Source organism: Sorex fumeus, unplaced genomic scaffold, assembly GCF_029834395.1.
Source record: "Sorex fumeus unplaced genomic scaffold, SorFum_2.1 ptg000128l, whole genome shotgun sequence".
NCBI classification, from domain to species: Eukaryota; Metazoa; Chordata; class Mammalia; order Eulipotyphla; family Soricidae; genus Sorex; species Sorex fumeus.
Window position 1 is genome coordinate 2,700,577 of NW_026606185.1, and position 70,242 is coordinate 2,770,818.

At 55.0% G+C, this 70,242-nt stretch overlaps 2 protein-coding genes across 2 annotated transcripts; both read right to left on the minus strand.

Moving 5' to 3' along the window:
* Positions 1–221: 221 nt before the first annotated feature.
* On the minus strand, positions 222–1,989 carry LOC130045207 (ATP synthase subunit beta, mitochondrial-like). The gene has a single exon (XM_056137928.1). It carries the CDS (start codon positions 1,971–1,973, stop codon positions 387–389), a length of 1,587 nt encoding a protein of 528 aa, XP_055993903.1. The 5' UTR covers positions 1,974–1,989; the 3' UTR covers positions 222–386.
* A 6,094-nt stretch (positions 1,990–8,083) lies between these two features.
* On the minus strand, positions 8,084–47,365 carry NINL (ninein like). The gene is made up of 20 exons (XM_056138260.1): positions 47,175–47,365; positions 41,934–42,030; positions 40,621–40,778; positions 40,115–40,181; positions 37,531–37,700; positions 37,073–37,180; positions 35,721–35,891; positions 35,243–35,379; positions 34,325–34,465; positions 29,455–29,629; positions 27,655–27,765; positions 27,084–27,164; positions 24,455–24,589; positions 22,750–22,863; positions 22,177–22,412; positions 18,355–18,459; positions 17,208–17,277; positions 12,412–12,570; positions 9,794–9,910; positions 8,084–8,573 (listed from the first exon to the last, which is right to left on the minus strand). Exons 1-20 carry the CDS (start codon positions 47,352–47,354, stop codon positions 8,382–8,384), a joined length of 2,724 nt encoding a protein of 907 aa, XP_055994235.1. The 5' UTR covers positions 47,355–47,365; the 3' UTR covers positions 8,084–8,381.
* Between the last annotated feature and the right edge of the window lie 22,877 nt (positions 47,366–70,242).

The window sequence follows — 70,242 nt, forward strand, 5'->3', positions numbered from 1 at the left end:
CTGGAAAGAAAGATGGCGGCTGCACGGGAGCCTTGTGGACAGCAGGTTTGAGCCGGGGCTGGCGGGAGCGGCAGGGACCTCATGGGAAGGGGGGCTTTGTGGGCCGTCCCCCACGCCCCACCGAGGTCGCCAGCTGCCCCCCACGAGCGGCTCTCCGGCACGGCCACGACTCCAGGGCACAGAAACCAATCTCTTTTTTTTTTTTTTTTCTCAGAACAAGACGATTCTGGAGGATGTGAATTTTATTGGAAACCTTAAATATTCTTCAGACAGAACACAATTCTTTTCAACCAAGGCTCTCACATGCCCTTAGGTAAACAGGCTTTTTGGATTAGGGGTGAGGACAGCACAGGGGATGAGTGTTTTTACTTTGCCACAAGGACCCCTCACGAGTGCTCTTCAGCCAGCTTATCAGCTTTTGCCACAGCTTCTTCAATGGGTCCCACCATATAGAATGCCTGCTCTGGGAGATGGTCATATTCACCTGCCAAAATCTGCTGGAATCCTTTGATGGTCTCTTTTAGGGGTACCAGCTTCCCCATATGACCAGTGAAGACCTCAGCAACCTGGAATGGCTGAGATAAGAAACGCTGAATTTTCCGTGCTCGAGACACAGTCAACTTGTCTTCCTCAGAAAGTTCATCCATACCCAGGATGGCAATGATGTCCTGAAGGGATTTGTAGTCCTGAAGGATCTTTTGCACCCCACGGGCAACATCGTAATGCTCATTGCCAACAATGTTGGGATCCATGATGCGAGAGGTGGAATCGAGAGGATCCACAGCTGGGTAGATGCCCAATTCAGCAATAGCACGGGACAGCACAGTGGTAGCATCCAAATGGGCAAAAGTGGTGGCAGGGGCAGGGGCAGTCAAGTCATCAGCAGGCACATAAATAGCCTGAACGGAGGTGATAGATCCCTTCTTGGTGGTGGTGATTCTTTCCTGCATGGTACCCATATCAGTGGTCAGTGTAGGCTGATAGCCCACAGCAGAAGGGATTCTGCCCAATAAAGCAGACACCTCCGAGCCAGCCTGGGTAAAGCGAAAGATGTTATCAATGAACAGCAACACATCTTGACCTTCCTGGTCTCTGAAGTACTCGGCCACAGTCAGTCCCGTCAGAGCTACCCGGGCACGAGCACCAGGTGGTTCATTCATCTGACCGTACACCAGCGCCACCTTGGAGGTAGCATCTTTCAAGTTGATAACACCAGATTCAATCATTTCATGGTACAAGTCATTGCCCTCGCGAGTCCTTTCACCAACACCAGCAAATACAGAGTAACCACCATGGGCTTTGGCAACATTGTTGATTAACTCCATAATCAGTACTGTCTTCCCAACTCCAGCACCACCAAACAGTCCAATTTTGCCACCCTTGGCATAGGGAGCCAGCAGATCCACAACCTTGATACCAGTAACCAAAATTTCTTGCTCAACACTCATCTCTATGAATTCAGGAGCCTCAGCATGAATAGGAGCGAACTGCTTGGTTTTGATAGGCCCTCTCTCATCAATAGGCTCTCCAATGACATTCATGATTCTGCCCAAGGTCTCGGGACCAACAGGGATTTTGATTGGTGCACCAGAATCCAGGACTTTCTGGCCTCTAACCAATCCTTCTGTACCATCCATGGCAATGGTCCTTACAGTGCTCTCACCCAAATGCTGGGCCACCTCCAAAGCCAGCCTGGTGTCCCTGCCTTGCACTTCCAGGGCATTGAGAATGGGTGGAAGCCCTTCATCGAACTGGACGTCAACCACGGCGCCGATGACCGCCACGATGCGCCCGGTGGAGGTGCCCGCCTTCGGGGAAGGAGATGTCTGGGCCGCATAGTCTCTGGCAGACTGGAGAGCTGCCGGGGCCACCCGCAACAGGAGCTGGGCTTGGGGTAGCGGCGCGGAAGGACTGAGTCCCCGCAAGGCCCCAGAGGCCGAGGCGGCGGCCACACGACCCACAAGACCCAACATGGCGGAGTCCGGGTGGAGACTAGAAACCAATCTCTTAACTAGCTAACTTTTAATAGAAATTCTTCCAGGGTCAATAAGTAAAATAGCAGAAATTCAAATTCTATTCTTAAACCAAGTTGTAGAAAGCAAATCATTTCACAACGCTGTTTCAGCATGTCTGATTGTGGGGGGTGGGTCGTAAACTCTAAACAATAATTGTGCATCTTCTATCGAAATAATCTATCTAGTCAAAGTAGATAGAGTATTAACTAGAACTCATCTGCCTCACAAGAATTGGGAGGGGTGGGAGGTGGGGGTCTATTGAGGTTCGGGGTTAAAAATAAGTATTGGTAAAGGGAAATGTGTTTGATATCTACATGACTGAGATCTAAACACGAAAGCTCTGTAACTTTTCCCACAGTGATTCAATAAATAAATAAATTATAAAAAAAAATGTCATCAGCAAAGCGGAGGTAGTGTAGTTGCCGACCATCTATCTTCACTCCCATTCCTTCCCATTCCAGTCGTCGCATGATGTTCTCAAGGGTGGCACTGAAGAGTTTCGGTGAAATGGTATCACCCTGCCGTACCCCTCTCTTGACATCAACGATCACTTCTTTGTAGAATGGTGAGATCCTGGTAGTGAATCCGCAATACAGCTCACAGAGGATCCTGATGTATTGGGCTTGAATGCCCTGATTGGCTAGGGCTTCAATGACCGCTTCCGTCTCAACAGAATCAAAGGCCTTCTTTAAATCAATGAACGTTAAACAGAGCGGCATCTTGAACTCCCGAGAAACCTCAGTGAGCTTGGTTATCGTGTGGATATGGTTGATGGTGCTGAATCCTTTGCGGAACCCGGCTTGCTCGCATGGTTGTCCTTCATCTAGTGTTCTGCCAATCCTATTTAGGATGACTCGAGTGAACAACTTGTAGATGACAGACAATAGGCAGATCGGACGATAGTTGCCAATGTCATGGATGTCTCCCTTCTTGAACAGTAGTACGGTCCTGCTGGTTTTCCATTGGGACGGAACCTTGCATTCAGACAGGTAGCGAGTGAAGAGCCGAGCCAGTGTATTGATGAGTACTGACGGCAGGTTCTTCAGGTGTTCAGGTCCGACCTTGTCTGGGCTGGGTGCTGTTTGTTTCTTTACCGACAAAATGGCGTGTCGGATTTCGGAAGGGAGAACGTTGGGAACGACATATCCATCCTGTGGAATTTGGTATGTCAGCAAGTGGACATGGCTATCGAAGAGATTTGAGTAGAAGTCATGGATAATCTTCTCCATTGCCCTTCTGGAGGATGTGATGGATCCATCAGGACGTTGGAGGGCAGTCATCTTGGTCTTGTAGTTGGCAAAGGACAGGCGGGCGTTACAAATACTTTTCCCGGCTCCTGCCGCATCTACCAGTACTTCTGCTCTTCTCTCTTTGAGGTCTTCCTTGATCGCATCTCTGCACTGCTTTGTGAGCGCAGATGTTAGCGTGCGGTTGCCTAAGGCATGCGCCAAACCACGCTGGCGAATTAGCTCAAGAGTTTTCGAAAATAGGCGATTTTTTGTGGCTATCTCTCTCTTGGCGTTCCTCGCACATTCGTGGAGGTGCTGAACCAGTCGATTGTATTCCTCATCAATGTTGTCAACAATGGCATCTTCCCATGTTGCCACAATAGTACCAAAGAGTTCCCAGTTGGTGGTCATTCTGGGAGTTCTCTTTTTGAACTTTGCAGCCCTTTCTTCCCGCTCTGTGAAGTAGAATTTTGCACGAACGAGACGGTGGTCCGATCCCGTTCCAAATTTTGGGACAACAGCGACATCGGTCAGGCAAAACCGTCGATTGAATATGATGTGGTCTATTTCGTTGTGGAATCGTCCACCGGGAGACTCCCATGTCCATCGTTTAGATTCTGCCTTCTGGAACTGTGAGTTACCATGAATGGTCTTGGTCGACATGATGAACTCAGACAGTCTCTCACCCTGTTCGTTCCATTCTAGGCCATGGTCCCGATGTGAAGTTCTTCAGCTGATCTTCTTGGTCCTATCTTGGCATTAAAATCACCCACAATGATCTTGTAGAAGGTGTGGTCTTTATAGAACTTCGCTAGCCATCAGGGAGATGCAAATCAAAACAACAATGAGATATCATCTCACACCACACAAAGACTGGCTCACATCACATAAAACAAGAATATCCAGTGCTGGGGCAGATGTGGGGAGAAAGTTATTGGTGGGAATGCCAACTGGTCTATCCTTTTTGGAAAATAATATGGGCATTCCTCAAAAAACTAGAAATTGAGTTTTCACATGACCCAGCAATACCACTTCTGGGAACATATCCCGAGGGTGCAAAAAAGCTTGGTAGAAAAGACATCTACCTGTATGTTCATTTGCAGCACTGTTCACAATAGCCAGAATCTGGAAACAACCCGAGTGCCCGAGAACAGATGACTGGTTAAGGAATCTTTGGTACATCTACACAAAATGGAATACTATGCAGCTGTTAGGAAAGATAGTCATGAAATTTGCTTATAAGTGGATGGACATGGAGAGTATCATGCTAAGTGAAATGAGTCAGAAAGAGAATGTCTGCACTCACTTGTGCAATATAAAATAACATGAGATTGACATCCAAGGACAGTAGAGACAAGGGCCAGGAGGATTGCTCCATAGTTGGAAGCCTGCCTCATGAGCTGAGGGAATAGGCAACTGTAATAGAGAAGGGATCACTAAGTCAGTGATGATTGGAAGGATCGCTTGGGATGGGAGATTGTGCTAAAAGTAGATTGAGCACCAAACATGATGGCCTCTCATTATATGTAATGCAAACAATAACACTCCAAAGTAGAGGAAGAGTAAGAAGGAAATTGTCTACTAGGGAGGCAGGGGATGGAATGAGGTGGGGGTGGTGGGAGTGAAATTAAGGACAGTGGTGGTAGAAAATGTGCACTGGTGGAGTGATGGGTGTTCGATCATTGTATGAGTGGAACTCAATCATGAAACTTTGAAACTATCTCATGGTGATTCAATTAAAAAAAATATGTGTGTAATATGCTATACAGCAAAACCTGTTGCTTCTACCTCTGCCCTCTCCGTCCTGTTCCCCATACTCAGACTCAGTGATTCCAAGGGTATATTTGGAGTGGTTTTTTGCAAATAAAAGAAAAAATGTTGTTTTCCCTCCCATAAGGGCTCCTTATTCTCTAGAGTTAGAGCACCCTCATTCTAAGTAGACGCGGTATTCTTTGAGAGTCTGTTACGGTCTGAGTTGGGCCCTGCCTAACCAGGTTGCAGTCCTACGCAGCCCTCAGACTGTGACTTTATTTGCAAAGTGCCTAAATAGTCACAGAGATAAGATGAGGCCCTGACCAGTGTGATGGAGAGAGCAGTTTGAACGGAAAGACATCTGGGCAGTAGGAGGTGACCCCGTCATAAGAAGTCGTTTGATGAGGCCCCAGGGACAGGACTGGCACCTTCATCTTGGGGCTCCCGCCTTCAGATTCTCATGTGAACAGTCTCCTGTTTGAGCCACTCACTGTGGGGTGTTTTGCTCTGGTAGCCCCGTTAATTAAAACGGGGTGTTCAGTAGATCTCAGCAGTCTGTTTCCTTTTGTCACGTCTCTAAGAATAGCTCCACTGCCATCAGGAGATGTGACCGAGAGGAACAGTGCAGTGCCCTTTGCACTTCTGGGTGTGCAGTGACAGGGTCAAATACCCAGTGCTCTCACAGGTGCCAGACGGGATCCTGGCCTCTGCTGCCTATGACTCCAACACGCAGACCAGGTCTGGCTGCTCTACGGAAGGAGCAGGCCCTGAGAGCCCCCATCTAAAGATCAGGCCTTGAGTGAGCACCACAGTGACCACCACTGAGTACCACCAGTGCCTCCGTGCTTCGACAGTGTGCTCGCCCCGACAAACATGTGTGCAAGCAGCATTACTACGGGGGTGCTCCAGAGAGCATGGCTGAGAGGTATGTGTGACCCTGTTGGCCCAACAGCAGCAAGAGAGCGTAAAGCTGCAACCCCAGATCTTTGAGAGCTGGGACAGAACAGTTACCCTTTCCCCACTTTGGAATTGTTCAGACTTGTTTTAATTACCCAGAAGATGGTCTTACTAAATGCACCCGGTACACTTCCTTTTGCCCTTGTGGGTCCAGTACCAGGCCCTGAGTGTGGTTCATTTCGCTGTGCTGATCCCTAAAGCTCCAACCACCGCCTGAAGCCTGGTGAGTGAGGTGCCAGGGACTCGCAAGCTCAGGGCCGAGGGTTCTTTCCTGGACCTGGAAGCTTTGATGAGTGTGGATATCTAGGCTGGATCGAGACTGTTTCTGTAACCTGTACAACTAGGTCCTCATTCATTTACTCATCTTTATCAGTTCTCTAGATTATTTATCTTGTTGTGCACCTACACTTTAGAATTGTCCAATATGGGGAGAAGGGTGGAACAGAGCAGGAAATACCTGTTGTATTTACATTGAGAAAATATGAGTAGGACAACCCAAGAACTGATTTAGCTATCCAGCCACTTGTGCCTTTCTGTAACACTTAGAATTTTTTCTCATATATGCTTGTCTGATAAACATATAGACTGAGAGGAGGTACACCAACTTCAGGGTAGCATTTGCCTCTGGGAAGAGGAAGGAGACTGAGTCAATAAAGCAAGTTTGGCACCTCATCCTAAGATGCTGTAAGGGGAAGGGTGTGGTTCTGGAATAATTTCGGCAAGAAATCCTACCACTAACAGTGCTGTAAACCATGGTACTAAAATTTTAAAAATAAAATGCTGCGAGGGGCCAGAGAGATGGCTGGAACAAGGATGCAGCTGGGGCCACCTGGTCTCTGCACACTGCTGAGTGTGACCCCCCCTCCAAAATTAAATATCGTAGCAGTAGTTTATGGGCATATATATTTATTATAGAACCTTTTTCTGTATTCTTAAATATTTCATAGTAAAGAAATTGATTACACGACGCGAGGGGGCCAGTTAGTGGGTGTGATCCCCGCCTACTGGAATTTGGAGGATCTAGGTGGAGGATGCTCGGCCCAAATCCGAGTAGGCTTGGAGATCTCGGCCCCGGAACCCGCGTGACTTTGTCCCTCTGCCAGTACCTTCATGTGTGCGGAGAGTGGTCTTAGCATTGGGCCGAGCATCCTCCACCCAGATCCTCCAAATTCCAGTAGGCGGGGGTCACACCCACCAACTGGCCCCCTGGCGCCATGTAATCCCATCAAGGGCCAAGACTCAGAGACTATAAAACCCAGCTCCCAGAAGAAGAACAAGTGCAGTCTCCTGCCCCCGTGCCTGACTGTCCTCGCCGCTGGGGCCCCTTGGAGGGGAGCGGGTTGAGCTTTCCTCCCCGCCCCGACCAGGGCTCCAGCAGCCAAAGACCTCCAGGACCAGCCACCACCATGCTGAGACCACTCTCCGCACACATGAAGGTACTGGCAGAGGGACCAAGTCACACGGGTTCCGGGGCCGAGATCTCCAAGCCAACTTGGATTTGGGCCGAGCATCCTCCACCCAGATCCTCCAAATTCCAGTAGGCGGGGGTCACACCCACCAACTGGCCCCCTGGCGCCGTGTAATCCCATCAACGGCCAAGACTCAAAGACTATAAAAATCAGCTCCCGGAACCGAACCGCGTGGCCGCATTCGTGGCCGTGCGACATCCTATTATGACATCTTATTATCTCATTCCTACTTTGGACAAACTGGCAGGCTACCGAATGTAGCCTGCCCACACGGCAGAGTCTGGCAAACTCCCTGTGGCGTACCCAATATGCCAAATACCAGTAACAATGATGGGTCTCATTCTCCTAAAGAGCCTTGAATATAATCTCAGGGCTAGGATGAAGGAGACGTTATTGGGCCTGCTCGAGGCAATCGACGATTAATAGGATGATTTGTGATTTGTGAAAGAAATTGAAAATCGGCCTTTTTTTAAAAAAAAAGTTTTATTAAAAAGCAGTTTTAATTTTAAAAAAAGAATTTACTGCAAATACAGTGTGTAGCCATACACATTGCTTTGGACACACTAACCATAATTTATGCATGTCTACATATAAAATATAGCCACGTATGGCAGTTTCCAGTGTGACGACAGTACAGTGGAATAGGACTGCCTTTGCTTCATACTATCCCTGAGCCAGTGTGGCCCAGCCACCCTCCTGCAGGGCTCCCTGGCCACAGGCACGACACTGTTCTGAAGGCCGGCACTTGGCACTGCTGGGCATCTCCATCCGGGTGGCCGAGTGACAGGCTTGCGGTGCATCTCTCTTGGCATCGCCAGGACGCCCTGGGAGGGAGGTTTCCTTCATTTCCCCAGCTGGTCTCTTTGCCAGAGTGCCGTGGCCCGGGTGCCTTCTCTCTGGTTGCTCGCTGAGGGCAGTTCCGTGCGCTGGGGAGAAGGTGGCCTGCTGCTCACCCCGCATCACACGGCGAGTGCGGCGGCCGCGACTTGGCCGAGCAGCCCTTGCAGGGCCTGGACCTTCTCCTCCAGGGCCCGTGCCCTGCTCTGGGCTCCACGGCGCTGCTCCTCTGCGGCCCGAAGCTGCGTCGCCAAGTGGGCGTTCTCCACGTACAGCTCCTGCAGCAGCAGCTCCGCCCTGCTGCGCGAGGCCAGCTGTGGGGATGGGCAGGGGCTGTTCCAGGTTCCCACAACACAACCGGGATGCGCGAGGGGGAACTGGGGGGTCTGGGTGACTGACTGGGGGTCGCTCCTGATGAGTGTTTCTATCTTACCACCCGGGAAATGGAAAGCGTCAGCTCAGACCATCTTTCCTGCGGGCAGTGAGACCAAGACCCACACCTCAGGGACTGAGTGTGGGCACAAAGCGGGCACTGTCAGGCAGGCAGGGCGTGCTGCCCACAGGGGTCCCACACCCTGCCATCAACACTGGCCACTTGCCAGCCCTGGGCCCCTGCTGCTGACCATGTCCACCATCGTAGGTGCTGCTGGCAGGGCGACAAGGCCACTGCAGACCAGGTGATGAATCAGAGCAGTGGAAGTGACACCCCCCACAGCTTGCAAGGGCCTGGGAAATGGGCACAATGGCCATCATCTGCAGGGCTCTGGTGAGCACAGCGGGGCCTGGAAGGGTATCTGTCCGGGTGGGACCTGGGCACAGGCAAGAGCTGGGCCTCTGGGGAAACGGGTCGGGTCACTGAGCCACATGGAAGACCACAGGGACAGAGCAGGAGAGATGCCCGATGCCCTGCAGCCAGGCCCACAAAGGCTCACTGCTGCCCAGACTGACAGAATGAAAGACAAATGCAGTGAACTGTGACTGGGGGTGGGGGGGCATGGGGGTCCTGACATGATGGAGTCCATGGCGAGGATGCCAGCACACCCATGTACAGTGCCAGGAGCCGGGCGAGGACACCAGCACACCCGTGCAGTGCTGGGGCCAGGCTGGGCACTGCCAGGAGCCCCCAAAGGTATCGAGATTAAAATGCATGGCAAGCTTAATCAAAATCCGCCAATGGCTTCTACTGTTGATTAAAATTAAAATGGTGAGTGGCCCGCCCCCTCGCCCCCTCCCCCAGCCAGCACACCTTCTGCAGGAAGCACAGGGGTTGCTCATCTCCCGGGAGGGACAAAACCTGCACCTCACAGCAGGGGCCGCTTCTCTCCAGAGTGTGGCCACCCCGTGCTGGGGGCAGGGCCAGGAGAGCGGGACAGCGGGAGGGCACTGCCCCCCCCCCCACAGAGCCAGGAGTCCTGAGCCCCCAGCCCCCAGCCCCCAGTACAGGGCGGTAACGGCAAAGCGCGTGACTGCCGCCCTCTGGGGACACTCCCTGAGCTGTGGCGGGGCAGTTCCTGGGACAGTAGGCGGGGCCTACCTGCTGGCGCAGCTCGCACACCTTGTCCTGCAGGAGCCCCTCCGCGCTCTTCAGGGCCAGCCCTGCCTCCTCCGCACACGCCTCTGCGGTTCGCAGCTGCTGCGGCTCCTCTTCCTCCTGTCACACACACGTGTGCATATGAAACTTTTATTTTCCATCTCTCAGATTTGTTTGTGCGCGTTGGAAACTCTCAAAACGTTCCGTCAGGAATTAAAGCAGGCACTTTAGTTCCAGGGGAATTGGTGCTCCCATCAGAGCCGCCCCCAGAGTGGCACGAGAGTCTGGGTGTCTGGAAGGGTGTCTCCCGCCTATCCCAGCACCCCCCAGGCGTGGCCCCAAACCAAACAGCACTTCTGGTTAGATGTCTGAGTTCTGTCAACATCCTCCCTTTGGGGAGCTTTATCTCCAGCTTACAGCGGAAGGCAGTTCTTTTTTGGCGTGTACACTGTAGCTCTCAACCACGTGCAAGGTGGGTTTTCTTTTTTGGGGGGGAGGGGTTTGAGGCCACTTGTAAGTCTGGCCCTAGTTCCACCCTCTGGCTCCTGGCTCCGCCTCACTCCATTTGGCATGGGCTGCGCTGTGAGGTTCGGAATGACTTGCTTTGGTCTTTTTATTTATATTTTTTGACAAGCAGGCGGTGCTAACCTACAGGGTCAGCCTGGAGGACTGTCCGACCCCAGCCCAGGGTGGCAGCAGAGCCCCAAGGCTCAGGGCCACGCCCACACACGGCCCCCCACCCTATGGGAATCCCAAGGCCCCATCCAACCCGCTGGGCTGGGGGACTGGGCCTGGACCAGCCAGGAGGTGGCTGGCACTCTCTCTCCATCCCCTGTGCCTCTTGTAGTAGGTCTGAGGCTTCCCACCCAAAAATCCAACTGGGTGCACCCTGCAGCCATGTTCTGGAGAGTGGACTGAGGGCTTGGGGCCCACAGCTGAAAGGGGGCACGAAGACAGGGGCAGCCATGGACGGGTAGTGGACAGCACAGGTGGAGCCAGGCGAAGCCTGAGTTTAGCCGGGGGCCCGCAGAACTTGCTCCCAGCCCCTGAGCGTGGCTAAACCCTTCCTAGCCGCACCCCCACGCTGCCTCCCACCGCTGCCCGGCAATGCCGGGCCTAGCCACCCCAGCTGTGGTGGCCCCCAGAGCAGAGAGGACAGTGCTGGGAACGCGTCTGGGCATGCGGAGGGTCTGGAAAGCAAGGCCGGGCGCTGGCACATGCTAGCCCTCCAGGTGAGCAAGCCAAGACCGTGCACAGCACAGCAGGCCCTATGTCCAGCTGAGTGCTAGGCACTGGGGCCAAGGACAGCCAAGTCCAAGGACAGCTGCCGGGCCAGTGGCCCTTCAAGGGAAAAAGCAGCAGATCCCTGGAGGGAAGCACGTGGTCTGGAGAGCGTCCCCTGCAGACCCCTGTCCCCCCGCAGCCCTGCTGCTCTTCCACACCCTGCCTCTCCTGCTCAGATATGGCCCCCCAAGGCCACTGCCCCCAGCGCCACACCCGCCCTGTGCATATGCTTGTCCCAGGTCGTGCCAGGAGCACTGTCTAACTCTGAACCCACAGAAGCTGAGGCTTGGGAGGGGGCCAGGGTGGGGCATGGAGTAGTGCGGGGTTAAGGCACTTGTCCTGCATGCCCTGACCTGGAGTGGCTGGCAGTGCCACATGGAGTTCCCTAAACCCATCCAGGAGTGAGCCCCGAATGCCACCAGCTGTACCCGCAAAACACTAAAATAAAAAACAAAAGAAAAACTAATAAAAATGAAACAGAGGCCAAGAGAGGCCGAGAGGCGGTGCGGGTCAGGGTCCAAGCTGGGCCTGGGAGAAGCCGTGAGGGAAAGAAGGGCCAGGCCAGGACACGGACTCAACCCCTGGGCCTCTGAGAGGTCCCCTGGGCCTTTCCCGGTGCCTCCTCCATCCCGAGGAGACTGAAGACCCCGCCACGGCCAGACGCGCCCGAGGGGCTCCCAGCCTGCCCCGGGCGGCTTTCTCCAAAGCTCTCAGCTGCGGCCCACAGCCGGACCCTGGCAGTGCTCTGGCCAGCAGAAGGAATCGATAGGCAACACCATCCAGGCCTCCTCTGTCCGGGGGTGCTCGCCGCAACAGCACAGGGATCACGGCGACCCCCGTCCCTGCCCTGGCTCCTGCCCGCCCCGCTCAGCACCCAGCAAGCCCAGCCCAGCAGCTCTCGAATCTCAGCTTTGCACCGTGAGTGCCGCAGCCCGGGCACTGCCAGCCTCGGTGGGCCCAGCATGGCACAGCACGGCGCATGCCAGCTGCCCTGCAGCGCTGGAGATGCAGACTCAGCCAAACCAGCAACGCCACCACCCCTGCTAGTGCAGTTTACTCCTCCCGCGGCTCTTCTCAGGGACTGCAAGGGCGGCTTAAGCCCTCCCGTTTCCAGAGTGCCCAGGAGGTTCCTCACTCTGCCAGGGCACTCGGGGCCCTTCGGCTGAAGACACTCACTCCTCCCTCTACTTACTAAGTATTACTCTGGGCTGCTGGGGTCACACACGGCAGTGTTCAGGGGTGGCCCTTGGTGGTCTGAGAGGTCCTGAGCCGTGCCAAGGATGGGGGCTGCTGTGTGCCAGGCCCTCGTCCTGCCCGCCCGCTCCCATGCCGCTTACCCACAGCCCCTGCTGCTGCCTGGTCTCCTCCAGCTGCTGCCGCAACAGCCGGATGGTAGCGTGGTTCTCCTCGTTCTGAGCCTGCTGTGTGGCCACCTCCTCCCGCAGCTGTAGGACCCTCTCTCCAAGCTGGGACAGTTCAGCCTTGTACTTCTGATTCTGGAGGGGGTGAAAAAGTTAAAACACAGGAAAAATTCTCAGTCTTTCAGAAAGTTCTACAAGCCTGGGACAAACCCTGGCCTCTGCATGTGTGGCAGGCACCCGCTGAGCCACATCCCTAGCGCCTCTAAAACTTACGGGGTTTTTGTTTTCTGGGGCACACCTGGTGATGCTCAGGGGTTAGCCTGACTGCACTCAGGGATCACTCCCGACAGGTTTGGGGACCACAGAGGGTGCCGGGGATCAAACCCAGGTCGGCTGCGTGCAAGGAGAATGCCCTGCCCGCTGTGCTCTGGCTCCGGGCCCTAAAGGTCAGGTTCTAAAGCCACGAGCTCAGGCCGAGCATGCCACTGATTTCAATCAGGTGATTCTGGCCCCAGGGCACAATTGGTGATGGCTCAAGCTCTGGCCAATACAGCTGGAGGTGTCAGTGGTGCCCGGGGCAGTGCCCTGTGAGAGCTTGAAAGCGAGCAGGCGACCGGGTTCTGGAGCCTGCAGCAGAGGTGGTCAGTGGCCTCTCTCAACCAGGGGTCAACGGGCCAGGAACTCTGACCACCGTCTTGGTTCTGTCTATCTGTGGACAGAAGCAGGACCTGGGCCGGCATATAGGCGGGAAGAGCTGAAGAACGCTGGCCAGTGCGACTGTCCGAAGGCTTCGCCCTTTCTCATTTCTTCCAGGTTTATTCCTAATCCAAGCATGCTGAAGGTCAAACCCCTAACCTTCAGGTATGTGTAGCTCTTCAAACCCCGTGGTGGCTGCCATTAAACCCTGCTTGGACCGGGTACAGGCACAGAACATTCCGACTTTCTCAGTGGCCCAGTGCTAGGGCTCTGCCCGCACTGCTGGGTGGGCAGAAGCAGTGGCTGTGAAGCCCACAGTCACCACGGATCCAGTCCCCCACCACATGGCACGGTTGCCCTGCAGCTCCCCGCCCTTCCCCAGGCCTGGGGCTCCCTTCCTGTTCCTTGGGCTCTGGTGAGCACCCAGCGGGGGGTATTCAGGCTAAGTGAGGCTACACACTTCAGGGATCATCATTTTCTTGCCTGCAAATAAACCACCCCCGTCCCTCACCTGGAACCTGACAGCTGAGGGTGAAGAGGTGTTCGCACAGCAAAAACTCATGGTGGTCACATCTCTCTAGAGCCCCCATGTCACTGACAGTTACTATGGAAACTACAGAGGTTTGAAATGGGGGGGCGGGGGCTGGTTAGCACATGCTTGGTGTCGGGGATCCAGCCTGGACCGGCACAAACAAGGCCAGCACCCTGCCCGCTGACTGTCACACCACCCCGTCTCCTCCCGGCCGTCAGCAGTCTCCCCTGAGGACAGCCTTGGTTTCCCCAGCAGCCCGCCACGGGAACAGCCTCAGCCCGAACCCTGGGCTCCCAGTCGGTCACTTCTGCTCTGTCCCTGAACTGGCTCCAAACTTGCAGAGGAGCCTGTAGGGACCCCTGGCCCCGGCCCCTGGACACAAGCCCTGGTTTGCCGCACACACTCCTGCCTGTCAACCCCGCTGGGGTGTGGCGCAGCCTGGATGAGAGCAGCAAAGCAGCCCTGAGGGAGGCCAGAGCCCTGAGGCCACGCACTGCAGGCCGGGCGTGGGGCAGGCTCACTCATCCCCCGCCCCCCAACCCCCCAAGCTGCATCAGAAGAAACAAGCCCAGCCAGGAGGTACTGCCCCAAGCTGGACCACATGCCCCACAGTGACCGAGCTTGTTGGGGAGAATTAAGGCCCAGTGAGCCGGGTCCTAACCTGGTCAGTCTGAGAAGGAAAGACTGTCTCCTTCTGTCTGTAGGCTGAGAGAACTGAACCAAGAACTGAACCAGCAAGTGCCCCGACCTTGGGCTTCCGGCCGTAGATCCCTGGGAAGTAAGCCTGGATGTCCGCCAGTCAGTGGCATCTGGTCACTGTTGCTCAAGAGCCAGTGGCTATTCTGAGTGTTCTGGAACAGACTGGCTACTGAAGTCTGACCAGTGTGACAGGAAGGAGAGACGCCCTCTAACGCTTTATGTCTCCTACCTAGCAGAATGGCGGGGCTGAAACTTGGTGCTGAGAGGAAGCAATGCACCCAGCACAGCTTGGCGGGACAAGTAAGACACTTGTCTTACTTGCTCAGAAGTCTCCTGGGCATAATCTTAGTGGAAGGGTGGCTTGTGTTCAAGACAAACAGCTGCAGGGGAAAGCCTTATCACTTGTGATAGCCGCAACCTGGAAAGAGCTTTGGTAGGTTTTTGAAAGGTTGACAGAAGCCCTGGGACACCAATGTTGTGGGAGACTATGCAGCAGTGAAAAGGAGCTCACTGTGAGTTCAGCAACTTGGACGCCTTTGAGAGAACTGAGCTAGATCAGAAGTCAACCCCTAGGGTCAGGGAGACGATACAGCAGGTAAGGGGCTTATCCTACACGTGAGCGACCCTGGCTCAATGCTTGGCACTGCCTAAGTTCCCCCAGGCCCCAAGGAGTGACCTCTGAGGAGAACCAGGAGTCAGCCCTGACCGCAGTGGGTGTGACACCCAAACTGGGGGCTGCGGGGAGTCAGTCCAAAGGGTGCATTCTGTGTGATTCCCAAGTTTATAGCACTTTGAAACGCTAGGATGTTATGATTAGTGACTGACAGTGTTTGGGCAGGCAGAGCGGGCAGGAAGGAGGCGGGTGTGAACATCAAAGACGACACATGGGGCTGGAGCAATAGCACAGCAGGTAGGGCGTTTGCCTTGCATGCGGCCGACCCGGGTTCGATTCCCAGCATCCCATATGGTCCCCTGAGCACCGCCAGGAGTAATTCCTGAATGCAGAGTTGGAGTAACCCCTGTGCATTGCCGGGTGTGACCCAAAAAGCAAAAAAAAAAAAAAAACCCAAAAAAACAAAGCAAAGGTGACACAAAGAATCCTTGAACCATTCAGTATCTGGATTGGTGGTAAGTGTGTGAAACAGGAGATAAAACTGTACAGAAATGAATAAAACATATGGACCCACTAACATACAAGTAAATACACAAATTAAAATAGGACATCTGAATAAGATCCATAGATTACATTAAATGTTATATATAACTTTATTGTCATTCTTTTTTGTTTTGGGGGGCCATATTTGGCGTCACTCAGGGCTGACTCCTGGCTCTGCATTCAGGGATGACTCCTGGCAGGCTCAGGGGACCATGTGGGGGACCAGGGATCAAATCCAGGTCAGCTGCATGCAAAGCAATCACCTTACTTATCTGCTGTACTATTACTCTGGCCCCAACTTTATTATGATTTATTCCCTTGAAATTCATGTGTGGAAGCCCTAACCCCCAATGCTTCAGAATATGACTATCTAGAAATGGTTTCTTTAAAGAGTGACTATTGGGCTGGAGAGACAGAACAGAGGGCAGGGCACCTGCCTTGCATGCAGCCATCTCAGGTTCAACCCTGGCATCCCTTATGGTTCCCCAAGCTCCACCTGCGTGCAGAGCAAGGAGTAATTCCTGAGTGCAGAGCCAGGAGCACCCCCTGAGCATCGCCCGGTGTGACCCCCAAAGAAAAAAAATTAAATCTAAAAACATATACACTATTCACTAACTCTAGCCACCAACTACCCCTGGAGGGAAGGGACTGGCCTCTAAACACCATCCTATACTAAAAGTAGTCACAGACTCCTTGGAGAAATGGGTAATTGCGGGGCTAGGAGATATTAGTTGAACCTGGACCCTTCAGGGTTCTATACTATAAGGAAGTGCTCAAAGAAGGACCACGACCATCCTGACAAAATCTGTGACAAGTTGAGCATCAAGAATAAGTACTTTGGGGCTGGAGCAATAGCACAGCAGGTAGGGCGTTTGCCTTGCAAGCAGCAGACCTAGGTTCGATTCCCAGCATCCCATATGATCCCCTGAGCATTGCCGGGAGTAATTCCTGAGTGCATGAACCAGGAGTAACTCCTGTGCATCGCCAGGTGTGACCCAAAAAGCAAAAAAAAAAAAAAAAAAAAAAAAGTACTTGGAGTTACAGTTATTACTTGTTATTTAAAATGATCTAAATGAATTAATGAAGAGAGGGATGGAAAAGTCCTTCCTTATACTGGGACTGATGGAAAAACAGAAATGAACAATGGAATAAGCCAGCTGGCCACCTCACAGCAATGGCCAGCACGCAAGCTCCCCGGGGGACTGACAAGTGAGATAGTCACACAATACCTGTGTCTCCCCATACAGAACTCACTAATCACCAAAGGAGAAGAAGCACGAGTGTGGGAGACCTGGTAGGGCCCCTCACGCAGACTCGGGGGCCTCAGCAGCCAACAGCAGGGGAATCGCTACAGCCCAGAGCAGATGGAACGGGAGACCCCTATGCTCACCCCTCCACCCAGGTCACCGAGAGCGGATGACACGGGAGTCTCAGCGTCATTCTGGAATGTTCCCGCTGAAGACACGTCACCTAACTCAAACCTGGAAACCTTCCACAAATGCCTGCTGACAGTCTTGGGACACACTGAGACCCTATCTCGCGGGAGGAGTGCCCCGGTGGGGGGAGCAGCCCACGCAGAGTTTCGGCCCAGGAAGGGCTGCCAGCCCAGAACAGGTCGAAACTGCCAGGGTAAGTCCGTGAGGGTGGAACAGAACGACAAAAGGCCCCGCCACGGGCGCCGAGCCTGACCTGTTTGCCAAGTTCCCCCAGCGCCGAGCAGGCCTTCTCTCTGTCTCCCCGTAAGGCTTCGATTTCCTGCCTGTGGAAAAAGCACACGAGGGGGTCACTCTGGCCATCTCTTCACTCTGGCCACTCTCTTCTGGAATAGCAGCAGCTTGGGTTTGCAGCATGGGGACAACAGTGCCGCCAGTCACCCCTACAACCCACGACCCCCGCTGCTAGCTCCCTGAGATCCAGAGCACCGCCCGCTAGTCCCAGGAGTCTGAGCACAGCCAGGTGTGGCCCTCAGACCAGCTCCAGCTACTCGTGACTCAGCGCAAACAGAAGTCACAACGGCCTTCTACTGAAGCCTCATCAAACAGGCTCCAGAAACACAAGAGTTTCCATAGGGGGAAAAGCTTTAGGTTTCAAAAATTTAGGGTGGCGGTGGAGAGAAATACCAGCCCTGACCACACCTGGGACCGTCTGTGGTCCTGGGGATTCCAGATGGAAGATACTCGGCCGCACCTTAACTCCTGCACTCACCTGCTGGCCAAGAGCTCGGACGCCACACATGCTATGTCCATGCATGTGACTAGACCTGATTTTCTGTTTCAGGATGTTGCAACATGCACATATATACTGTGCCACCAGGCCACATCTCTGGCCCTCGATCCCATACTTGAATCATCATAATAATTCCATCAAATCAGCAACACAGCCTCCAGATCTTAGAGTCGGAGCTCATCTTCACGCAGGCGAAGCCCTCAGAAAAACCCCCGCCCCCCTCGTGGGCAAGGCAGCGAGGACCCAGCAGCCCTCGCGCCTCAGGCCTGGTAACAGTCCCTGCTTCTGAGTCTGCCTCAGCTGACAAGTGGACGAAAGCACAGCTGGACCCCGGGGACCAGAAAGGCCCACAGAAAGCCTGACCCTGCAGAAGCGTCAGCGCCAGCCGCGTCTGCTCAGGGCTGCGCCAAGTGTCCACAGGAGCCCAGGCTCCTGATGGGGCAGTGACTGGGCATCTGGCCCAGGATGCAGCTGGCTGCCCAACAGGGCCTGCTGCCAGTGAGAGACGGGCATAGCTCCTGTGCCTCTGGGGTCACTTTCTATAGCGTGACCTTCTCAGCTCATTTCACAGGGAGTGCAACATGCCACGCTGCGGGCGGGCCGGCCTCACCTCTGGGTGCTGCTTGTCCTCTCTGCAGCCCGGAGCTCTTCCTGAAGCCTTTCAAGCTTGGTCGTCAACAACGTGTTTGCTTCAGAAAGTCGATCCACCTCCATTCTGCATGAAAGACGGAAAAGAGGACGGAGTGTGAGCTGGGAGCAGGCAGCCTGCTGTCCCCTTCCATCTCTGGTGTGGGGACGAGGCACAGGAGACAAAGCCCTCCGGGGGCTCCGGTCAGAGACACTGGCCTGTCTGGTCTGTCCCTTGGTGCTCACTGCTCACCTGCCCCTGCCTGACAGTGGAAGCCAGAACCAGTGCTGGAGGGTGGGCGGGGAGGGCACCACGAGTTACTGCCAAAATAGTTATGCCCAGTTGGTGAACCCAAGAAAATACTTATGTGCAGCTGGTGAAGCAGATCTAAGAAGCATAAACCTAAGGCATCAGAAGAGGAGACAGCATGACAGCTGCCACACAAACCACGTCAGCCGAGGAATGCTGTGCTTCCTGGAACCCCGGTCTCCACCAGTAGGTGAGACAGATGAGCAGTTCACCAGGAGGACCCCTGGGAAGGTGCTTCAGTCCACACTAGCCCGGAGCCCTGACTCTTACAACCATTGGTCTCCAGGACGCTTCCTTCCCCCACCAGGGCTCTCTCTGGCATTAGCTTACAATTTTTCCTTCTAAAAATACGTCCAGCCACATTATTTATTATGTTCATTTTATGAATTATGCTTCTAATACCAAGCATTAGGTACGTCTTCATAAGCATAAATAAGCTTTATCTCACAATGAACTAAGCAAAACATTTACATGAAACACACAACACCCCCCCACCCCCCAAATTTTAAAAGCAGCAAAGGTTTTCAAAGAGAGGAGTGAAAAAATTGAGGTCAGTGCTTTGAAACTATCACTTTGGTCCAGGAAAATAAGGCTGGGGGGTGGGGGTGGGGAAACAGGGACATTGGTGGTGGGTGGTGTACACTGGCAGAGGGATGGGTGCTGGATCATTGTATGACTGAAACCCAATTATGAACAGCTTTGTAATGGCCTATCTCACACACGGTAGGGCGTTTGCCTTGCAAGTGGCAACATGGCCGACCCGAGTTCGATTCCTCTGCCCCTCTCGGAGATCCCGGCAAGCTACCAAGAGTATCTTACCCGCACAGCAAAGCCTGGCAAGCTCCCTGTGACATACTGGATATGCCAAACACAGTAACAAGAGTCACAATGGAGATGTTACTGGGCCCGCTCGAGCGAATCGATGAACAACGGGAGGACAGTGACAGTGACAGTGATCTCACAGATATTCTATTTAAAAAAATTTTTTAAGTGACTTGTCTAGAACATAGAAATATAAAAAGAATACTCAAAGTCTGACACAGAAAGAAGATAGATAATATAAGAGAGAAGCTGCGAGACAGAGGAAATGTCAAAGATCCCACACGTCAAAAGAGAGGCAGTGCCCCAACAGTGGGGCCACAGTTCGCAGACGTCTACACTCAATAGGCTGTGAGCCAATTCCCGTCCAGGGGATGGCCTGGGCTCTTCCAGCAGGTGGCAACACGGCCAGTGGCCAGAGTGTGTGTGCACAGAGCAGCAGGCAGCAAGGGTGCCCGGCCCCCTCGCTCAGCACTGCTCTGCTCTCCCTCCCTCGGCCCTCTCACCCGTGACCCACTGCTCAGCCCAGCTGGCCGCCCAGACTGCATCCCTGGGAGAGGCCAGAACCCTGCCCGTGGCTGCCACACCCTGCAGCCCTCTGGTTGGGCCTTGGTGTAGAAGGGGCGGTCATGGGAAAGGGGGTGCACCAACCCTCCCAGAGGGAAGCGCCCACTTGCAGAGTCGGCTGTGGGCCTGCAGGCCGGCAGGCCAGAGGAGGAGAGTGGGTGTGTGAGGGTCTGGCACCGGCTCCTGCGGGAGGCAGGTGTCCACGCCTCTCAGTTATGAAGCACGGGCGGTGGCCCTGGTGGCTGCATCGGAGCTCGCCAGGAAGCAGGTCTGACGGGCCCGTGCTGGATGCCAGGTCAGTACTCACATGTCCCCTCTGGGTATAACTTCATAGATGAGGGAGCCTGAGGTCACAGGCGCCACTGCTGAGGCAGAATCTCGGCATCCACCAGCCCTGTGGGTGGGACCTGGGCTGGTGCCGATACATTTTCCTTTGGTTTTGGGGCCACACCCAGCAGTGCTCGGGGGCTACTAACAGCACTTTCTTTCCGTTTTTATGCACTGGAGGCAACTGGAGCACCTGGCGGGCAGGGGCTGGCCTGCCTGGGCACACCCTCCTCCGGGCTCAGGTGCTCAGCCAGACACAAGGGCACCTCATGCAGGGCAAGGGTCTAAGTATCCGCGAGAGCAGGCAGGGGTCGCTGCAGCTCCTGTGTTGACAGCTGCCCAGCAGAGAAGTAGGAGAGTGCTCCTTCTGGCACAGCCAGGCGGGACACTGGCTGGCTGCGGTTTCCAACACACATACACACACACACGGAAATGCCTCCCGAAGCTACACACACACACACACACACACACACACACACACACACACACACAGAAATGCCTCCCGAAGCTGTGTGTCATCCTTGCGCAGGGGCTACACTTGCACATCATCCTGTTCTGATATTAGTCCATGTGCGACCGAAGCAAGCACTGCTTTAGCCTTTTCAAGAACCTCATTCATCAGATTGAACATTTCCCACCTGCGATAAGGGCTATTTTAAAATTCCATCTCTCCATGTCCAGGCGCAGCCAGTGAGGTATGGATTACGTAAGACACAAACTACCCTTGGCTGCCAGCGAGCCGGAGACAGCGAAGAAGAATCCCAAAGCCAGCCAGAGCGAGAGTGGCTGTCTGGTCTAAATGCCTAGCATCCTTATGCCAAGAGTGACCCCTGAACGTAAGCCAGAAGTAAGCCTTCCCTTAGCACTGAAGGGGAAGCCTCAGTTGCCCTGGCCAGTGGGAGAGGGGGCCAGTTTCCTCTCTTCCCTCATCAACCTAACACTCATTCCACCCCCCACAGCTCTGTCTCAGCATCCCCAGGACTTCCCAGGAGCATGAAACTCTGCCATGGAGTCTAGGCTGACGGGGAAACTGAGGTAATGGGCAAACAGGCTGCAAGGTTGCTTCCCCTGCCAGTGAGGAAGGAAGCCGGCTTCCCCTTGCCCCTGTCGCATCCACCTGACACAAATTTCATCCCCAAGCCCTGCCCTGGCGTTCCTAGAGTTTTCCAGAACCATAAACCGCTGTCCCGGAGCCTAAGCCAACAGGAGGCCGAGATAAGGAGCAAGGACGCTGCGGGAGACCGAGGCCAGCTGCACAGCTTTGTGATTTCCTGGTATCTTCTGTGAACACGTGCAGCCTCGATCCGGGGTGCCAGAGCCTTAAAAAGGCCCCACGACCCAACCTCACTGAGTCCCACCTAAGTGCCTGGGGAGCTTCTTTTCTTTTCTACTTTCCAATCAACTTTTCTACTTTCCGAGTCGGAGCAACAATGAAGATTCCTCAGCATTTTCATTCTTGAGAATACTGAAGAGCCTGGGAACAGGAAGGAGCAGGGGCCCGCCCAGAGGCAGCAGAGTGGCCGGTGTGGCCCAGAAACAAACCAAGACTTCTAGAGCAAACTCCGGCCTGACATTCAGCCACCGCGTCCTGACATTCAGCCACTGATGCTTCTGACATGCTTCTCTCTCCCAGACACCAGGACCCGCTCCTTCGGGGCTCCCCGTTGGCCCGGGGATGCCACTCGCTCATTAATCTTGAGGCTCTGGGCAGTCTGCCTAAGTCCAATCAGTTTGGATCATGCTCACAGCAGAAGCCCATGGCCAGCCCCTCGGGAAACGCACCTTCCGAGCGGGCCCCGCTCCTGCGGGTCCTCCCAGGCCGGTGGCGCCTGCACACCGCGCTGCTCCTCCAGGGGCCCGGCCCGGGGCCGCTCCTGTAGGCCGCGGAGAAGCGCCTCCAGCTCGGCCTTCTGTTCCTCCAGCACCTGGACCTGGAGGCTGAACGCCCGCTCTGCCTCCTTCCTCTCCTGCGCGAAGTCCCGCTTCATCACCTCTGCCTCCTTCTCGTAGTGCTTCACCTGAGGAAGGAGAGCTATGGCAACCAGGTTCCCGGAGCACTGACCTGGGAGCACTGCCTTCGTGTGCGGGAGGGGGCGAGGTAGGGAGAGCCCCAGGTGACGTACCCTGATCTCCTGCTTCTGCCCCCCGGGTCCCAACAGCCCTGTAAGAAGGGACCCTCCCCAAGGACGGGGTGACTCGGGAAGGAGGCCCTGCCCAGGGAGGCCCATGGCCCGGAGGACGGATGCAAGGGGAACCTCGCCCAGAGCACCCCCTCCCCATCACGGAGCCCCCGCCCAGGGCACCCCCTCCTCGTCACAGAGCCCCGGGCAGGCCGGCCTCCCTCACAGTCCCAACCTGCATCTCCAGCTGGATCTTAAGGTCCTGATAATGCTCCTTCGCCTGCTCCAGCATGAGTTCCGTCTGGATACTCGCCGCCAACAGGGGAGAGCCTGCAGACGAGAGGCCCCGCTCACACCTGGGCTCTCCCCTCCACCCCAGTGCAGCTGCTCCACAGACACACCCCGGTTCCCGGGCCCTCCAAGCTGTGCTCTCTGGAGTCCGCCAGAGCAGGATTCCATGACGTGCCGCCTGTCACCGCTGATGGCAAGTGCACAGAACTGGAAGCATGGAGGCCGGGGGCAGAGGCTGGACGGCTAGGAGCAGACGTGTGGCCCCCCTTCTCGGGGAGGACCTACCACGCAGCCTTCTACAGCCACAGGAAAGCAAGAGCAGCCCCTGTTCCCGCGGTTCTCTGCCCTGGGACGCACTGCAGGAGCAGGTGAGCACTGGCGGGGCTGTGTCCGGAGAGGCACACCCCTCCCTCCCACCTGCTTGCCCAGACATTTCCCGGGGAGGAAAAGTGACAGGCCCAGGAGCACCGGGTTGAGAGCAGTCAGGTCACTGACTCAGGAGGGCCAGCCCGCACGGTGGCCACGGGCTGCCGGGAAGGGCCTGGCAATGAGGCCCTTGGCCCTGGCAGCCTGGATGCAGGTGGGAAGACCACCGCACCACTGACCAGCTGGCAGCTGAGATGCCAAGGCCTGCCCGGGGAGGCGCCATGGGAGCTGGAGCGGGTCTTGCTCTGCCCACGCCCTGGGATGCTGGCTGCCCTCAGCCCCTGCCCCCAGTACCTTCCTGGTGTCCACTCCTGGTGGGGATGGACAGCCCTCTCCACAGCCACAAACCCAGACAGCTTACCCCACCCCTTCTGGCCAACGGAGGCAAACAATGTATGAGCAGAGACCCCTGGGGCGGGGGGCTGTTCTCCCCCATATACCCCGAATCCAATGGAAGGAGCCCACGTGAGCACTTCGATACAGTGCTCTGTTTCAGTGGCAGCTGGGGCTGGACACAAGACAGCAGGGAGGCCCTGGCTTGCACGCGGTCAACATGGAGTGGACCCCTGATGTACACCAGGAACCTGCTGGGCATTTGCCTGGGCACTGCCAGGAGTGGGCCAGAAAACACATCACACACCAGAAAGGCATCAGGGCATTTCCTGGTGGTCCCTGGGCTGGGAGGGTTTCCTGCAGGCCAGCTGCACAATGGACTCATCCTGCTGCCAAAGGTCCCATGGGCATCCAGGGCCCTCCCAGTCCCCAGAGTGTGGTCCAACCCTCACACAGGCTGGAGCACTGCCCGCTGGGCTCAGAGGAGCTCCTGTACCCTAGCCAAAGGCGTGGGCATGAGCACCGCCCAGCCCACGGGCCTCTGCACAGAGGTACCACACACGGCCGCTTCAGGCCTCTGCTCCCCAAAGCAGTGGGCAGTGACAGCCCCTCCCCCGCCCGGCCTCACCTGGCCAGCCTAGTTCCTGACTTCCCACTAGTGACCTCTCCTGCCTGAGGGATGCTCGTGTCACCGCACGGTGGAGACTCTGGGCCATGTCGCTCTGGGACCCAGTCTATGGCGCCAGAGTGATGATGGGTGACTGTCCAGCTGGGCTTGCAGCCACCACACTGTAAGCCCTGTCTGTGGCATCTCCAGGAGAGGGTGGTGGCCCTGTCCTTGGGTCCTGGGTGTTGTGAGCACAATCCTTGGGGCACTGCAGGGCTGTGACCCTACCTGCTGGGCAGTGTCCAGGGAGCAGCTGCCCATCCGTCTGTGTCTGTGGCCGACCTTGGGGGTTCAGGGGCAGCCTTGCCTGCAGACCCTCGAGGGCCATCTGCAGCTCATCGTTCTGGTCCTGTAAATCCTGTGGGGCAGAGCACAAAGCCCCTCAGGGCACTGCGGCCCCTGGCCAGGCCTGCTGCAGACAGGCCCATGCAGCCGAAGCTCCAAGCACCGTCACAGCGAGGCATCTGCCTCGCACACAGCCAAGATGGGCTCAAGCCCCAACAGCCCATCAGGTCCCCCAACACCTCTGGGAGGAAGCCCTGAGCCCGGCCCACTCTGACCCAACCCTGCATGCCCCTGCCAAGAGACAGAGAGGGACAAGAGGGGATGTCTTCCTGCATCGAGTGGGCTGTGCTCAGTGGGCCGTGCGGGGGTGGGGGGGGGGCTCAGGGCCGAGAGGAGGCAGCTAGAGGTCAGGGCCCTTAGGGCAGATTCTGGGCGGGTGGCCGCACACCCCCACCCTGTCCCCTACCACCATCCCCACAGGGGGGAAAGGCGGAGGCTCGTCTGCGGGTTCCCCGATCGAGGACCTCTAGCCTCCAGAACTGTGAAAACTGAATTTCTGTCACTCTCGGCCCTGCAAGATGATGCTATTTGGTGGCAGGCATGGCCAGACTATGGTCAGACAAAGCTGGCACGTTAAGGACAAGGGTGTGAGGGCCACTGACAGCAGCAACATGCCTCCTCGGAGCCTTGGGAGAAGGAGAAGCTGGCAAAGCCGAAACACAAGCCTCGGGTGAGAGCGTCATAAGGGGGAGGGAGGGTAGGCAGTCAGTGTCATGCAGCCTAGAACATTCTCATCAACAGGACGTAGAGGGGGCTCTTGGGAGCAAAGGCTGCAGGTGTAGCTGCTGCCATTTCCGTGGCGGGAACTCCCACATGGCTGACTTCAAGCTACCCAGGGTCTGACCCGAGTGAGCACTCAGCATCAGCCCTGCTGCATCCTGGGTAGAGCAGGTGTGGTCCCCAGGAGCAAACAGGGCTCGGCTGAAGAAGCCACGCGCAAGGCAGGTGCTGAACTTCCACACTCATGTGACTTCCCTTCAGATGGTTCAGAAACAACCGCACACCCCCACCAACACCCAAATGCACACCCATACACACACCCATACACACACAACCCACACATATACACACCCACACCCACGCACACACACTCACCCATTCACCTACACATACACACCCCCTCACACACTCGCCTGCACGCGCGCACACACCCACATCCACACCCACAGAGCTCTGTGCATGCCGTCACAGCAGAAACAGTGGAATGTGAGGGGCTGGAGCAAATAGCACAGCAGGGAGGGCGTTTGCCTTGCACGCGGCCGACCCAGGTTTGATTCCCGGCATCCCATGTGGTCCCCTGAGCATCGCCAGGAGTCATTTCTGAGTGCAAAGCCAGGAGTAACCCCTGTTCACTGCTGGGTGTGACCAAAAAAAAAAAAAAAGAGTGGAATGTAAGTACCTCGTCACTCAGGGGAAAGAGGGCCTGTTTGTCCTCTGCATTATTCTGGTTCGGCAGGAGTGGAGGGAGGGAACTTTAGGTATTGTGAAAGATTATTTTCAGTTAAGCTTAAAAACTTTTAAAGGTTGGATGTGTGGGGGCATCCACAGCTGGTTCTGCCCAGATCAAACAGGGGTTGGCTGAGTAAGCCACATGTGAGGAAAGCACACGACTCGCTCCTGGCCTCCAGGTAATTTTTTAAAATGTATTAAAGTTTTTAAAATGTGTTTGAAACAACCACAAATGTACAAAATATGGGAAAGAAAAAATTTGGAACTAAGGAGATGAACACTAAGAAGTAAAATAATCTGCTTTATTTTATTTTATTTGCTTTTTGGGTCACACCCGGCAATGCACAGGGGTTATTCCTGGCTCTGCACTCAGGAATTACTCCTGGCAGCGCTCAGGGGGCAATATGGGACGCTGGGAATCGAACTCAGGTCGGCCGCGTGCAAGGTAAACGCCCTACCCACTGTGCTATTGCTCCAGCCCCCAATCTGCTTTTTTTAAAGAGAAAAAAAAAAAAGAAGCAACAAGAACTGAGCAGTGTTAAGGATCACACACACTGGAGACAGAGATAAAGACATTTCCACAGAGGAACGCGTGGCGGGGACAACCAGGGACAGGCCCGAGTCTGCACAGCCTGAAGGAGAGAACCCGTGGCTGCAAGGCCCCATGCGACTGTCCACCCCAGGCCCGCGTGGGAGGGGTCCCTGCGAGCCAGCTGACTGGGATGGGGAGGGGGAGAGCAGGCACGGCACACACCACCACTCACCTGCACCCACTGGCAGGGCCGGGAGAAGCAGCAGGAGCGGAGACACAGCTTTACTGGGGACGGGGCACTGGGTGCTGAGTGGACAGCGGCCCTGGCGCGCCCAGCTCTGCGCCTGCCCCCACCGACAGGCCTGACAGGTCGGGGGGAAGGGTAGAGGCCAGGGCATCAGCTCCAGGGGAGCTAGTGGAACTGAGGCCCGCAGTGCCGCAGCGGGGACCACACTCCCATGGACAGAAAGGGGAGGATGCGACCCTTGGAGGCCCCCAGGAGGGCGGGGCGACGGGCAGCACCTACCCGGCACTTGCGCTGGAACTCCTTAAGGAGCTGGGCAAAGCGTTCCTCCTGGGCCAGTAGCTCTGCGCTCTGGGGCTCCAGCTGCAGGCAGGGGATATGGGCAGTCTGGGGCCACCATCCCTCACCCGCCGTACCCCGTCTCCTGCTGCAAGGGCTCCACGTGCTCTCACCCCTCCGCAGCCCCCCGCCCAGAACTCCCAGAGCACCATACTCTGCCTCTGTCCCGGGGGCCTGTGTGGGTGGCCCTACCACCCCTGCCATGGGGGAGGGAGCATGATCACAGAAGCCCCCCACCCTTGGCTTAATCAGAGCCAGCGGCCTCAGTCTCAGGACACTGACAGTCCCCTTCCAGAAGGGTCGGGGGGGGGCATACCCAATGGGCTTCTTCCGGGCTCACAGCCCAGAGGTCAGTCCTGGAGGACCTTGGGGGACCCTTATGGCACCAGGGATGAAACCAGGGCCGGCGAGGTGCTGGGCAAGCACGATGCCCTCCCGCGATCGCTCTGGCCCTGACACTGACCCCTCTGGGTTGACCCACAAGCTCGAGGGCTGGAGACCGGCGGGGGCTCACCTTGTCCTTCAGCACCGACTCCAGGTCCTGCTGCAGCCTCCGGACCAGCCTCTGGGACTCTGAGAGCTTCTCTGCCAGCTCAGTCACATCCTTCTGCAGCCGGCTGTTCTCCTGTGGAACAGCACATGAGCTGGCCTGAGCGGGAGCTCCCTCCAGGCAGGGCTCAGAGCAGCCAGGACGCAGAAGTGCCCCGAAATGCAGACACGGGGCCACCTCGCCACTGTGCTCCTGCCCCAGTGCTCACGGACATGAGGGACACAGCGCCGGTGCCCACCCCAAGTCTGAGAGGAGAGCCCCCTCCCCAGCTGCTCCTGAGCCAGAGGGCACGGCCAAAGACGGGGTTGGGGCAGTGGAGGGTGGGAGGGTGGGAGGGAGGCAAAACAGGGTGTTCAAATGCCCAGTGGGCAACTCAGAAAGACCAGGAGGGCTGAGGAGCTCACTAGGACCAACCCAGGATGGCCATGGGTGCAGTTGGGGGTGGAGGTGTGTGTGTGTGTGCGTGTGTGCTGGGTAACGGTCAGTGCGTTCTCCTCTGCAGCAGGGAGCTTAGGGTTACTGAGCAGCACCCATCATAGTGCTCCTGGAGCACTCCCATTCATCTTTAACTCCTTCTTTGTGCTCCACTTTCCCTATCTGTTCATCGCTCATTTCCGCTAATCAGAACCTGTGACTCTGGGTTTTGCGTTTGTAAGTGAAGTACTGCTTTTCTCTTTCCCTGTGTCCTTTGCAGTTTACTTAGAGCAAAGTGCTTTTTGTACAGACACAGGAAGACAGTTGATGCTGTGCTCTTGTTACGTGAGAGTTAACTGACTTTGAATCATATTTGTATATATATTTGTAATTATTTAATATAATAAACATAATAATTTGTATATAATAATAAATACAATAACGAATATGTCGTATTTTCTCGACCTAGGCCTCAGTTGCCCTTAGTTCCTAGCATCCCAAAAGCAGGGTCCCAACAAAGGGATTGGATGGAGCCAGGGCAAGCCGTGAGCTACCCTGCATTGAAATGGGAAAGGCCAAGTGCCAGAAAACTTATAATAAGAGCACGGTCTTGGACAAATTCTGTCATGACTGAAAAAGAAGTAACTGGATAAGGACCCTGCTGGGGTTAGGAAAGACTAACCTGGCCTGAGGACTGCAGTCTGGGATCTGTATAGCGAGATGTCCCCAGGAGATCCACCCTTTAAACTCAATAATATCTTACTGTGTTCACACAAATGATGAGAAAGATTATTAAGAAGCAAATTTAAGATGACCATTTAAATGGATATGGACTAGGGAAAGGAGAAGTGAGGCCCCAGAGGAAATTTCCACCTGTGAGCGGACTTGTCCTAGAAGAGCTTCCCCTTCCCCAAAGGGGCTTTCATATGCCGACTGTGCTCTCTCACCTGTTGTAATTGTGTGGAGACGGAAATAGGGGCAGTGTGAGACTGGGACAGGGAGGCAGAGGCACGGAGTAAACATACGGAGTAAAGGGCCTGTCCCCTTCTTCCTGTGTCTGTTGGCAGCAGTGGGCCAAGGTGGGGACGTGGGTCACAGCCACCAAACGCAGCACACACCCACACGCATTCTGAACACACATCTGCAGGGTGGGGGTGGGTGCAGGTGCGGGGGTGGGTAGAGGGAAGGGTGTGTGTGTAGGGGTGGTGGTGGGTGGGCTCTGAGGCCCCCAAAGCCAGAACCCTCTCTGCGGCAGGCCCTGGCGGTGGTTTCCGTCCCTACCCCCTGAGCCGGTTCCGCCTGGGGATGGGCTGCTGCCCCTCTGCTCCACATGGCACCATCTCCACCTACCTGCAGGGCCAGAGCCAGCGCATCCCGCAGGCCAGCCTCCCGCTCACGCGCCTGCCCGAGGCCCCGCTCCAGCTGGGCCGTGAGCCCCTGGGCCTGCTCCCGTTGCAGCTCACGCTCCTGCTCCGCCTGCGCCCGCAGTGTGCTCAGCCGCTCCCCGAAGTCCCGCTCCAAGCGCCTGCAAGGACAGACAGCCTGAAGCCCGGCCCGCCACGCTGTGTGAGGTGCGGCAGTGGAGGGGCACTGAGGGGCGTGCTGGCTCCCGGGGCCTCTGGAGCCACGGCACCCACTGGGTGGGCTGGCAGCTCTGCCGTCGCCCCCACCCGCGGGCAGCAGGCCCCCGAGGGTGCCCAGTTCCTGGTGGAAGATGGTGCCTTTCTCCCCAGCAGGCGACTCGGCGGGTCTCACTGTCCTGGAGCAGAGCCGAGCTTTCCTGGGCAGCCGGCACAGGGCAGTGTCCTGGCCATGTCGACAGGGGGGTAGCGCCCCTGCAGAGACCATCCAGAGACCCCAGGGAGGCGGCCAAGACAGTCAGCTACCAATACTCCACAGCTCTCTGAAGCTGCAGGTGACGCCCTGATGAGAGTGTGACAAACAGCTGCGCCGGGTCAGTGTGTATGAGACTCATGCTGGGAGTCATGGGCAGAGGCCATCGGGGGGGAGAAGCGCTTGGCCCTCGCCCCTCAGGCCTCCTGACTCCAACCGTCCCAGGCTTGTGGCCCGATGCTTGGACCCAGACAGGCCCCGAGTGTGTGATGCCTGCTATGTATCACAAAACTCTTTGCAGGCAGCTGGGAGGGATCAGAACCATGTGCGCGACAGAAACCAAACCAGCCCAGCGGGCCTCAAGCCGACCGCCACTCAGCGCCGGACGTAAGTGCTCTGTAAAAGGCATTTTCTCCCTTCAGTGGCACTGACCTCAAAGGCTGCTGGGCGGGACGGGGGAGGGACGCTGGCTGGACAGCAAAGGCAGAGCCAAGCGATTCCGAGGCCCACAGACCCTCTACCCTACCTTTTCCCTGCCCGGGTCTCCACCAGAGATTCCGAGCAGCTGAGCAAGGAACAAAGAGCACTGGGTCGAGAGTCACAGGGGGCAGTGGGGATGTCAGCCTGGCCACCACGCGGAGTCTCTCGACAGCTAATGGCATTTCCTTCTTCCTGGGGGAGCTGCCTCCCACCCCTTTGCTCAGGCTTGCTCCAGGGGTGCCAGGGATGGAGCAGGGGCCCTGGAATCTCAACCTGACCCCTCAGCTCCTAAGTTTGTTTGTTTGTTTTGCTTTTGGGGTCACACCCAGCGATGCTCAAGGGTTGCTCCTGGCTCTGCACTCAGGAATGACTCCTGGTGGTGCTTGGGGGACCGTAGGGGATGCTGGGAATCGAACCTGGGTTGGTTGCGTGCCAGACAAACACCCTCCCCGCTGTGCTATCGCTCCGGTCCCAGCTCCTAAGTTTTTGATGGTGCTTTCACCCTGAAGGTCAGAGCACTGAGTGGGTCTCGAACACGCCACCAACCCTCCAGAGCTGTGCAACGTTTCCTGGCCCCCAGACAGGCAATCGATGCACTGGCTAAACTGACACAGTAGCTGCTCACTGAAGCACTGAGACTCAGAGCTGGGGTCAGGGCCCAGGCCTGGCTGTGCTCTGAAGCCCGGCCTACTGTGCTAAGCAGGTCCTGTGGTGCGTGCCTCACGTGTCCCACCCACAGGGCAGGGTCTCCACAAGGCCCCCCCTGACACACAGGCGCACCTCAGATCGACCCGGCAGCTGGTGGCCTCAGGCTTAACCAGAAAGGCACTGTGGAGTCCAGTGAAGGTTAGGGTTAGTTTCCCTGAGCCCGTGGCTGTGCCACAATACTGCGAGTCCCCTATGGTGCGTGCCCGTACGCTCACCCCCACACAGGCTCTCCAGACCCACAGAGACACCCCCTCCCTCCCCCATGCTCTCTCGCCCTCACACACTCACACACACGTTCATACTCTCACACTCACTCTCACATACTCTTACACACTCTCACCCTCACACTGGAACACCCTCTCACACACACTCACGCTTACTCATCACACACTCACACTCATTCTCACACAGACTCATAATCATCACTTATATCCTCATACTCAAACTCTTACATGCTCACTCTCACACTCTCTCAATCTTACACACTCATACTCGCACAACTACTTTCTTCCTCTCTTACACTCTATCATACACTTGCACATACACTCACACACTCACCCACACTCACCCACACACTCTCTCACACTCACTGAGGATCCTGGGTGCACAGGGAGTGCATCTCGGATGCCCTTCTCCTCCCAATCACAGAGAAGCACGTGTGGGCCCCTTCTGGAGACCAACCTGTACCTCGATTTTCTGCACGGGGCCTTCTTCGCTGCCCCAGAGCCAGAGGGGACCCGGCCTCTGAGCAGGGGCAGGGTAGGGGCCCCACCAGAGCACAGAGGAAGGCCGCGGCCACGCCAGGGCAGCTCTGTCTCCACTCTGAGCCCCAAGCACAGGGGCTGTTGGGGCCCTTTTCCTAGGCTGTCACAGGGCAGCTGGCAGGGGAAGGTCTCCTGTCCCCATTTTACAGATCCAAAGTCCCAAAGGGCTCGACTGGGTTTTGTTTGTTAAGCTTGACCAGTGTTTTCTATATCTTCTAAATTAATCCTCCGTCAGCCTGATGATGGGCAGTAATTTTTTCCCCGTCTGTGGGGAGTCCTTATTCTGGCCATTTCTTTCGTTGTACAGGAGCTTCTCAAATTCATATAGTTCCATTTGTTTAGTTTTGCTTCCAAATGCTTGGTCAATGGCATCGACTCCCTGAAGATCCCTATAGCTTAAATGCTAGGATAGGTTAATTTCCAAGATATATAAAGCAAAACTTAACAGTAACAACAACAAAAACATCTTACCAACAACAACAACAACAACAACAAAATCAAAACATGGGAAGAGGAGATGCACAAAACCTCCCCAAAGACATCTAGATGGCCAGCAGGAATATAAAGAAGCTCTACATCACTATTATCAGGGAAATGCAAACCAAAAGAACAACGAAATGTCTCTTCACACCAGTAAGACTGCTCACAAAGAACAAGAACGAACAGTGCTGGTGTGGGTGTGGGGAAAAGGGACCTTCATCCATAGCTGGTGGGAACATGGATGGGTTCGCCCTACTGGGAAACAATATGGATGAGTCTCAATGAACGGAGAAAGCTTCCATATGACCCAGGAGTCCCACTCGTGCCGTCTACTCCAGGAGCTCCAGGACACAGGGCTCCTACATCCACTGCAGCACTGTTCAGGACAGCCAAACTGGAAACAAGCCAAGTCCCCAAGAACAGGTGAAAGGATAAAGAAACAGTGGGACATGCACACTGGAACAGGATTCAGCCCTGAGAAAAGATGCGATCATGCAATCTGCTGGGCTATGTGGACAGAACTGGAGAACACGGTGCTAAGTGAGGTCAGCGGGAAGGAGCGGAGCCAGGCGGGATGATCTCCCTTATATGTGGATGCACAGGAAGCCAGGCCAGAGCAGCAGAACTGCCCCACGGAATGGAGATTAGCATGGCGGGCGGGTATATGAGTGTGCACGCATGTGTACTGTGTGTGTGTGTGTGTGTGTGCTGTGTGTGCTGTGTGAATGTTGTGTGTTGTATATGTGCACTGTGTGCTCTGTGTGTGTGCTGTATATGTGTGCTGTGTGCTCTGTGTGCTGTGTGTGCATTGTGTGTACATGTACTGTGTATGGGTGTGTGCTCTGTGTGTATATGTGTGTGTGCTGTGTGAATGCTGTATGTGCGCTGTGTGCTCTATGTGTGTGCTGTGTGCCCTGTGTGTGCTCTGTGTGTGCTGTTTATGTGTGCTGTGTGCTGCATGTGTGTGATGTGTATGTGTGCTGTGTGTGTGCATGTGCTGTGTGTATGTGTGTGTGCTGTGTGCTCTGTGTTTGTGCTGTGTGTGCTGTGTGAACGCTGTATGTTGTGTATGTGCGCTGTGTGCTCTGTGTGTGTGCTGTGTGTGCACGCATGTGCTGTGTGTGTGTTCCATGTGTGTACTGTGTCTTGTGTGCTGTATATGTGTGCTGTGTGCTCTGTGTGTGTGCTATGTGTGCATGTACTGTGTATGTGTGTGTGTGCTCTGTGTGTGTGTATATGCGTGTATGCTGTGTGCTGTGTGTGTGCTGTGTACTGTGTGTGTGCTATGTGTGCTTTTTGTTATGTGCTGTGTGTGTGTGCATGTACCATGTATGTGGGTGTGCTGTGTGTGTACTGTGTGTGTGATGCGTGTGTGTGCTGTGTGCTGTGTGTGTGCTATGTGTGCTTTTTGTTATGTGCTATGTGTGTGCATATGCTGTGTATGTGTGTGTGCTGTGTGTGTACTGTGTGCTGCGTGTGTGTGCTGCGTATGTGTGCTGTGTGCTCTGTGTGTATGTATATGTGTGTGTGCTCTGTTGAGGCAGGGTGGGAGAGTGGCAGACACTCCAGAGGGGAGAGCGCTGCTGTCTGCATGGGGCCCTGTCACTGATGGTCTGACAGAACTGTCAGCTGTGGTGGTGCCCTCGGCCCACCTGGCAGCACCCCCTTGGGAGTGGGCTGTGGAAGTTTCTACCATCTGGACAGGAGCCCCTGAGTGTGGAGACCACTGAGCTCTCCTCAAGGGGTCCGCCAGGGGGGTGTCAAGGCCCCGCAGAGGAGCAGAGCGGCTTCTCCAGCCCACCACCGGGAGAAACACGAGACACACGGGGACGGGGACTTCCTCCCGGTCTGTGCATGCGTCCTGGTGGGGAAGGCAGGAACCCTGAGGGGCGGGTGGCTCCCCGCGCCCACACTCAGCCCCCTCCCACCCCAAGTAGCCCCGGGCTGACGCCTACTTGAACCTCTCCTCCGTGAGCTGCTCCAAGGCCGAGTGGCAGTCGTCCATCTCTCTGGCAAACTCCAGGTTCCTCTTCTCGGCTCTCTCCAGGTCCTGCCGGGCTTTGTCTCGCTCCTTCTCCATCTGCTCTGCCTGGCCCCTGCCGCAGGAGGGAGCGGCTCAGGCCTGGGCAGTGCAGGAGCGTGGAGGCCCCAGGAGGGGCAGAGCCAAGTGCCGCCCCAGCTGCGCCCATTCTACAGATACACATGCTGAGGAAACCCAGTGCCCAGCCTCGGCCAGTTGGCAGGCCTTGGAACCCGAATGGCTGTCTAGCCAGGGAGCTGCAGTCGCCCGTGAGGCTTGGGCTTCCTAGGGAACTGGGTGTGTGAGCGAGGCCCTCGTGTGTGCAAAGCACCTACTTGGGGACCATTTCCCGGGCTAAGGGGGTTCATCTGCACAGCTCTCCACAATTGCCGGTCCTGCGCAGGATGCCAAGTCTTCCCAAGGAAGATGCTTCCTCCTGCCACCTTCCCTGCAGCTCCCCCAGAAACACAGCCTGGTCTGCACCAGCTGAGACAGGCGGGGGGCCCGCATCCCTGGGCACTCGGTGCGTCCTTTCCTGCCGCCTGGCCCTGCCCTCTGTGGCCACTCTGGGACCAGCTCAGGCTAATGGGGAGTTTCACCTGGAAGCCTCTGCAGCGACTAAAATGCTCAAACCCTCCCTCTGGACCCGCCTCTGCTGAAGGGTGCTGGGAGGAGACCGGCTTCCCGGCTTCTCCCCGGGGGTTGGGGAGAGGCCAGGCACCCCCGAGTGGCCAGAAAAAGCTGAACCGCAGCCCCTGGATGGCCCCAGCTCTCCTGTAGGGATGCCCGCAGGCACTCGGCACAGAGGCTCACCTCAATCCCCACCACAAGCTCCGGGGTGCAGGGCACTTACTGGCGGAAGCTCAACTCCTGGCGGTAGCAAGCCAAAGCCGCCTGCTGCGTGGTCCCGCTGACAGCCACCAGCTCGTTCTCAAGGGCCCACGCCAGCTCCAGGAGGTTCACCTTCTCGTCCACACTGAAGTCAAGACTCTGGAAGGAGCAAGCCCGTCGGAGCTCAGGCGACAGACACCTCTGCCTCCTGAGGCATCCCGGAGGCCCAGGGCTGACTCCACCGGCCTGGGAGTGCTCCCCCTCACAAATTGCAGGGGAGGGGGGCCCAAACCCACCCCTGCAGTGCCTGGGAAGCCTGCAGTCTCCCTGGGCTGGGAGAGGGACGCAGCAGGGCTGTCGGGCCAGAGGACAGCACAACAGGTGGCATGTGCATGCAAAGCGCCAACCTGGGCTGGGCCCTAGCACTGCCCTCCCAAACAAAACCAACCCAACAGCTCCCGGGAGGGTCTTGGGTACCCGGGGCTCACCCAAACCCTGACCTGCAGGACCTCGGCCCCGTTGGGAACCCCCTCCTGCGCCCAGAGGGCGATGAGCTGCTCGGGAGCGGCAAAGCCTGAGCCGTCGTCCAGGCTGCAGAGGAGCCGGGGGCCCGAGCACAGTGACACGAGAGAAGAGCTGGTCATCGTGTGGCAGCTCCCCTCCTCCAGCACCTGCGGGCAGGGGTGGCATCCATGGGAGACCTGCAGCCCCGTGGGAACAGGGAGCCCTGGGAGGTCGCTGGGGAGGAGTGGGTCTAACTGGGGGGGGGGGGGGGGGGGAGGGGCCTGAGTTAAGGCACCTGTCTGCATGTAGCTGAGCCCAGTCTGATCCCCAGCACGGGTCATTCCTGATCAGAATACCAGGAATATCCCAGGGAAGGGGTGGGGGGGGGGGGAGAGACAGAGAGAGACAGAGAGACAGAGAGAGAGGAAAGAGAGACAGAGACAGAGAGAGAGAGACAGAGAGAGGAGGGACAGAGGGACAGAGACAGAGAGAGACAGACACAGAGAGACAGAGACAAAGAGATAGAGAGGAAGGAGAGACAGAGAGAGGGAGAGGGAGAGAGACAGACAGAGAGAGACAAAGACAGAGACAGAGACACAGAGAGAGGAGGGAGAGAGAGAGGGAGAGAGAGAGAGAGGAGAGAGGGGGAGAGAAAGACAGAGAGAGAGAGGGAGAGAGGTAGAGGGGGGAGAGAAGGAAGAAAGAGAGGGGGAGGAAAGAGGAGAGAAAGAGGAAGGAGAGGGCGAAGAGGAGGGAGAGAGGAGAGGGGGAGGGGAGGGCAGAAGGAAGAGAAGGGGAGGGAACGACCCCCGTGGCCTGAGAACAGTACTGCTCATCCCCTCCTTCTGGGCACGCTGTCCAGGGCCAGAGCCACCTGCCCGTCTGGGTGCTATGGGCCTGCACAGGCCAACACCGTCTACCCAAACTCTCTGTCTTAGGCAGGACCCTCCACAAGCACTCACAGGGGGCTTCAGGGAGGAGACACGGGGGCTCTGAGGCCCTGCACAGCCTCCCCTCCCTGGACCAACCACCTCCAACCCAGCAAGACAGTGGCCTGGACCCAACGGCCTGTGACTGTTCTGGGCATGCCCGGTCACGCTGGGGCGGACTCCTCGCTCTGTGCTTGGGTGCAAGTTGGGGCATCCCAGCCGAGCTGTGCGAGCTCTCGGTCACAGGCTGTCTGGAGCCGTGACCAACTGCTCCATGGCCACACCCCACATGGCCATCAGGGCCTTATGTGCCCGTGATGGGGTGGGGCGTCCTCACGGACACGGAGCCCGAGGTGCAGAGAGACCCGCATTCGGGTCTGGAGGCCCCAGCTCACGGCCCACTCGCTGCTCCCTCTCACCTGGGCGTGAGACCAGGGCCCGCCGTGGCCGAGGCCCAGCTGCAGCTGCTCCAGGCTCAGCCTGCCGTCCCCGTCCCGGTCCAGCTGGCTGAACAGGCCCTGCAGCTCCTGCACAGAGTCCTGCATCCGCTCAGAAGCCGTCAGGCAGTCTGCATGCCTGGCCTGGACCCAGAGCGGCCAGTCTGGTCTGTCCCCCCACCCCCTGTGCTGACTGCTGTGGGCTGGCGGTGAGAGCAGGGGGGTGTTGGGGGCGGCCACTCTGGGGGGCATTCGGGCTGGGGCTCAGACAGGGCCGTGCAGGAGCGGGGAGGCCGTGGCGGCCCCACACGCTGAGCAGCTCACTGGTCACCGGACCCCTGTGGACGGGCAGTGGCCATGCAGAGAGAGGCAGCCCGTCCAGTGAAGGGTTTCCAGGTCGGGGCCCACCGCCCACAGAACGGGGACACGGCCCCTCTCACCTCCTCCAGGGCCGGGAGCCCGACGCTCCGGCACACCAGGGCCAGCTCCTGCTCGGTGAGGTGCCCGCTGCGGCCGACATCCAGCTGCTCCCAGAGGCCCCGGACACGATTCCCGGGAGGGTCTGAGGCGGTGCCATGGGGCTTCTCGGAGCCCCAGGTAGGCAGCTGGCCTGCAGCAAGGGTCAAAGGCGAGACCAGGCTGGCGTCTCCTTTCGCCCCCACACTCAGGCTCACTCCAAGCGGTGCCAGGAGTCAAATCTGGGTCACCCACGTGCTCCGGCCCTCACTCTGTGTTCGAGTGCTCCCAATATGATGGCAATTTCTCTAAACTGCCAAGCAGAACAGCAAAAGTCATCCCCGCAGTGAGGCTATTCATGCCTAGGGACGCCTGAGGGGCAGGGAAACTCCTTAAAAAGATCATCAGAGAGATGCAGATCAAAACAACAATGAGATATCATTTCACACCACAGAGACTGGCCCACATCCACAGGAACAAAAGCAACAGGTGCTGGCGCGAATGTGGCGAGAAAGGGACCCTCCTTCACTGCTGGTGGGAATGCCGGCTGGTCCAACCCTTTTGGAAAACAGTGTGGACGATTCTCAAAAAACTAGAATTTGATCTCCCATTTGATCCAGCTATAGCACTCCTGGGAATATATCCCAGAGAGGCAAAAAGGTATAGTCGAAGTGACATCTGCAATTGTTTGTTCATTGCAGCACTCTTTACAATAGCCAGGATCTGGAAAAAACCTGAATGCCCGAGAATAGATGACTGGTTAAAGAAACTTTGGTACATTTACACAATGGAGTACTATGTAGCTGTTAAAAAAGATGAAGTTATGAAATTTACATACAAGTGGTACTACATGGAAAGTATCATGTTAAGCGAAATGAGTCGGAAAGAGTGGGACAGACACAGAAAGACTGCATTCATCTGGGGAACATAAAGCAACAAAAAGGGAGACTAACACCCAGGAATGGCTGAGATTAGTACCAAGAATTTTGCTCCATGACTTGAAGGCCAGCCACATGTGCTAGGTGAAAAGGAGCTAGATAGAGAAGAGAGCACCAAATAAAGGGTGTTGTGAGGACCCTCCCAGGGTGGGAGAAGCATGCTAAAAGTAGTCTATAGACCAAACATGATTGCCACTCAATGCCTCTCTTGCAAAACACAGGACCCAAAAGAAGAGAGAGAGAACAAGGGGGAATGCCCTGCCACAGAGGCAGAGTGGGATGGGGGGATGGGGGTGGGAGGGATGCTGGGACCCGTGGTGGTGGAGGATGGGCACTGGTAGAGGGATGGGTACTTGATCATTGTATAACTGAAACCCAAGCACAAAAATTTATAAGTCTATAACTGTACCTCATGGTGTTTCACTAATAAAAAATAAATAAATAAATAAACAGGGTTTTTTGAAAGTTTGTTTGTTGTTGTTTTGGGCCACACCCAGGAGTGTTCAGGGGTCACTCCAGGCGGGCTTGGGGACTCTCGGGGGGCCAGGGATGGAACCTGGGTTGGCCACGTGCAAGGCATGTGCCCTGCTCACTGTTTCAGCCTCTGGCTCCCGCCGACGACTCCTCTGAGGTGGAGGCAGGGGCACAGGACGGCACCACGGCCAGTGACAGAAAGGCTTTGTGGGCCAGGGGACAGCACAGGGAGCACCCCACATGGTCCCTGAGCACCCACCGCCAGGAGCAACCCCTGAGCATCATTGGGTTATGACCCAAAAAAACAAATGAAAAATGGAAGAGTTCTGTCAGGGCTGGGCAAAAGCTGTTTTTCAAGCGGAGACCACACACGCGGCCCCTGGACCCGGTGAGCACAGACACACCAGCCCCTGGACATCGCGGCCCCTGGACCCAGCAAGCCCCTTTCTTCACCACCTGAGTCGAGGATGTCAAGTCCTGGGAAACACAACTGTGACGGCTCAGCTCGTGCTCCCCCCGGGACTGAGTGCTCACCCAGGGCCTGAATACTTCCCCCTGAGCCTGAATGCTCCCCCTGGGCCTGAATGGTCTCCCCGGGCCTGAGTGCTCCACCGAGCCTAAGTGCTCTCCCCCAGGCCTGAATGCTCGCCCAGGGTCTGAGTGCTCCCCCAGGGCCTGAGTGCTCACTCCAGGGCCTAAGTGCTCCCCCAGGGCCTGAGTGCTTCCTCCAGCACATGAAGAGGTCCCGTGTCCATGGCCCGCAGTCGTGAGCTCACAGCAGTGGACACTGCCCACCCATTTGGCCTCCATGTCCCAGGAGCTGTCAGTCTTAGCCTCCTGGCAACAGGTTGGCAGCGGCCTCTGGAGCCAGCATGAGGCTCCCAGTCCGGGAGCAGCTCTTATTCCACTTGGGCACCCAAAGGCCTGGGAATGTCACGGAGGGATCCAGGGCCCACTGGGGGACCCTGAGGGCACCTGAACCACGAACTGCCCTTTAGCCGAGGGTCTAGGATTGAGGGTCCGCAGGCAGCGGGCCCGAGGGCTGCAGAGACGTGGGGAAGTCTCCCCCAGGGGCACTGCATGCTCGCTCCCTGGCAAGGGGCCTGACCCTCAGCCCCACTGCTTTCCGGGCCCCGGTCGGGAACACGGGCCGCACCTTGTGCTTCGAACAGATCATTCGGAGGCTCTTTAGGGCTCTCGGCTTCCTCGTCCGACTTGAGGCTCTGGAAACAGAGACAGTGTGAATCCACCAGGCCTCAGCTGCGGACACAGCGGGTCTCTTGGATGGCCAGGGCCATGAGAAGGAAACTGAGAGCTTCGCCAGGCCAGGCAGGCAAGAGCAGGCCGGACTCGCGTCTGTGGAGGGCGGGATTCCCCCCGCAGTCACCCCACGCACAGCCTCCCCCTGAGCCCCGCCAAGCCCACGCCTTGGGCACAACGTCCCACAGACAGCCAGCGCTGGAATCTGGAATGAAGCCCCCTGCACATGCGACTCACGGGAGAACCCATGGTGAGGGGCTGCAGGGAAGCAGCCTGGTGGGGTCCACTCCAGGGGCACCCCTCGCCCCACCCCACTTCCAGCAACGCCTCTGGTGTGCACCCATGCCCGAGCGCATGAAAAGAAAAGGTGAGCCAGGCCAGGGAGACGGAGACCAGACCCACCTCCACACTCTCCAGGGACGCAGCGCGGCGCAGCTGGCTCCAGGACGGCTCCAGCAGACGCTGGACTTCAGCCTCGGGGTCGCGGGGCTCGGGGAGGCTGCGGCGTCCGTACCGCTTGGAGCCCCTCACATACTTGGGCGGGACAGCGCCAGGCGCAGCTGCAAGGACACAAGCAGCTTCGCCCTTAGCCCCCGTCATGGGGTCTCTCTAACCCAGAGGAGGTGCTCCAGCACCCAGAGGAGACACTGGAGCACCCAGAGGAGGCACTCGCCTCCCAGCACCCAGAAGAGACACTCACCTCCCCAGCACCTAGAGGAAACACTCCAGTACCCAAAGGAGACACTTGCCTCCCCAGCACCCAAAGGAGACACTCACCTCTGCAGCACCCAGAGCAGGTGCTTGCCTCCCCAGCACCCAGAGGAGACACTTCAGCACCCAGAGGAGACACTCCAGCACCCAGAAGAGACACTTGCCTCCCCAGCACCCAGAGGAGGCGCTCCCAGCACCCGCTGTGGCGCCCACAACACCAAGAGGTGCTCAGGTTGCAGAGGAGGCTCAAACTGGGGTGTCTGACCTGAACTCGCTGCTGTTTAAATTCGCCCGAGCTCATCTGACCTGAGTATGGTTCAATAGGCCGAGTGCAGCTCTGCTCAGGGAGCCTGGGATTTGAACCCCCACACTGCATGCATGCTCCCCGAGCACTGCCAGGAGCGACCCTGGACACAGAACCAGGAGTAGCCTCTGAGCACTGCAGGGGGTGCGCCCCCAAAGTAAGTGAAAGAGTAATATCAAATGTGATCTATTGTGCAACTGCCTAGCAGCAGCCACTGCAGGGGCTGGAAGGTCACGTCACTTCCCGCCCTGCTATCAGGATGCGCCTGAAACCCTGGCGGCAAAACGATCACAATCGATCACAACAATCACGCTGGACAAGAAGCGAGTGTTGAAAGAAGGTAAAGGGACACACCCAATAACTTCCCGGTATCTGTACTGCAAACTGCAATGCCCAAAAAGGGGGGGGGGGGGGCGGGAGGGAGGAGGGAGGGAGAAAGAGAAAAGGCGCCCGCCACAGAGGCAGGCTGAGGTGGGTGGGGTGATGGGAGGGAACCCGGATCACTGGTGGAGGGACGGGTGCTGGAACACTGCATGACTGAAACCCGATCATGAACGGCTTGTTAAGGTCTAGCTCACAGTGAGTCAATAAAAGTATTTTTTTGAAGAAACGGGCCTCAGCCCAGCCAGGGCGGGGGAGTGTGAGGCGTGGGCAGTGTCATGAGGATAAAGAATGGAGACGAGAGGCGCAAGCCACCGACCTGACTCCAGAGAAGCAGCGTTTTCCTCCGAGGCCTCGGCCGCAGCATCTGCTGACAGCACTGCCACAAAGCCTTCCTTGAACTCCTCGAAGCTGACCTGAGGAGGGACAGGGAAAGGAAGTCAGCACCCCGACCCCTCAGTGCCTCCCCTTCGGTTGGAGGCAGCAGGACACGTCTCCTGCTGCCTCCAACCAGAGACAATGTTCTAACCTCTTCCTTTGTTTGGTTTTGTTCTTTGGTGACACCCAGTGGTTCTCAGAATCATTCCTGGGTCTGTGCTCAGGGAACCATGGAGGGTGCTGGGATCCACCTGGTCGGCAGCACCCTCTCCACGGTACTATGACTCCAGCCTCAGATTCGTCTTACATAGGAAAGTTAAACAAGAGAAGCAAAAGTGACCCTAAACACATCTCCCAAAGCAAAACTGATTAGCAACTTTATAAAATTCAGAAACAGGCGAAAAAAAAAAGTTAAGGTGCTCCCAACAGAACAGGGGTCTTCTTTGGTGGCAGAGGACGTGAAGAGGCCATGGGGGAGGGGGGGCTCAGGGTGGGGCAGCCCCGAAGCTGCTCCTTGCTCTAGCAGCACCACTGCACGTCACACAGCCTCAGAGAGCAGCAGTCGAGCTCTGCAGGGCCTGGGGGAACAGCCACCCTCTCCCCAAGCCTGCAGGTCTGAGCAAGCACCCCGGGAGCACCAGAAGCAGGTCCCAGAGCTGAGTGCAACTGTGATCATTTACTCCCAGCCGACGCACGGGCCACGACCGAGACAAGCAGGGACCCCATACAGAGCGCACCTGTGCTGACCGCTCTGCCCTGGCACAGCCAGCAGCGTCCTGGGCCACCTCTGCAGCCTGCCTGGGACACTCGCCCAACACACTGCAGCCATCTCTGCCCTGGCATGAGGCGTTGACTATCATGCTGTAGAAAGAAGCTGCCGTGTTCTTACTCTCCGGATGCTTTTCGGGAGAAATCAAACTCTTCTGCCATCGTTAGCATCACGAGAGGTGCAGAGAGTATGGGGGATGCTGTGTGTCCACCTCTGGGAGTCTTTCATAAAATCATTTGAGCACTGTTTTCCTTCAGGTGAATCCCTCTTTACTGTAATTCTACAGACTAGGGAATCCTAAAGCCACCCTGGAGTCCAACAGCCACTTCTGTTCCACCATGGCCCTCTGCTCACAGCTCTCTTCCTGGGGTTCCCGAGAAAGGCTGCGAGTCTTCTCACGCCCTCTTCTCCTTTTCTTCATCAGGCAGCATTCTAGATTAATCCAGTTAATGAGCGCTCTCTTCTGATCTGTTCAACATTTCATTTACTTTATTCCTATTTTATTTTCGCACTGCTAGGGGCTGAAGCCAGGACTCACGCATGCAAAGCAAGTGCTCCCAACACTGAGTTAAAACCACTCCTCATTTTTTTTCTTTTTTTAATCATCAGTTTTTCCCCCCCCCCCCCCCCGTTTGTTTCTCGGTCACACCTGGCAGTCCTCAGAGCTTAGTCCTGGCTCTGCATTCAGGGATCATTCCTGATGGAACTCAGGGGGTCATCTATGGTGCTGGGACCAAACCCAGGTCAGCTGTGTGTAAGGCCAGCACCTTCCCATGTTGCCCCTCCGGGCCATGCTCCAGGCTGTGCATCATGTGTTCGAGTTGTAGGATTCTCCCTGGTTCTTTGCTAGGATGTGTTATGTTACTTCTTATAGTGCCCTCTTCCCCAAAGATATTTTCAGAAATGTCTCTTTTCCATCTTCCCTCAGACTTGTGCTCAGGAGTCAGTCCCAGCAGTGCTCAGGGGATCAATCCCACCACGTGTCCAGTCCACTGAGCTGCTCCCCCCCCCCCCCCCGGAATTTTAGACCACATTAACTTTGAGGCTTAAAACTAGACCTTGATACTGTTTCTCTAAAAAGTATGAAACACTAAAAGCAAACCTCCACCTTCAACTGCCAGATGGAATATCATGATACTCCTTCTGCAATTACATCATTAAATCCCTGTACTTTGTCCGACTAACATTATACAATTCAGGCATCCAAGGGCCCTGGGGACGAGGCACGCACACTGGAGGGTCCATCCATGCTCCTGTGTGCTGTGACTTCCTTTGAAAGTTCCTGAATCTCCACTACTTAGTTTCTGCCACAGGAAATGGGGCCGGCCATCTAGAGCCTCTGGACTGGCACCAACTTTCCCTAAACAGCCACCAACATGTGCCAGCACACGGCCTGACTTGCTTCCTTGGGGGGAGAGGGAGGCAGGGATTGGGAAGAGGGGAGAAGAGATGTGGGTGTTGGGAGCACCTGCTGGTGGCACCTGTTCTTGGGGCAGAGAGAGAGCGGGAACAGCTCCAAGTGTCAGTCAAGTGCACTCATGGAGCCAGGGTCTGTCTGCATTTATAGCCCCCGCCCACCCCGCCCCCCGCCTTGCCTTGGGGAACAGAGACTCGCAGCAGTGAGGGAATCAAGTGGGATGAGCCCCACACACACAGACTCTGACACTTCCCTGCCGAGAGCAGCTCCCGGAGAGGGCCAGTTCCCCTCACTGTGCCACCCCTCCACTGTCTTTCCCCAGTGCTGGGAGAAGCCCCACGTCCGCAGGAGGAAAATCTCTGGGGGAGCTGTCTTCAGGGTGCCCGTGACCAAGCAAAGCACACACCTCAAGCAAACCAAGCTTGTTTTCTCTACACGATGCGCCAACACTGGTCTCTGATGTCTGAGACCCTTACATGGGAACCTGAGGGTGGCCCAGGGCAGGTCCCTCCCTGCCTTCACGCTGAGGAGGATCCCCAGCACCTGTCACAGAAGACGCGGTCTCCAGGGCACTGCCACCACGGTGGCCGCAGTGAAAGGAAGGGGAACGCAATACTGTGACAAGTACACCGGTCCCCTCGCCACCTCTGTCCATGCATGTCTTGGTGGGGCAGTAACAGGAGTAACTGCATGTTCTATCACTGACGCCTGCGACCTCAACCGGGGTGATGAAGCATTATGTTCCAAATTGTCAAACACAGTTTGGAAAACTAGATCATCTGTCTAAGCTTCTTAAATGACAAACACTGACTTTTCCAAAGGTGCCTTTTGCTCCTTAGACCCCAAAGCTAGTATCAAGAGGGGCCAGAACACTATCTGTTCAAAACACACCTTCTTCTTTGTTTGTTTTTGGGCCACACCCAGCCGTGCTCAGGGTCTGCTTCTGACTGCACTCGGGGATCATTCCTGGCTATGCTCAGGGGTACCATATGGGGTACCAGGGATCAAAGCTTGGTAGGCTGTGTGCAAGGGGAGGTGTGTTACCCGCTGTACTATCTCTGTGGCCCCAAACACACCTGATGATGATGATGATGATGATGATGATGATGATGATTTGTTTTTTGGGTCACACCCGGTGATGCACAGGGGTTACTCCTGGCTTTGCACTCAGGAATTAACTCCTGGCGGTGCTCAGGGGACCACACGGGATGCTGGGAATCAAATCCGGGTCGGCTGCGTGCAAGTACAGCCCTATGTGCTGTACTATCACTCCAGCCCGGCGCCTGACTTTTAATCAAAGTTTTAAAAAAGCAGTCAGAGGTGGAAAAAGGGTGATGAGGGGAGCTGAGGCCGTTTCCTGCTAGAGGCACGGCACAGCAGGCTTCGCTCTGTTCGACACCATTTTATTAGAAGATTTTTGGCTGGTTGGTTTGGGGGCACACATGGCAGTGCTTAGGACTTACTCCCAGCTCTGCACCCAGGTAACAGGGACCGAGGGACCACATGGGGAACCCGGAACTGAAGCCACGTCAGCTGCACGCAAAGCAAGTGCCTTCCCCACCGTACTGTCTCTGGCCCCCAAATACTGACAAGGAAAAAAGAAATCCTGACCAACGTTGAGAAAAGCCCACCAGCTTTGAGAACCTGCGTCCCTTCACATTCCTCTGCTTGAGTCGAAGGTTCCAGAGCCAAAGCTCTAGTACAGTGGGTAAGGGTACACTTGTCTGTCCGGTCTCAATCTCCAGAATCCACATGGTTTTGAGCACCACCAGGAATGACCCCCGAGTGCACAGCCAGGAATAACTCCTGGGCATCGCCGTCTGTTGCCCCAAAACAGCAATATAATAAAAGAGGGAAAGGTTCCAAGGTCTGTGAGAATGTGAGGAGAGGCCCTGCTGGAAATTGGGGGAACTAATGCGGGGCTGTGGAGTCCGTCTCCCTGCCCAGCAGGGGGCTTCGCTTGTGCTCTTTCAACAGGGTCACCCACCAGCCTACGCAGGAACACCTATAGGCTGGTTTGTTTTTTATATCTCACTCAAAATTAAAACAGTTTTATTGAATACCGGGGGGCAGGGGAGGTCCCTTCAGATGTCAGCAAGGTAACGGAAACTAAGCTGTGTCTAACCCTGAGGCTCAAGCAAGGCACAGCTAAGTCAGAGTACAGTCAGAGGCCTTCTAGATGCTTCCATTAAGAGAGCAACTGTGGTCTGGTTTCCACACACCCATCGAGGTGACTCCTGGGTTTCCTAGAGAAAGGAACTCGGTTCCTATGTACTGGGGAGTGGAGGGCCCCAGGCCAGCGGGGAGCTGGTGGTCCTGAGATGCCAGGATTACCCAGCTAGTCAGGCGGTGTTTGGGGGCCTCAGGCTACAACCTGGGAAGAACCGGCCTCCACAAGTGAGCTTGTGCCCCACCCCGTGCTCACGCTCTCCGGGCCTGAGCTCACATTCTCTCTCCTGCTGAGGTGGGTCACAGGGTGCCCTGGATCGGGCGACCTTCCTTGTGTGCAGCAGGGGCACGCACGGCTTTACCTAGCTGCTGAGGGAACGGCCACTGGCCTGATGCGAGAGGCTCACAGTCCGGAGAGCTTCGGAGTCCACTTTGGGCTCTTGGGCGTATGGGGCATGCGCTGCCTATGAATCCAGCGCCGTGCCCTCTGACTCACAGGCCACCCACCAAGACCACCCACCACTGCCCGGCAAACTCCTCGGGTCTTCTGAAAAAGAAGCCCGTACAAAAGCCCCTGGAAGTCACCACATTAGAGGAAAAAAAAAAAAGTCCCAAGCTGGGGAAAAGCTCAAAGGCAGAGGGCATATGCTCCGCCCTCGAGCCCGAGGCTGGCCCTGGCACACCCGAGAAGGCCGGGAGCACCAGGCACACAGCAGCTCACGGAGGAGAGAGGCAGGCAAGCCTCCTGACGACAACCCCTGAGGCGCGGGTCCAGGGGACTGGCATCCCTACCCCCGCTGGGGCTCTGCGCTTTCGGGAACACGCACCCGGGCAAAGCGGTCGCCTCCAAGCAGGGTCTGCAAGAGCAGGGGCAGCTGCGCTTCCACACGCAGCTTCAGGCAGAGTTGGGTCAGCTCGTCCCGGTCCAGAAAGCCGGTCCCGGTGGTGTCACAGCTGCTGTAGAGCTCCCGGAGCTGGGACACATAGTGGTTCTCTTCTCCATCCATCCCATAGCAAGCTGCGCACACAAGAGAAACACGAGTGAGACCCTCAGCACACCTCAGACACTGCCCACTGCCCCCCCCCTCCCGGCACCCCGGAGGCACCAGCCCCGCCACTGCAGGAGAACCCAGCGAGCCGCCCTCCGCCAGAACCCAATTTCTCGATTTGTGTAAAAAAGGGGAAAAAAAAAGAAAAAGAAAAAAAGAAAATCTATTGAAGAATCATCAAGAAAAGCAAGAAGCAAACTAAAATCACCCAAAATTCCACCATGCCCCTCCCCTATATTGTTATAAGCATTTTGGCAAAGATATATTTTAATTTTTCTCTACACTCATAAGTTTTGGCTTTTCCCTTACAAACACATGTACTTTACTAGTAATGCAATAAGCAGTAATGATTTTACTGTTTCACTAGGAAATGTTGATAATAAGAAAAAAGAGAGACCTCAGTAAGAATTCAGAGGGTGGGCCAGGGTAGGCATCCCACTCGCAGGCACCAGACCTAGCTTTGACCCCTGGCACCAAATACAGTCCTGAGACCCCAGGAGTGGTCCCCAAACACAAAGCCAGGAGGAAGCCCTGAGCACAGCCAGGCATTACCAACAGGCCAAAAAATAAATAAATAAATAAAAACCAGGACATATAGAGTGAATATCATACTAATAGATCCATAATATATAGGATTAATAACCATCTAATATATTCAAAGTGAAACACTAATAACATTCGTGACTCCTGTATCATCAAAGTGAAACACTCAGGCCAGAGCACAGCACAGTGGCGGGAGTGTGGGGGGGCACTTGCTGGCACTGGCTGGCATCCCCATGTGCCCCTGAGTACCACCGAGAGGGATTCCGGAGTGCAGAGCCAGGGATCAAACCCAGGCCAGCCGCACATAAACAAGAATCTTTCCCACTATACTGTATTGTCATTTGGGCCCTGGAGTCATTTTTTTTTCTTTTCTAGGTATTTTGAGCCACCCCCAACTCTGCTCAGGGCTTACGACTGTCTCTGCACTCAGGGATCGCGCCTGGTGGGCTCAAATTCAGGCTGGCCATAAGCTGGGCCAGCTCCCTGCCACTGACTGTCATTCCAGCGCCCTGTGTCAAACTTCTCTAAGGTCATTCCTCTCCTCTCTGGGTACTCTGCCCACTGGCAGCAGTCCCACAGATGGGCAAAACAGCACTGAACACTTGGACAGCTCCTGTTCCTGCGACCTGCAGTGACCTCCTCAGGACTGGCTCCAGCCCAGGGCGGGACCTCACTGAAATACCAAGGGGCTCAGCTTGGAAGCAGACCCACGCATCACACTGCCCGAGGCGGCCGGTGCCAGGACTAAGGGGCCCCATTATCAGACCTGCAGGGGTGTGCCTCCAGTGTGCCCCCAGAAAGCCCCCCGCAGGCCAGGTCACACAGACCCTCTTCTGAAAAGGTTCTTGCTTCTGGGGAAGGATCAGAGGCATGGGTGGTGGGTATAGGGCTGGTGGGTAGGGGAAAAAAGAGCAAAGAAAATGGGCAATTTCCTAAACACAGAGGCTGCTGGGGCCCCCTAGGGGGCAGGCGACAGGGAACGACCACCCACCACTCACTGGCCACCCTGTCTGCTCTCCCACAGCTCCCCATGGGAAGGGCATGGCCCTGCTGGCCTCCCTCATAGCTGACCTTGGGGCTGGTAGGGGGGGAGGAGGTTGATGTCCTCATGGCCAGTGCAGACCAGCTGCAGCAGGGCCGGGGATGCGGCTACTTCCGCAGTGGCCTGGAGCGGGCTACCTCCAGATCCCAGTCAGCCCAGGAGGGGCAGGCCGCACCCACCTTCCTCTCACCTGAAGGGCGACCAGGTAAAGTCAGGAAGCCCCAGTGTCTGGGCCACAGAGGGGAGCATGGTCACATCAGGGTCACGAACTTGGATTCGTGCCCACCCCCGCCTGAAGAACCTCAAGGCTGGCTCCTGGCTAGCTGCGGCCTCAGGTCCAGAATCGGGCAGAAGTCAGGTGTGGGCGGCTGAAGGTCAAAGGGCACCAGAAGCTGTCCTGTTACCAGGACCCCAACTCTCCCCGCTGCACCCCCACCTCACCTTGGTCATACCAAGGTGTACTCAAACCTCCCTTCAGCCCTGGGAGCCGGAGGCTCTAGCTTCAGTCTCCACCCCAGGAACCTGGACAAGGCCACCTGCACAGAGCTCTGGTCAGTCACGAGGCCACTTCCGGGCATCTACACTGCCCTCATAGGAAAGGGGGAGAGAGGTGGCCCCTCTTCCGTGGAACCCACAGAACTTACCGGCCCTCTGTGCAAAAGGCACCCGTCCTAGGTGACAGAGACAGGCCCGGCCCAGCTCTGCCTGCACCTGCCAAGGCCTTGGCCAGGGCTGGGGCTCCCACTACGCCTTTTCACCATGACAGGAGCCTCAGCCACCCTTCACGGCTGCAAAACAAGCAACAAGCCAGGAACCCAAGCGGCTTCCCCAGACCCTGAGGAATGCATGAGGCCCTTGGGAACCCCGAGATCTTGCACTACCTGCCCTTGTCATTCCACTTACTCCCTCTTCTCTGTCTCTCTGTTTCTGTCTGTCTGTCTATCTGTCTGTGTGTCTCTCTGTCTGTCTGTGTGTCTCTCTGTCTGTCTGTCTGTCTGTCTGTCTGTCTGTCTGTCTCTCTCTCTCTCTCACACACACACACACACACACAGTGCAAGCCTCATAGCAAAGTGATTATGTAACTAATAAATACTACCTGAAGCTAGCACATAGCCAAGGAGCTCTGCAGTTCCACAGGTACATGCAATGTTTGCACATTCAAACCAGAGAAAACCTGGCTGGCATTCAGTAGCTCATTCAATACTGTCAAACTGAGGGCAGAATAACAGATAAAGAGGGGCACCCGGCTTTCATTGTTTTATTTACTTATTTTGCAGTAAGTAGTATCTCAGTAATTTTATTTTATTTTATTTATTTTTGCTTTTTTTTGGGTCACACCCGGTGATGCACAGGGGTTTCTCCTGGCTCATGCAATCAGGAATTACTCCTGGCGGTGCTCAGGGGACCATATGGGATGCTGGGAATCGAACCCGGGTCGGCCGCATGCAAGGCAAACACCCTACCCACTGTGCTATCACTCCAGCCCAGAATCTCAGTAATTTTAATGCTACAAAGTTTGATTTAAAGTTAAGGCTGGAGAAATAATATAGTGTAACCTCATGGCTTGTCTTACATGCAGCTGACTCGGGTTCCATCCCTGAGCACAGCCAAGTGTGACCCCTGAGCACAGACCAGGAGGAAGTCCTGAGCACCACTGGATGTGGCCCCAAAACTAAAGGCCAACGTAAAGCGTCCTTGCCATGCACACGGAAGATCCAGGCTTGAACCCCAGCGACACACATGGCCCGAGCATCTCCGGACTGACCTCTGCGTGCCGGGGAGCACAGCTAGCACAGACAGAACCACACACTAACCGAACAATGGCCGAAGGGTGGAGACGGCTGAGGGCTGAGCACGCACAGGCCCCGCACGCAGGAGCGTCTCGCTCCATCCCTGCACGTGGCTCCGCACACCCCCAGGTGAAGACCCCGCTCAGCAGGCATGCGACAGAGGGGTGTCTGCACGACCTGACACGCTTCATTCGAGAGGGCTCAGTCTGCCCCAGAAGCCTGCTGGGCACCGAGAGCAGGGAGGAGAATCGTTTCTCAGGAGCTTCGAGCTGTGCCGCCGTAACTCTGAAAGAGGCCCCTTGTCAAACCTGCTCACCCGGAAGAAGGGCACCCTCGGCCTGTTCTCCCGTTATCTGGAAGAATGCTACAACCCCCATAAAATATTCAAGCCAGTCCTTGGGTTACACCAGGCCAGACTCACTGTGCATAGCCTTGCGGTTAGAATCAGCCTTCACACTTGAGCAGTTCTGAGGCTTTCAGCTTACTTTTCCCATTAACTATTTTGTGGCTTACTCTGTCTACATAGGTGCTGAGTATCTCAGCAATAGGAGTTGAAAAAAACTATCTTTTAAATATACTTTTTAAATAGTTTTTCTTTCTGAGTTACACCCAGTGATGTAACTCCAGTTACTCCAGTTACTCCTGGCTCTGCACTCAGGAATTAGTCCTGGCGGTGCTTGGGGGACCATATGGGATGCTGGGATTGAACCAGGATCGGCCTCGTGCAAGGCAAACGCCCTACCCACTATACTATCGCTCCTACCCTTTAAATACTCTTCAAGTAATAAATTAATTTTCACTCTGAATGCTCTATGTCTAGGTAATTTCTTTCATATTTATATATTTCTTTCACTTATTAATGCAGATATCTAAGCACCATATAATATTTCCTAACATAAAACCAAGATTACCTTTTGAGAATAAACCACTTTTATTTACAGACCTACTCAGATTTTACTTTAAATCTTTAAAACTCTCTCTCCTCACTCTTGCTAAATAGTATTATTTGTAAGATTTATCTAATTTCATGTAAAGCTCGGCCCAAACAGAAACCCAGAAATAAAGCTAGTTATACATAGAATAGCTGAGTAAGTGCTAATATACCTGAACAGTAATGCCCAGATAAAACAATTCTTTAGAAATAAGTAAACAGTGTATGCCCATGGATCAGGCCAGGAGGCAGCAGCCAAGAGCAGCACTTTCCACCCCTTCTCAGGCCCGAGCAGCCGGGCGGGCGGGGACGGGCATCCCTCCCTGCGCCACAGTGTGGGCTTCAGGCCTGTGCTTGGAACTAGGTCACAGCCGTGAGAGCTTCAGTCTTCAGGCGCTCGGTTAGGCTCTGGGGACAGGGACCCACAGGGACAGAGCCCTCGACTCGGAGTTGTGCTGCAGTGCTGCCTGCCACCGCAACCCTCAGTCCCTGCCCAGTGGGAAACCACAGTCTTACTCCGACGGGAAAGGATGCAGCCTGCGGATTTATCTTTTTGGTACTCACAGGGTTTACTAAGTCTGTGGCCTGAGGCCATTTGCCAGTTTGGGAAAACCCCAACCACTGTCCCTTCTAGAATGGCGCCTGCTCCGCGTTCTGCCGATCCTTCCAACACTCCGCGACAAAAGCATCTAGAAGCCTCTGCCCTTTCCCAGATTGCCCCTTAGATTGTCTCTCCAGGCTTCATTCTGGTATTTTCTGCCTGTGCCTAATTTGTATCTGTTTTAACTGATAAATATACACTCTTTGAAGGTTATTGAATTTTTTTTTATTAGTGAAAAACCGATTTGCTCGAGCGGGCCCAGTAACGTCTCCATTGGAGACTTTGTTGTTACTGTGTCTGGCATATCGAATACTCTCGGTAGCTTGCCGGGCTCTCCGAGAGGGGCGGAGGGATCGAACTCGGGTCGGCCATGTTGGCTGCCTGCAAGGCAAACGCCCTACTGCTGTGCTATCGCTCCAGCCCTTAGCACACCGGTAGGTCACACAGAGGGCAGGCACTTACCCTGCACACGGCTGACCAGGGTTCAGTTCCCGGCACCTGGGTTGGCCAGCCAGGAGTGATCCCTAAATGCAGAGCCAGGTATAAGTTCTCAGCATCACCGGGTGTGCGCACCAAACACAGAAAACTAAAATGAAATTTTAAAAAATCTCGGTAGACAGGACACCAAGGTTTCATTTTGTTTTAGGGGGCAGCCTAGCGATCTCAGCTCCAGGGTCGGACCCAGAGCTGCCATATGCAGCCAGGTGCCCCACCCAGGGGACTCTAGCCAGCTCCCAGGAAACCAGGAGTTTGATCCTGTTCTCTAAGCAGACCTCAGCAGTTAGGAAACGTGTGCTTTGGGGTGACTGCGGCCCAGAGCACCCGGCACTGCGGCCCAGCGTGGGCAAAGGCTGCCGGCAGCCCGGACACAAGCCGGCCCTAACAAAGACAAGAGGAGTGTAGAGAAGCAACAGACGAAGATGATGGGTGATAATCAAGGATCAAGCGCTCATTTGCTGATCATTATCTCCTTGCAATTTAGGGAGATTTAGCTGGTCAAGTCTTCCTGCCCCTGACCAAGGTGACCCGCACAGACACCTTTCCCCATCTGACAGAGCCTCCTGCGGGCCGAGGGTGCGGCTCAGCATAGACACGAGCCTGTGAGCGGGGCGCCTGTGGGATCCTGGCACTGCCATGGGAAAAGGAAAGAAGAGTCTATACTACGGGTGAGAATATACTGCACATGCACTGAATTCCTAAAATAACAAAATAAAGTCACTAAACCAGAACAGGCATGGAGGCATGGAGTGACCCCCAATCCACTATTCTCTCCCCCACTTCCCGGCCTCCTGCTGCCCCAGGCACCGGCACCAAGTGACTGGGGATGAGAAACCCGAGTTCCTCTGTTCAGTGTCCACCAAAGGTGGGCAGCAGAAGGCTAGAGCACCCAAGTACCCTGAGGCTTGTTTGTTTGGGGGATACGCCCCACAGTGCTCAGGGACTACTCCTGTCTCTGTGCTTAGGGATCACTCATGGTGGGGGGCTCAGGGACACATCAGTACCCGGAATTGAACCCAGGTTGGCTGCCTGCAAGACGAGTGCCCTATCTGCTGGACCGACTCTCATGGGTTTATTTGTTCATTTTCGACTCCGCAAAAGAGCACTGTGAGGAGAGTCCTCATTTCCTATGCACAGCGGGCAGGTGAGAAGCTGTCTGTTCCTTCCTTAATCAGATGGCAGAGACACGCCTGAATCTTGTGCTTTTCCCACTGAGGCTGTTTTGCTAGCTGGCTTGGGAGAGTCCCCAGGGCATTACATATTTTGTGGCATAGTTCCTTTCCACAATGCCCTGCAAGGTTCTCTGCTTTCTCCAGAGACTCAAGCAGCCCTGCATGGTTATCAAGCAACAACCCGGGCTTGAAAGGGTATTGCTGGTGTCTGAGAGTCCCTAGCCCCAAGACAGAGTCACTCCCATCATCCCCCAAAGGTGATGTGACTGACACTCTGCCCAGCTCTGCGGTATGACTACAACACACAGGACTGAGGCGGAGAAGCAAGTCACTCAGGGGAGGAGGCTGGGCAGGGAGAGTTCGGTGGGAAGGCGTCTGCTCTGCACACAGCCAACCCCAGTCCTGGCACCGCTATAAGCTCTGCCAGGAGCCATCCCTGAGCACAGAGACAGGAGAGAGCGGTGAACTTGGGTCGGGAGTAAACCACAAGCACAACTGTAGCCCCCAAACAAATAAAAACAGACAAGTTAGGGGTGGAAGCAAGTAGCTACAAAGGAGGAAGGTACCAATCTTCCTACAGATACTTGGGGAGCATGTAAGGGGCAGCTTAACTTTTTTTTGTATAAAGAGACGAGTTGCAAAACCATTCACTCAACAGACATTTTCTGGGCACTTACTAAGCACGACAGCAGACCCTCAGGATACTCAACAAACGGAACTGATGCAATGTTACCTCCTAGAGCTTACATTCTAGCAAGGGTAGACAAATAATACAATAATACACTATTATTATTATTATTATTATTATTCGCACGGCAGAGCCTGGCAAGCTCCCCGTGACGTATTCGATATGCCAAATACAGTAACAACAAAGTCTCCAATGGAGACGTTACTGAACCCGCTCGAGCAAATCGATGATCAACGGGAGGGCCTTTACTTCTTCTTCTTCTTCTTCTTCTTCTTATTATTATTATTATTATTATCATCATCTGGGGACCCAGGGTGAGCCACACCGGGCTATGCTCAGGGCTTATCCGTGGCTCTGCAACTGGGGATCTCTGCTGGTAGGGCTCGTGGAACCGTGAGGTGTCAGGGATCAAACTCAGGTCAGCCACACGCAAGATAAGCGCCTCACCGGCTGTATCATATTTTGGCCTCATGTAACTCTATTTTAGACAGTGCTAAATAGTATGGAGTGAAGCAGGAGAGAAACAATTTTGTTTTGTTAATTTTGGTGTTAGGGAGGACACCTGGGTCACGCCTGGCAGAGCCGCCAGTGAAGCAGGGTCGGCTGTGCCCGGGCTAGCCCCTCAGGCCTGTGCCACTTCTCTGGTCCCAACAAGCATGTCTGGATGCACCTATTTTGGACATGCAGTGCATCAGAACCAGGGCCTTTCACAAACAAGGCAAGTGCTCTGCCACTGAGTGCCATCGGGCACTCGCTGAGGTAAGAAGCACCTCTCCTAGTCTGCTAATGCACAGAAAACCCCAGGAAGGGGTCTCGGAGCAGACAGGACACCTTCAAAACCAGCCATGATGGCCTCAAATCATCTCAGGGGTTCCCGAGGCCTGGGGAAACTCTACTTCCTGTTCTCTAAAGACTGAAATTCCCTTAATGGGGGCGGGAGAGGAGGAAGGTTTGTCTGTGTTTGTAGTGTCAGGGGCACACCGCAGAGACATGGCTCCACCACTGACCTATACACACCCCTGACCACGGGACACACTGACTTAATCGAAAGTCAGTCTTAGGGCTGAGACAGAATCCAGGCACTCGCCCTGCATGTGGCAGACCCCGCTCAGATTCCAGCACTACAAATGTTCCCCAGGCATCTCCAGGAGTGATTCCTGGGCACGGACAGGAACCCGGAGCTTATTAATTTTTGAAATAAATAAATACAATTTCATTCCACACTATCCAAGAGAAATGCATGATGGTTTTTTGGAGAAGCTCACATACTGCTGCAAGTGACTCAGACACTGCGGAGCCCACGTGTGAGCTTCTCTCACCTCAGGAGGGTCCAGAATTCCCAAGAAGCCGGGCTGAGTGAGAAGAACGTGCTGGAGCTGGAAAGTCCCTGCCCCGCCCCACCCCCTGCCCGGCTGCTGTGAGGAGCTGCGCCTGATGCACACAGCTGAGCTGTCAGCGCACCGACCAGGTCACACATCAACCAGTGGAGGTGACCCCAGAGTCCCACCATGCCGGGCCGCACACCCGCGTCTGCACACCAAGAGGTGCAGGCAGGCGGGAAGTCTCTCAAATTCAGTCTCCCAAGCTACCACTGACAGAACTGTCTTAATACCCACATCTTCCTCACTCCAGTATATGCCCATTGCTCTTGGTCCCTGTTTCTTTGGAGGGGGCTATTTTGGAGGAGGTAGGTGAGTTGCAGCCAAACCCAGCTGTGCTTAGGGCTTGTTGCTGGCTTCACAGTCAGTGCTCCATGCTCAGGGGACCATACATGTACTGAGTATCAATCCTGGGTCAGCCATGTGCAAGCCAAGTGCCTTTCTCTTGCACCATTTCTCTGGGTCCCCCGTGTTCTGTCTTACCTGATTTTAACTAAATACTCTGTGATTCCATTTTCGCTTTCTCGGAATAGCAAAATTTCAACATCTACACATGAAAAAAAAAAATCCCAGCAAAATTAGAAAGGAACTTCATTCAAGGGCCGAGGAGGCCCTGTTCAATCCCCAGAGGGCCCTGAGCAGCCTGGGGTATCAACATCCAACCTTCGGCCCTCAAAGGGGGGGCTAGGAATCACCAAGGCAGGGACTGGGGCTCCCTGAGTACTGCCAAGAAGGCCCCCAGAGGTACAAAAAGTCAAAAGCAAAAATACAAGCTTTCAGGTATAAAATAAGTCCAAGGGAAACAAGTCAGAAAGAGAGGGACAGACATAGAAAGACTGCATTTATCTGATGAATATAAAGTAACAAAATAGGAGACTAACATTCAAGAATAGTCGAGATAAGTACCAGGAGGTTCACTCCATGGCTTGAAGGCCAGCTGCACACGCTAGGGGAAAAGGCAGCTCAGATAGAGAAGGGAGCACCAAGTAAAGGGTGTTGTGAGTATCCTCCCAGAATGGGAGATGGATGACCAAACATGACTGCCACTCAATGCTTCTTTTGCAAACCACAGCACCCAAAAGGAGAGAGAGAACAAAAGGGAATACTCTGCCACAGAGGCAGGGTGGGATGGGGGGTATGAAGGGTGGGAGGGATACTGGGATCACTGGTGGTGGAGAATGGGCACTGGTGGAGGGATGGGTACTCGATCATTGTATAACTGAAACCCAAGCACGAAATTCTGTAAGTCTACAACTGTACCTCATTTGTTTCACTAATAAAAATTAATAAAATAAGTCCAAGGGCTGTAACTATATGAGGGGGGGGGGTTCTCAGGGAACTTAGAACTGAAGTGCCATTTGATCCAGCAATTACACTTTTGGGTATCTAACTCCAAAACAGAAAAATAATCACTCAAAAGGATGTATGAACACCATTATTCACTCGGTACAGAAGCAGATCTGGAACCAACCTAGATGCCCAATGAAGATGAGAGGACCATGAAGATGTGGTATAGCTACACAATGGAATACTATGCAGCCATGAGGGATGATACATTTGCAGCAACATGGATGGAACTAGAAGATATCATGTTAAATTCCAGAAGAAGGATAAACACAGGATGATCTCACTTATATGTGCTATTTAGAGTAAGTGGATGAGGGAATGCAATGGTCTAAAGGGGAAAGACCTACCTCTCCTTGGCCCAGAGAAGGAAGAAGCGGAGTGGAGGTGGGGAGAAGAGGTGAGTGAGAAGTAGCAGCTGGGGTGAGGGCTCAGGGACCTCGATGGTTTTGAGGAATGACAGAGCTCAGTACCCAAACTGCAACACCCATAGCACTGAAATTCCAAGACCCAAACAGAATGGGAGTCGAACACTCAAGAATAGTTGAGATAAGTACTAGGAGGTCTGCTCCAGGGCTTGGAAGCCGGCAGCACATGCCTGGGGAAGAAAACATCCAACCCCATCAAAAAATGGGGTGAAGAAATGAACAGAAACTTTCTCAAAGAAGAAATCCGAATGGCTAAAAGGCACATGAGAAAAAGGCTAAAAGGCTCTACATCATTAACCATCAGGGAGGTGCAGATCAAAACAACAATGAGTTTTCATCTCACACCACAGAGATTGGCTCACATCCAAAAGAACAAAAGCAACCGGTGCTGGCACGGATGTGGCGAGAAAGGGACCCTCCTTCACTGCTGGTGGGAATGCAGGCTGGTCCAACCCTTTTGGAAAACAATATGGATGATTCTCAAAAAATTAGAATTTGATCTCCCATTTGACCCAGCTATAGCACTCCTGGGAATATATCCCAGAGAGGCAAAAAGGTATAGTCGAAGTGACATCTGCACTTGTTTTTTCATTGCAGCACTCTTTACAATAGACAGAATCTGGAAAAAATCCAAGTGCCCAAGAATAGATGACTGGTTAAAGAAACTTTGGTACATCTACACAATGGAATACTATGCAGCTATTAGAAAAGATGAAGTCATGAAATTTACATACAAGTAGTTCTACATGGAAAGTACGTAAGTTTCATTTCACTCATTTCTAAGTGAAATGAGCCAGGAAGAGAGGGACAGACATAGAAAGACTGCACTCATCTGGGGAATATAAAGTAACAGAATGGGAGTCGAACAACCAAGAATAGTTGAGAGAAGTACCAGGAGGTCTGCTCCACGACTTGGAAGCCGGCAGCATGTGCTGGGGGGAAAGACAGCTCAGATAGAGAAGGGAACACCAAGTAAAGGGTGTCTGGAAGATATGCTGGGATGCGAAATGCATGCTGAAAGTAGACTATAGACCGAACACAATGGCCACTCAATACCTTTATTGCAAACCACAACACCCTAAAGGAAAGAGAGAGCAAAAGGGAATGCCCTGCCACAAGGCGGGGCGGTGTGTGTGGGGAGATGGGGTGAGGAGGTGGGAGGGCTTCTGGGATAATTGGTGGTGGAGAATGGGCACTGGTGGAGGGATGGGTACTCGATCATTATATAACTGAAACCGAAGCACAAAAGCTTGTAAGTCTACTACTGTATCTCATGGTGTTTCACTAATTTAAAAAAAAAATGACAGAAAAATAAAAAAAAAAACACCCACAAAGGTGCCTGTGGAGAGGGCCAGCTGAGGGCAGGGGAGGAGGAGGAGGTGGGAATGCTCTAGGGGGTTGGGGAGGTGGAGGGGCACTGGCGGTGGTGCCAGCAGGGAAGCAGGATGAAAACTCAACTGGAATCAGGATGCTTTAGTGGGAAAAAAATTTGATTTCTCTGCAGAAGAGTAATAAAACTAAGTATGACTTTCTCTGCCATGGAGATTCATCCGCCTCTCTTGTAAGAGCATCTCACTCTCTCATCCTCTCGCCCCTTCTATTTCCCTAAATAAAACTATTTTCACTCCAAAAAAGCAAAACCAAAACTGTGAGTGCAACTCACTCTCTTCTCATTATTATCCCAGTGTTTCTCTGAAACTGGCGATGCAGCTGGGGGCACATCACACCCCGCTGACCGCTGCACTCTGCACATACCTGGGAGTCCAGAGAAGCCAAAGAGACAGAGTATGCTTCTGGCTTCTGGCCAACGCCAATACATACCACTCAGCGGACCTTACAGCAGACCCAGAACTGCCCAGCACTGGCAATCTTAGCTGCAGACCCACGACGCAGTCCAGGAAACCAGGCCATGGGGCAGGACCTTACTCTGCTATTGCTTTCCTGGCAGCTCAGCCAAACAAAACAAACTACATTAAAAAGAAAAATGTTGGGCTGGATCGACAGCACAGCGGGTAGGGCGTCTGCCTTGCACGCAGTCGACCCGGGTTCGATTCCCAGCATCCCATATGGTCCTCTGAGCACCGCCAGGAGTAATTCCTGAGTGCAGAGCCAGGAATAACCCCTGTGCATCGCTGAGTATGACCCAAAAAGGAAAAAAAAAAAAAGAAAGAAAAATGTGCTATACTCTTACGCTGATGCAGTTTCCCCTGAGTTAAGTGGGACACACAATACTAAAAAGAGACTTAGGATGAGACTATTTTCTTTTATTTATTGGAAGGTGCGGGTGTTGGTGTCACACCCAGCAGTGCGCAGGACTTACTCCTGACTCTGTGCTCAGGAATCACTCCTTGCAGTGCTCAGGGAACGATTTTCAGTGCTGGAGATCAGACCAGGGTGGACTACGTGCAAGGCAAGCACCCAACCCTGCACCATCTCCCTGGCCCTGGAACTGCTTTCCAGGCTCCAAGTTTCCAAGTCTGATGCTCCTGGGTTCAGGAACTCAGATCTGAAGCACTGACATCCCAGAGAGTTCAAACACTATAGTTACTATTTTAATACACCATTTCAGAGCTTCTTGTCACTTTTACGCTGGCTTGCCCACTTTCTTAACTGACTTAGGAAAACTAACTAATCACTTGATTAATGGAGAAAATAAGATACAGATTTTGGAACCCAAAACCATCTCAAGAAAGAGCGCTAAGGGCCTGCAGAGACAGTGCAGGGATTACGGCACTAGTCTTACATGTCATGCGGCTGACCCTGGTTCATCCCCAGCATGTCCCCCAGGCACCACCCAATGGTCACTCCTGAGCACGGAGCCAGGAGCAGCCCATGGGGGGAGGAGGAAGGGAGGGCGTGGAGGAAGGGGGGAGAGGGAGGGAGGGAAGGAGGGAGGGAGGGAGGAAGGAAGGAAGGAAGGAAGGAAGGAAGGAAGGAAGGAAGGAGGAGGAGGGAGGGAGGGAAGGAGGGAGGGAAAGAGGGAGGGAGGGAAAGAGGGAGGGAGGGAGGGAAAAAGGGAGGGAGGGAGGGAAAGAGGGAGGGAGGGAGGGAGGGAGGGAGGAAGGAAGGAAATGAGAGAAAACCGGAGGGTGGGAGGGAGGGCGGGCAGGAAGATAAGGCTAAGGGCAGCATGTTACTGCGGTGCCAACAGCACCAGGAGCTAACTCACACCCACGTCAGTCGTTCACTCACTCCCACACAACTCCTCCGTCCCCTCCATTTTGGAACCAACACTGGCAAAGTCTGTTGTCCCCTCCCTGAAGCAGGAAACAGAGGAAGGCTGTTTGGGAGAGCTGGAGTGGAGTCCAGCGTGGACTCTGCTCATTTGGACAGTGGAGGCAGGTGGAGGCAGGTTGCCAGGGGAGCGGAATTGCCCAGTAGCAGGGGCATGCGAGGAGCTGTGGGAGGAGGCCTTCTGTCCCACCTCCGTCCCCGGAACAGGAGAAAAGCAATGCCACAGAGGCTCAGAGAGACAGGATAGTGGGTAGGTCATGCTTCCATCCAGGTTCTAGGTACTCATTCAGTCCCTCAAGCACAGCCAGGAGTGAGCCCTGAGTACCGCCGGTATGGGGTGGGGATGGGCGCTACCAGCCACAGAAACATCAGTACTATACACGATCACAGCAACAGCTGCCACACTGCCACTGGGACGGCTGAGAAAGGAAGGCTTCAGCCACAACCAGCACGGCACCAACAGCACCCACATGCACCAGGGGCCCTTCAGGCTGGGGGCGCGTCTGGCTCTGCTTCCAGAGGAGCCCCTGACTGCTCAGTCCGCTGAGGTGCGGAGATACTGCTCAGGCCAGAGCGCTCACATGGGCCCCCTGGGCTGGCCCCGAGATGCCGCGGAACCCTGTGGTGCCAGGGAGCAAAATCAGGTCAGGGGCAGCGCGTGTCCTACGTGTCTGCACCCCACACTCCCTCCAGGCCCCTGTAAGTTCTGATCCAATTGGACACATCCAGATGGCCGCAAACACAGGAAAGACCTTTGTTTCTGCTGTCATGCCAAACTAAGAAAGTAACAAGTACAGTACAGAGAGTTCTCGACGCTCTCCACCCAGCTAACACCCTCTCTTCACCCTGCTTCATCACACCCGTTCTATCATTTTCTTCCTCCCTGTCCCCGCCTTCCCGCTGAATGGTCTCAGACCTTGCTCTAAGTGCTCTAAGCTACACAGCACAGCCCCAGGCAAGCAGGAGCCCTGGGAGCAGGCGAGGTTCCTTCTCCACCACTCATCCCAGTACCATTCACTACCTGATAATGGCCTCCGGGAAGCGTCCCTCCGTGCACAGGCCAGGCTGCCAGTGGCCGCAGACTCCCTCTAGACCCTGCCAACTGCAACAGTCCCTCCGCCTTATGTATCTTCCCGAAGACAAAGACACTGCTCAGGGGCCCCGGGGCCTGCGGGGGCTGCCCGGGTTCAGTGCTCAGGCCTGAACATGCAGAACTTCTGAGTCCGCGGCGCCAGGACGGGACCGGCCTCCACAGGCCAGCTCGGATGCCAGCCCTCAGAGCCATTTTCCTGGGCCGGTCATGTGCTTGAGTTTTTTATTATAAAATTTTTGTTTTTCTGACTTTGGGGCCACACTCAGCAATGCTCGGGGCTCAGCCCTGGCTCTGGGCTCAGGGATCACTCAGTGCTCCAGAGGATCACTGCCAAACTAGGGGCGGCCCCCGCAAGCAGTAACCTCTACTCTCTCCCAGTCACCAATCCTGGGCTTCGCGATTGCTGAAGAGCACAGCAGCCAGCTCATCTTTGCAATGTCACCCAAGTGAAGTGTGTCTGACGCTTCTGAATGACGAGGCTCAGGCTAGAAGACCATCCTTCCCCACCTCGTGCCCGTGTTATCTGCTGACTGTGACACTTAACTTTGATACACCCGGCCTAGACGATGTACACAGCAGCAGCAGCAGCAGCAGCAGCAGCAGCAGCAGCAGCAGCAGCGTGAACCAGCCCAGCTGGTACCCAGGGAGCACGGTGCAGGCCGCCCCACAGACACCGGTGTGCTAAGGAGACAAACTTGCCCACGACTTCCCTTCGTTTGAGGTCCTGAGAGTGACGGAGAGGAAGGCGGGTCACCTGACCCAGGGAGCTAGTGGGCCCAGCTCAGTGAGCAGAAGGTACTGCAGCTCCCTTGCTGCGGGGCCAGGCCCTGAGCCGGGTCCCGCATCTCTCCTGAAGGTGCGCGAGCACCAGCTACTCATGAGACACTGAGCTGCCAGTGCCCAGGGCTGGGAGATCAAGAGTGGACTGTGGCCTTCCAGGCCCCAGCACCCTCTGGCCACAGGACTCTGCTGCCCTTCCCTGGGTGCCACAGGAAAGAACTGCTCAAGTACCAAGAGCAGAGATTTGACGCAGTAACCAAGGAATCCTGACTCTCTCTTCCTCTACCCCCATCCCTGCTGGTTTGCTGGCCCACACTCTCTCTCACTCTCTCTTCTCTGTCCTTTCTTCACTCTTTCTCTCCTTCCTTTCTTCCTTGCACTTTCTTGTTTTGGAGGCCATATTACGTGATGGTCCTGGCTCTGCACTCAGGGATCACCAATGGCAGGGCTGGGGGACCGTATAGGGTGCTGGGAATCGAGCCTGCATGCACCCGCCCACTGTACTCTCTCTCCAGTACCTTAAATCCAAACATGAAGTGAATACTGAGAGCCGGTGTCCTGTCCCCCGGTGAGTGCACAGGCCTGGCACATGGAGGCAAGACCAGCGGCAGCCTCAGGGCCAGCCAAGCCTCACAGGGCTCTCCCCGCCCCTCCTGCCCCGGCTCTCCACAGCAATAGCAAAGTATGGGCACACTGCAGATAAGAGGTCCCAGGCACGGCCCGAGACAGCTGACAGGGTGACTCCTCTTCCTCAGGGCATCACAGGGTGGGTGCCGCCTGGCTCACATGAGACCCCACAATCCCTGGCAGCCCAGATGGTTCTCAGAGCCCCCCGCCAGAAGTGATCCCTGAGCACAGTCAGGAATAAACTCTGAGCACCATCAGGTGTAGCCCCAAACCAAACACAATAAAAATTTAAAACTGAAAGGGAGTGAAAGACGACAACCTCCCTATCCCCCCAGAGAGGGCTCCCCAGCCAGCCCGGTGCAGAAGGGAGGGGTCTGGGATCTGACAGCTGGCTCTGCAAGACAGCCGTTCTAAGACAGCTCTTTCCTGGGACCACTCTCCTTGTTCACACTTAGGCCAGACTAACCCGGGCTTTCTTCATCCCAGTAACCAAAAGTGCCCTGACTGGCCCAAATGTGCAGTAAAAAAACAGGAGACCATGAAGAAAGATTCCCCTTAGGTCTTTAGAAAAAGCAATAAATAATGAGCACCTTGAGGAACTCCCACACAAGAGCAAAACCTGTTCCACAAAAGAAGGTCACCAGGTCACAGATGCACACGTCACATCACAGCACGATTTGCTGGCTGCCTCTCATGAACTGCAAAACAACAGTCAATGCACAGAGAGTCAAAGCATATTTCTGCTTTCATACTAGAGTACCGTGGACGGATCTGGAGGGCTTGAGTTTGAGAAGCTAACGGCAGGTTTCAACTCAGGGGAATTATGCACAGTCCTTGGGAAATGAGAAGTCACTGTTCCTGGTCCTCCAGGAAAGACGGAAAGACGCAACAATGCAAACTGGCCCCAAGCTCTGTCAAAAGGGATTACTTAAACAAAAAAGAAAGAACAGAAAATGCTGTGAAAGTCTCTAACTACAGACCAGAAATAGAACTCTCTGGGGAGGCTCTCACTGGGAGACACAAGCTACACCACCCTGCAGACAGGCCCAGAGCCTGACCTAATGGACCAGCCGACTGCATGACTAACCAGCTCTCTGGCCTTGAGCCCGAATGCCTAACTTGTACCTGAAGTCAAGGACTCAGCCATGCACAGACCAAGGGTCCAGCTGTTGTCACTGCCTCTCCGCCTTTTACAGGACAACACATACTGGAAAGCAAATACTCTCCCTCCAATAGAGAGAGAATATATTCTTCCAGCCAGGAGCCACCAAGGGCCCAAGAACCCCACCCCCACCCCCACACACCCGAACCTCTAAGGTCAGCTGTAGACCAACAAGACATGGTTTTTCTAGAATTTTCTTGGGTCAAAGAAGGAGCGAGATCTAACAGCTACCTGTTCTTGTAATATCCAAAGGTTAATGTTCAGGGTAGTAAGAATGAGGCAAGGGGGACTTCACCTGTCCCAAGTATCACTCCCAGCACCCGGGAACCCCAGCCCAGGGCATGGTCTGCACGCTCTGAGTGCCTACGTTTAGGGTGCAGTGACTTTTCTCTTACCCTCTTTTCTGCCACCAAATGCTCGTTAAGGATGCAGAACCAAACACGTTAGCACTACCTGTCCTGAGCAAACCACTGGCCAGTCCCTCCACCTCTGAACAGCTCTGCAAAGGAGCACCAACAGGATAAATACAAGTCAGGAAAAAACAATTTTCTATCAGTTTATATAAACTGTTCAATATTAAAAATTTTTTTGAATGTTAAAACTCTAACTTTTCTCTACAAAGAATTTTAATTTATGCTGTTAAATGTCATATGAAAATCGTGTTCTTTGGAGTAGGCATGTTTTCTCATTCTGTGAAAATAAGCCTCCTTGACTAACACCCAAGAATAGCCGACATAAGGACCAGGAGGTTTACTCCATGGTTTGGAGACCAGTCACACATGCTAGGAGAAAAGGCAGCTCAGATAGAGAAGGGAGCACCATATAAAGGGTGTTGGGAGGATCCTCCCAGGATGGGAGAAGCATGCTGAAAGTAGACTATAGACCGAACATGATTGCCACTCAATGCCTCTTTTGCAAACCACAGCACCCAAAAGGAGAGAGAGAACAAAAGGGAATGCCCTGCCACAGAGGCAGGGTGGGATGGGGGGGATGGGGGGTCGGAGGGATACTGGGATCCGTGGTGCTGGAAAATGGGCACTGGTGGAGGGATGGGTACTTAATCATTGTATAATTGTAACCCAAGCACAAAAATTTTTTAAGTCTACAACTGTACCTCTTGGTTTGTCACTAATAAAAATTAAAAAAAAAAAAGAAAAGAAAAGAAGCCTCCTTTAAGCCTCCTTTTCCCCCATTCTGATCTATATAAAACAGACACACCACTTCATTTGCTATAGACAAAGTGGTTCAGTAATCTTGTCCCAATGCCTTCTCCTCCTGCTGCTGGTGCTCTGAGCTGGGGGCCCACCTGCCTGAACACTCCACACTCCTCTGAGATGCTTGCCAAGGTCCCCATCAGTCAGCATCAAATTGAGGAGCCTACCCACAGCTTCGCCAAGGGCCTTCCCATCCTGGTCGTCGTACACCCATTAACTTGTGGTCCCAACAGGGCCCCACTCACTGTGGCGTCCTCACACAACCTCACTGGCAGTTTCAGGGAGCACAGACGAGACAGCCGCAGGGTCACTCCCAGCACACGGGAACCCCACTGACGTGAAGTCGCACCATATACTGACAGAGCAAGCACCCCAAGCTACTCCTCAGCCACCCGCTTCTAGCGGCTTATCTGAGACTGGTGTCAGCCCCAGCTATAGAGGCTGACAACCACCAGCTCAAACAACCCACCAACGATGCATAGTCAAACAGAAACAACAGGACCAGGTAGGTGGACTGCTTCTCTAGCAGCCTTTCAGCCCTGCACATAGTTCATAAAATCACTCCGGCAGCGCAGTGCTCGGCTTAACAAACCAGATTTTTGTTTGGTGGTGGTGGTGTCAGGGATAAAATCCAGGCCTCACACACCTTGAGTCATGGGCTTTAGCATGAAGCTACATTCTGTCCATTTAACAGACCAGTTTTATCTTCTTTCTAAAACGTTCTGTTTTAAAGAGTAATTTAAGTCCAGGCTAGGGAGGCGCCTCACCGTCCTGGGTTCAGTCCCTAGCACCTCCAAATTAAGAAAAAGTTGGTGGAGGGGGGAGGGGGTGCACAGCGGGAGGTGCTCAGGGGGTGCTCCTGGCACGCTGCGATCCAGCCCCGACTGGCCCCTGTGCAAGGAGAGCGCCGTTCCCGCTGTGCCTCGGACCTCTGCAGGAAAAGGTTCGGAATCGAGGGACTCACGGGGAAACCTGGACATCGCGGAGGCCAGCCACCCGAACGCAGCTCGGCCACCGCGCTCCAGCCCGGTCCCCGCCGAGTGTCGCCCTTCTGCTGCTCGGGGCGCTCTGCTCGGCCCCGTCCCGCCCGAACCGGACCGTGCCCGGGCAGGGAGGCCGGAGGGGGGGCCGGGGGGGCGCTTCCCGGGCGCCCGGCACGCGCGGGCCTGGTGACCCCGAGGGGAGGGGCTTCTCGGGGCGCAGACCCCAGCGCAGATCCCGGGACCCTCGGCCAGACCCCGCCGGCGCCCTCCGAGCCCCGCCCCCCCGCGCCCCCCGCGCCCCAGCCGCCCGCTCACCTGGGCGGGAGGCGTGCCAGTCTCCGCCGAAGCCGACCCCACTCGCGCGCCCCCGGCCGCCCTTTGTGCGCGGAGGCCCGAGCGCAGCTCCGCCCGCCTGCAGGCCCGCCCCCGGCCCGGGTGAGCGGGAAGCCTCGGCACGGAGGGGGCGGCTCGGACGCGGGGACAAGCCGGGCGGGGCCTGCGGGCACGGGCGGGGCCTTCTGAGGTGGGCGGGGCGGGGCCCTCCCAGGGGCGGGGTCTTCCGAGGTGGGCGGGGCCTTCACAGGGGGAGGAGCCTTTCCAGGAGGGCGGGCCCAGGTTTGAGGGCGGGGCTCCTGGCGTGGGCGGGGCTAATAGGGCGGAGCCTTCAGGTAGGGGCGGGGCGAGGGCCCGTCTGAGGCCCCGGGACTGGTTTGGAGAGCTCAGAGCTGTGGGGTTCGACTCTTCGCGCGGCTCTAGGTCTTGCGCGCTCTTCTGGAAACGACCCAAGGAAGCATGCCAAGCAATAATAACAGTACCCCGACTCCTCAGTTGAGAAAAACGGGAGATACATACAATTACAGCTCCTGGGCTGCAGTGCCAGGGTGAGAAGGCGGACACCATCCCACATGCCCAGCGGGGTTCCGGCTCACTGCCACTTGGGGTCCCTGGTGCGCGACAAAGACAAAGTTTGTACTCTCTAGCAGACCGCAAGCCCGTGTACGTGAGCGTTGAACTGTGTGCAAAGGGTGGGAAGCACCAGAACCGAATCTGTGACCCTAGGAGTACAGCTGCCAAAGTGTAGGGGTTCCACAAGGCGTGCGACGTCTTTTCCCTCTTCCGCACACTATAACGTGTGCAGTCCGGCTGTAGCAACGGCAAAGAACAATGAAATGGGAGAAAAATTAATTTTAATATGCCCATTAACATTAGTTGCCAGGCAAGAAATACAGTTAGTTTGGTGACCAAGCGCAAGTTTTGATTGTGTGAAGTTCTGGATTCATTCTCCAGCACCAGAAGTAAGAAAGAAAAAAAATTTTTCCTGTTACTGTTTTTCCATCCTGTTTTCAATCTATAAATATTAATGAACACCAACTAGTGTCAGGCACGTGCCAGTTGCTGAGAAGACACCAGTGATAAAGGGAAAAGGGGCAAACATTTTCTGCCCCTCCTGGAGCTTACACACAGGAAGACCGTTTAAGAAGTTAAATGAGAGCTGCAAAGGTTGTACAGGGGTTGAGGAATTTTCCTTGCATGTGGCCTGCTTTGGTTTGCATGCCCACACCACATGGGATCCCCTGAGCCCCACCAAGAGAGATGTGTGGTCTCCAAAGACCACCTGCCAATTTTTTTAATGGATCAAAAATGTTAGATCCTTATAAATGCCAAGGAGAAGTAACAAAGAGTGGTAAAGGGATGCAGAAGGCCAGCCAGTGACGGTGGGTAGTGAGCCGTGAAGTCGTGACTGCAGGCCAGAGAAAGAAAGGAAAGGGATGCTCACCCTGGCCCTGAGCAGTGGCCTCTAGCCCTGAGGCTGGAGCATGAGCATCAAAGTGGCCCAAAAGTGAGCCTGGAGAGAGCGTGGGGTGTGGTAAGAGAGGAATGAGAGGCATGGAGGGGGGCGGGTCTCCTTGCCTCTTGCAGGATATGCTTCTGTTCTAGGAATATCTTGTATACAAGGAACTTATTACCTGAGGAAAATCATTCTGGCCACCATGTGAGAGAAGCTGTAGGAGACAAAGGAAAGGCTCAGGTAAGAAGATGGCTAAGAAGTGACAGCAATAATTAAGCTGAGAGGTGAGCTGAGATGGACCATGGTGGAAATGATGAGAACACAGACGTTCAGTATGTGGCTGGAAGGTTCTAGCAGAAAGGATGTGCCTCCAGATTGGAAACGGTGTATGGAGAGAGAGAAGCCAGGGGGATATAAGATTTTGTTTTTTATTTTATTTATTTATTTATTTATTTATTTGCTTTTTGGGTCACACCTGGTGATGCACAGGGGTTACTTCTGGCTCTACACTCAGGAGTTACTCCTGGCAGTGCTCAGGGGACCATATGGGATGCTGGGCATCGAATCCGGGTCGGTCGTGTGCAAGGCAAACGCCCTGCCCACTGTGCTATCTCTCCAACCCCAGGATATAAGATTTTGATCTGAGAACCCTTCTTTACTGTTTGTTTCTTAGCCAAATCCATTGGTGCCCAGGGCTTCCTTATGGTTCTACACACAGGGATTACTCCTGGCAGTGCTCAGGGTAGCATGAGGTGCCCGGGATCAAACCCAGGAGGGTCATGTTCAAGGAAAGTGCCACTCTGCTCTCGAGGAAACTTTTTTTTCTGTGACTAATCTTATCTAACACTCCCAGGAATCCCCAACCATATTTGCATCTTCCTTAACGAAACTTAATAGACTAAATGAAATGTTGGGAACCACAGAACATGCAGGTACAAGATGTGAACCTGAAAAACTACACTCACATATCTGATCCAAGATTTCCTCCACCTTTTATTTCCCAGACCTGTATATTCACATCTAAGTTCTTCACAAGCATTGAAGCCATAAACCCTAACCCCTGACCCTCACCCAACCTATCACAAAGCCACATTCCAATACTGCTGCCCACTCAATTTCTCACCGACTGCTCCTTACTCTCCAAAGTTGTGTGATCCCCAGTCCTTAATCCATGTGCTATATTCTGTACTATTCTGTACAGTATGGCAGTACAGTACTATTTTGTACTGCTATTTCTCCCCACAATGCATTGAAATTTCTCTGCCAGTAACACCTTTGACTTTCCATTTTAGCTTCATTCCTTATCTTTGTGTTGTCCCAGGACTCAGGATGGCTTGACCCAAGGTGCAGCTTGATATTGCTCACCTGGCTGTCCTCTGGCTCCTCAGACCATTCTCAATGCTCTTGCGCCCCTAAAATACTGGCACTCACGAGCTCTGTTTCTTTTCTCTGCTAGACTTTGGGTGGTCCCATATTATCCTCTCTAAAGTCACCAACCATCTGTTCCTTTACCAGCATCCTTCCAGCATTGCACCTTCCCACCATTAT

Bases quoted from the DNA above. Each gene is read 5' to 3' on its own strand.
- LOC130045207 (XM_056137928.1), bottom strand. From the start codon at position 1,973: ATGTTGGGTCTTGTGGGTCGTGTGGCCGCCGCCTCGGCCTCTGGGGCC.
- NINL (XM_056138260.1), bottom strand. From the start codon at position 47,354: ATGGATGGAGAAGAGAACCACTATGTGTCCCAGCTCCGGGAGCTCTAC. The intron at 42,031-47,174 runs GTGCGTGTTCCC...GTCCCTCCTCAG, and splicing joins GAGGCGACCGCTTTGCCCGG to GTCAGCTTCGAGGAGTTCAA. The intron at 34,466-35,242 runs GTAAGTGCCCTG...CTCCTGCGGCAG, and splicing joins CAGGAGTTGAGCTTCCGCCA to GGGCCAGGCAGAGCAGATGG.